General features: G+C 39.4%; 1 protein-coding gene across 4 annotated transcripts; it reads left to right on the forward strand.

Annotated features, from left to right (window-relative positions):
• Positions 2,116-20,629, forward strand: LOC109834486 (transcription factor BHLH148-like). 4 transcript variants are annotated; one of them, XM_020402516.1, is made up of 5 exons: positions 2,116-2,192; positions 2,295-2,523; positions 13,753-14,804; positions 14,971-15,252; positions 20,234-20,629. In XM_020402516.1, exons 3-5 carry the CDS (start codon positions 14,382-14,384, stop codon positions 20,279-20,281), a joined length of 753 nt encoding a protein of 250 aa, XP_020258105.1. In that variant the 5' UTR covers positions 2,116-2,192; positions 2,295-2,523; positions 13,753-14,381; the 3' UTR covers positions 20,282-20,629. The 4 variants fall into 4 exon arrangements, with proteins under 4 accessions (XP_020258105.1, XP_020258106.1, XP_020258108.1 ...); XM_020402517.1 differs by having other exon boundaries at positions 2,425-2,523; XM_020402519.1 differs by having other exon boundaries at positions 2,118-2,192; positions 2,428-2,523.

A 72,089-nucleotide genomic window follows, 5' to 3' on the forward strand; every position in this document is an offset into this window, starting at 1 on the left:
ATCATTTGTTGTGAGCTATAATTGTGAGGTTCACTTTGTAATATACTAGTACACCAAAAGGAGTGTGTGGTGAGAGACGGGGTCGTCCTAAGAGGAGTGAGGTAGGTGGTAGTGCCTAGAGAGAGGTTGTAATTCCTAACACTTGAGGGAGACACGGGCTAGAGACCAACACTTGATGTGGTAGTTAGTGTAGTTACATTGTGAGTGATTGTGAACGTTGATCGGTGAGCGTTGAAAACCAACATTGTGAGGTGTAAACGTTTTTCGGGTAAGCGTGGAAAACCCAGTGTGATAGTGGAGATCTCCTCGAGGTGAGGAGCGGAGACGTAGGTCGTGGGGACCGAACTCCGTGATCATATCGTTTGTTTGTGATTGTATTGGCGCACTTATTTTTGTGTTCATATCTTATATCGCCTTTGTCTATTGCTTATTATTTATATTCCCACTATCTTGTTTGTTTTCATATTGCCCTTAGTTTATTATCCTTGCATATATCTTGTCTATATCTCACTTGCTAGGATAATTTGTTAAGAAGTTTTAAATTGGCATAACTTGGATTAGATTAACATAAACCCTATTCAGCCCCCTCTATGGTTCCTTCCTAGTGGCTTTAGGGTGCGTTCAGACTCGAAAGACGGTACTTATCGGTTCTCTTGTCGAAGACGACCCACTACGAGCTCACTCGACCAGTTATTTGACGCCTCGTGAGGTTGACTTGAAAGGCATTACTTCTCGACCAAGCTAAAGGACGACTTCAACCTCGAGTCTCTCCCACTGACAATGCGTCAGCGTGACATTAAATGCTTGGCAGGCGCTATCATTCCTCTAGCCCCAATAGTCTTCATGACACATTGGACCACGACGGCACCACCATGCCCCTAATCACTTCGCATTAAATACCGAGGTGTCATCTCCTCCACTCGTTGACCGACACCTGTAAAGTAGGTGCTGGCGTAGCCGCCATGCCATACTGTATTCGGCCGAGATTATCGTTCTATCCTTTTTTTCGCCAATATAAATAGATGTACTATTCCAAATACCAAAGTAAGCAATATCTGAGAATTATACTGCACTACACATTTTTTTTTGTTGACAAGGGAACCTTGGTCAGTACCTCCACTTAAACTCCCTTTGGAGTCCGCCGCACCCCGGTTCAAATCCCCCCAGTCCCCAACAATCTGCAAGGAGCTACCCCTTAAAGTACCAGGGGGCTCATCCCTAGCAAACTTAAGAACTCACACAGTTCATCATTTTCCCATTCATGTCCATCAACTGACTTGATCGCCGGAGGAATAATGGGGGAACTAGTCCCCGTCCTCTCATGAATTTCTATTTGTGCAGGCTAAAGCTACTCAACTCAAGATCATATATTCGAAGAAGTTAACAGCACCCCAATCAACCTCACCCCCATTATAATATCTGTTTGATATTAACATCAACACAAACATTAGTTGAAAAGATTAAGTTAAGATTTTAGATTTCTAAAAGAGAATGACCATAAAATACATTTGATAAGTTTTATGTTTTATGATACATAATTCTCCTCACTATCACCTATAAATTAAAGTTTTATCTTTTTTTTATCCGAGGTAAGATACAGATTATTTTTTATTCACAAATAAAAACAAAATTGATAATTGCTAAAAGACACGTGCTATATACTAGTAGTAATTTATTAATGATGGTTAATATTAGTGATGATTAAAGTCTAATTTGTCATGTGATTCATGGTTTAAACCTTTCCTTCTCGACGTTCTCACGCTTTGACTTTACAAGGGGCGGCATTGCTAATCGATTTCCGCGCGTGTTAAACTTCTCGACGTTCTCACGCTTTGACTTTACAAGGGGCGGCATTGCTAATCGATTTCCGCGCGTGTTAAACACAAATTTCCACCCCAACTTTTAAAAACCAAAATTATCGAATTGACCACGTGGGCTTAATCAACGAGGGGCTTAGCTAAATGGGCGTTTTCCTGTCAAATTCATTAGAAATTCCCAATTCAACGCTCATAGAGAAAAGAGGAAGCGGGGGGGAAAAAGTCAAAATTTTTTCGTTTCTTCTCAAAAATTTTCGTCTTTTCTCTCAGGCCATGATCTTAGATGGTTTCTACTTGCTTTTTTCGTTTCTTCTCAAAAATTTTCGTCTTTTCTCTCAGGCCATGATCTTAGATGGTTTCTACTTGCAGAAAGAAGTAAGTGGTAGTAATAAGCGAATTATACCTTTTTCTTTCGTTTAAGAAACGGATTATTATGGTTTCTTTGGTAACTTGCTGTTCTTCGTTGTGTGAAATTAGGTTTTTGTGGTTGTTTGGATTGACTTCTTTCATCCAAAGGTGTTTGGTTTTCATTTATTATTATTATGGGGATGCTGAATAATTTGGTTAAAATTTGAAGAAATTCGCCAACTTATGATCTTTGATGCAGTAGGGGAAGTTTTAGATTGGCACTGAAAGATGCAGATAAGGTGTTCGATGATATATATGCTGGAGTAGTGGAAACAAAGCAGATGCGGGGTGGATATAGGTAAATTGCTATTTATCTTACGCTATTGCTTTTAGTGAACATCATGCTTGAATTTTAGCACTTAGCGGGGCATGTTAAATTGAGCAACTTGTTATATGCTTACTCTTAACTCTTGAGTATACATTATGTTGACGTTACACCGAATATAATCTGCAAGTATCTGTTGTTTTATGCAGAGTTTGTTTCTAGAAGTCATGAATGTGTCAAAAGATCTAAGAGTAGTCATGCTTTTTCCTAAACATGAGTTTCTTTAGGGAGACGACATGCGCAAAACCTTATTATGCTTTTGATTCTTACGTAAAGGTTGTACAGAGTTGTCCTGGGAGTTGAGATATAGAGTTATGTGGGAACTGCTTTTAATATATAGCATATAAATATGAACTTTTAGTCAGTTTTGTCTAAATTCAAGGATGATGTATGTGCTTCTCATTGTTTAAATAAACCCGTTATATAACCCGTTTTGTAACTTAACGGTTCCAAGAAAACACGTTATATTGCGTTAAATATGCGTTACGTTATATAACCAATTAACAATTAACATGAGGTTTTTAAGGTTAAATTGCATCTCTCATTAGGACGTGTTGATGCATCTCCCACCGTCCAAATCATTTAAACTCTACCATTGTAGTCCCGATCACCCCATTCTCTTTCTGCAAATATACGATCTCTTCGCCTCTTCCAACCCAAACTCTAGCTTTTTGCCTCCTCTAAAACTCATCCAGCTATCAGCGGCTTCTATGATTCTAATAAGGTAAATTTTTTATTTTTCAGTTATATATCAGGCATCTCAGTGTAAATCCTTTCAATAAATAGTGATTCTGAATTACCTTCCAAATTCCAATCTTTTTTATTACCAATTTACCATTAGTCATATCAAATCTGTTACTCCACTACTTTACCCTTCAAAATAATTTTTTAAAATCTGTCACAAAATTAGAATACTGAGATTAATTTGTGGGTTAATTGTGTTAGTTAGATAATTACTTTTAGTTATTACTTGATTTTGATTAGGTCTTAGTTTTCAGTTAATACTAGAGTTTGTGAAATTAAGTTTGCACGCAATCTCTGTGTATACAAAATTTCTTACTGTTGTTACATAACTATGTTTAGTTTGGTTGACATAGTGAACTTGATTAGGAATTATAATATTTTTGTGAAGTTAAGAACTTGAGAGTTGGAAGTGTTTAGACTTGTTTTTATTGCCTTAAACTTGACGATGTTAATGTATTTGATCATTTGATGACGCTTTTTGGAACGGTTGTTACTGTCATATATGACTAACTTTTGTTAAGAAATTGTGATGCTATAGGTTTATATTTGATAATTGTGATGATATGTTTGAAAAGTTTGGTTATTCTAAATATTAAAGTTATTATGTATTATTAGTATTTATAAAATATCTAAATAATTAATAAACAATATAACCTAATTTATGTGTTACGTTTTTTTCCTTAACCCTTAACACGAGGACAAGGGTTACATAACCCATTTTTTATTTTCAACATTGGTGTTCTTTCTTGATGCGTGTGAAGTTTTAAACTTCAGTCAGGGATATGGACAATCTATCAAAAAATATGGTTAGAACATTTCTACGGAATGTGTTTAACTAACTAACTACTTTTTAGTCTAGCTTCTTTTGACGTTGTTATGAATTAACTTTCATCACTTTATCACATCAATAATTACAGTACTCTAACTCCGTACAAACTATTACTTAAAACAAACATATTTGGTCTCCCATCTGTTTTTTGGTGCCATTCCCACACAAATATGGTTTTGCTATGTACATTATTTGGTTTAATCCCCCCCCCAAAAAAAAAAAATTAAAATAAAAAATAAAAAATAAAAATAAAAATAAAAAATTCTCTAAATAAAAAAGAAAAAAAAGCACTAGTCCAGGTTAAATTCTTTGCACGTGTTCGATTTATTTATTTTATTGGTATATGTAAAAATTTAATTCTTGCACTGTAGATTTGAAATGTGGAGTTGTTGACATAATTTTTTGTCAATTATCTGCTGGATGTTCATTTTCCATGTCCTTAAACTCAGAATAGGCATCTGTTCTCTTTTTCAACTCTGGTGATCTCTCCAAGATGTATCAGAGGTAAACTATCTTCCTTACTAAATTCAATCTCATACTAATATGTTAGTCAATGTACGGGTTGACATGCCATCAGTGCAATGTGCTAAAGAACCTAATTGCTAGTTTTTGGCTCCACATTTCATCTTTTTCATTCCTAAGGCAGTCTTGAGTTCAGATCACAAGTTTAGGACTATTAAGCTATAGGTATGAAGTGTCTAGTTCATTGACATAACTCGGTCTAAAATTAGATTCTCTAGATAACAGACTTACGACCCTGTCTGCAATCTGTTGTATATGAGTATTCTGCATACTCAAGATTCATTATGGACCTTTTTCTTTCGTGGGTTTGTTTTTTGGTGAGAAAAAAGGTGGGTGCGACCATGCACTCCCCCCCACCCCCACCCCCACTTCTCTCTGTTTCATTACTAAGAATTTGACAAAACATCAATGGAAAAAGAAAGCCGAAGTTAAGGAATAAAAAAGGAAAATATTACAAGGATATAAACTAACCAGGCAAGGGTGACCATTACAGAAGATAAAGATTAGGAGCCAAAGTACGCAATACTCCTGAGACCCAAAAGGAAACTTTTAAATGGATAATTATATTTAGTGTCTCTCCATGACATTGTCCTGCTACACCCCTTGCTCCAGAGAAAATTATTTTAGTCACTCCTAATAGATTAAAGTTGGAGGAACTAATCTGCACGCTCCTGTCCCCTCCTGGAAGAATAGACGACCAATGTATATTGTTATGATACTTTAATGATATGCGAGACAACAAAAGCATTGAATATTGCTTTATTAGTATACTTCCCAATTCCTCAAGGGACGTAACCTCACCCAAATCCCAGAACAATATTTTATTACTGTTAACATTTTGATTGTTCCCTCCCCAAGCATTTCCTGGATGGAAGCTTGTGGAAGCTTGTAGTGCATGTATCCTAAAATGGATCAACAACTTATCCCAAGTTTTTTACGGATAAGACCATTTCAGAAGGTGATGAATGAATTTATTGTTTCTCCTTCACTTCTATACAACACGCATATGTTTGGTCCTTGCCATTTATGTTTTAGATGGTTATCCTCAGGAAGAATGGCGTTTTTCATTGTCAGCAGATAAACGCTCTGAGTTTAAGAGGAACAGCAAGTCCATAGAAGTGGAAGTTCCTCTTACAGCAAAGAATCCTTTGTTACACTAAGTCCATGGAGGTGTTATCGTCTAAGGTAGATAGTTCTGGCCGAATCGAGTTTAATTTGTTTAGAAACTTATCTTTTTTATTCTCTACAACTATGTCAAAGTCAGTAGTGTCAACAATCCGTCTGCCTCTTTTTCGGAAAGATGCTATCTGTCCCTATTTGCTAAGTCCTTGGGAGCAAACAAAAAAGAATTTCTGTGAAAAATACGTTTAATCGCAACATTTATTCTGCAAGAAATTAATTGTATCCCCATACCCCACACAAAGGAAATCATTGACATAAATAATCATCGACTCTCGAAAATCATTTTCATAGTAAGGATGAATTACATTCATTATGATCCTGTTGTTGAAGGTTGAACACCTTGATTCCAGTCCATTCCAACAACAGATCTCCAAATCATACAATAAACCATACGTGGTGACCACTCTAATTTTGAGTCACGTATTGCATTGAACAAATTTGGGCAGGTTTGAGGTCAGTGGCGGAGACATTCATTGGCAAGAGGGGGCCATGGTCACCCCCAACCAATCTAATTTTTCAATAGGAAATTTATGTGGGCAGTTGGTTTTGTATAGGCTAATGTTTCATTGACTATTTCAATTTGGTCCCTCTATCAAACCAAGTCAATTTGGCCCCTCCACTCCACCATCAGGTTTGACAAAACCTTCACCCACCCAAGTCAAATTAGATTTAATTTAATAAACAAACAAAAATAAAAATTGAAGCTACCATGCACTAGAAAAAACAAAGAAAAAAAAGTCTTCTCAAATTTCCTTTCTGTACTTCTCTTTCACAAACTTTAATCAAAACTATTCATAAATCTCTCAATTCTTCTTTCCCCTTTCCAATTTTCATTTCTATTTAACAAATCTAACCTTAATTGTCACTTACCTCATTGACTTGGGCGTCTGAACGATTTTTTTGTCGAATCTTGAAAGCCTTTTTTGATTAAGGTGAAGAATCACTATATACCTTGTTTAATATACTTATTTGTTCTAATTTTTTATTTAGTGGTATTGTGTTAAAACAACTTTGCCATTAGTAGCAAATCGAGACAGTATTTGCTGTCTCGCTCAGCGAGACAGTATTTGCTGTCTCGTTGGGCGAGACAGTATTTACTGTCTCGCTCATCGAGACAGGGGGTATAAAACTGCGGACTTAGGGTTTTTAGGGCTTTTTCACGTTACTTTCTGGGCGATTTTCCGGCGATTTCTTGGGCAATTTTCGACCAATTTTTCTCTATTTCTTCTCCTCTTTGTGGCCGATTTGGATAGGGGCTTCGTTTGGAGAGATTCCACTTGGCTTTGATAGGTTTGATTTCCCTCTTCTCTTTCAAATCTTTGTTTGATGCATTACCAATTGATTTATTTAATATTTCTTTGATGCATTGCAAGTTTGCAACTATATATTCGTATTTTAACCAATAGATACTATTTAATATAATATTTTATTTCATTCTGATGTTTATATATATATTGGCCTCCCGAACTAGGAATCTTGGCTCCGCCACTGTTTGAGGTCCCTTATGGCCCTTGGCCAAATGATTGGTTTGACCTCCTTAAATTTTCACTCCAACTTAACCATTGTCTTTAATATAGGGTATCGGACATCTTTTTACAAATTCGCACTGCCAGTTGTTTTTTGAAAGCTTCAATTGTGTTAACTCCTGATTTCTGGGTATGTTCTCTAGAAACGCACAGCACTAGTCTATGAATAATGCTGGTTTTGGATCTCATTTAAACTGTTTCTTTGGATAATATTTACTTATGTCCCCTGTCTTAAGAGGATAGACCATACCCACAATTTACTTCAAAAAAAAAGTAACAGAAAAATAAATAGAACTTCTGATGCCTAGCTGTATATAAGGTGTTCTAAGCTTTGATTCAAATGTATATAGAGTTTGCCTTCTCATCAGAAGCTTGAATTTCTTTTGGAAACTTTTAAAACCCTTCAACCTCCCAAACATACTTGTGCAGATTCAGACTGCTTGTTCTAATGTTCCTGCTTCCAGAATAGAGATAACGCGGAATACTGGGAAGTGAGTTTAGTAGGTGAAGATGGAAATGCTGCAGGGCATTTGGCCTTGCAGGTAGCCAATATCAGATACGATAAAGCAATAAATGCTTGAATGTTTCTAAGTCACTTAATGGAAGGTATATACAAATACACCCTGTCATCGTAAATGATAATGTACCCTACTGGCACAATCTTTTTAACTTCTGGCCTTATAAACTATAATAATGCGAGAATGCAACATCTGATACATCTGTGATTGATAACCTAGTATTCACAATTTAGGATATGTAAACTGCTTGCATTTGATAGACGACAGCAGAAAAACCCAACCCCACATCATAAACCCTGAGTATCTTACTTCAACATATTTGTTACATATATGACATTGGTGTTTCATCTATTGTGAAAAGAATCCTATTTTTAATGACGCTATCATATCAAATTTCAAAATCCTCAGCTGAAATTCTGAAATAAATCTGAACAATTGTCTGCACGAATTAGCATGCACCTCCCTTGAATTATTATGTTTATATGCATCTAGTTAAGAGTGTTAATTGTTTTTCCTACATGTAATGTCTAGTTCGATATTTATTCGCTTAAGTATCCGGTCATATTTGATTTGATAGTTCATTAAACAATAAATGAATAGTTTTTGGTATTCGGTTCATAAACGAATAGAATTTAACCATAGGCATAGTAGCCGGTTCATTCTGATTCACGGGACAAGTATGGGAACATGGTACACCACTCATTAGGAATCGGGTATGAGGGTGTAGGTTTATATAGTACGCAAGGAAATGTGGTACGCCTAAGGTTCAGTTCTTAAATGCTACTTGATATTAGTAATAGTAAAAGAACCTAAAGAATCATGTCGCAATTAAGATACAAATACTTTATTTGCTTAATTTCTCATGTTTTTTAATTGTTTATTCTTTTAAAAAGAGTTATTTTTTTCAAAATTTTAACTAGTTTGAATTCCAAATCGGGTCAGTGGAGTTGGGTGAATCGGGTTGTGTTCCATGTGAATCTGGGACGATTGCACTGGGTCGTGGTTCGCTATAGCATACCACGTTCCCGACTTCTGTGACCGTAGATATATTCTATTCATTTGTTTAATAAACTATTCATTTATATATTATACTTTAGACCTATAATTTATAGTTATTATATTTCTATGCATCCCTACACATAGAGCCTTATATAAGTAGTTTTGATTTGTGAATATTACATTTATCTCTAGGTTGCATATTCATTTGTTGTATCATGTTTGGCTCATGCTTGATTGCATTATAAGACTAGGATATGATAATGAATATTTATCAAATACTTACCTAATATCTAACGAATATGAACCAAATAATTCACAAAAGACTACCTAAAAACCAAGAATTGGCAAATAGTTGTTGAATATTCGAATACTAATCGAATCGAATACGATCATACATTTCCTACTTCGTTTTGAATGCGAATAGTCGAACATGAGCTGGATATGGATACGAATATTGTGGTATTCGATCCAAATTCAGTTCATTTCCACCCCTAGACTCAAGACATGTAGTGTCTGTCATTTTATACTATTTAATATTGGTGTTTCAGTTTATCCTTGTTTTTTTTTTCTTTCTTTTGAGTGGGTTCTCAAGTATGTTTAATCCATTAGTAGAGGAATAGATGCAGGAATGGTTATGAAAGTTAACACACATCAACTCGCTAAAAATGTGAAAATTTCAGTCAACTGCATTATGACATTTCATATGACTTACAAATTCAAACTTATACAAAGCTCTCTTTCTTTAAATCGCCAGTAGATAAAAGTGCTAGAGCAAACGAGTAGGCAAGGCATAAGTAGAAAATTTTAAACTTGAATAAGATATAAATTTAATTGATGACTAGAAAATTCTAAACTTGAATAAGATATGAAATTTAATTGATGACTATATGTAAGGAAGGTACTTGATAAGCTGTTATAAACATGCCATACCATGAAGCGAAGTGATTTTGTGTTCTTAATTAAGCACCTAAAAATGGCGAAATTATACTTGTAATTGCCGAAATTCAACAAATCAAGCAAAAATCCGACGAAATCCCATAAGAAAGGCAGTGATTTCCCCAAAATTAGAAGCAATTAGCACAAATCAGACAGAAATCAAGAACATATACTAATAGAGAAAATATACTAATTCACTTTCAAATTTAAACAAAAATTAAGAACATATACTAATTCAAATTTGAGGATTTACCTTGTCCAGTAAAGATGTAGAATTTTCAACAAAGATCAACCGAGACAACAAAGCCCTAATTTGTAAAATCAAATAAAATTTTTATTAAATAGAGAAAAATGAAAATTTGAAACCCTAGGTTTGATGATTGAAAAGGAGAGAGATAAGTACCCCAAATCATAGGAAGCTAGAGAGGGGATGACCTTTAAATCGACGAACTTGTCGGACGAGAGGAAGTGAAGGAGAGGAGCGGCGTACGGGGGAGTCGACGAGAGGAGGAAACGAAGTCGAGGTGGCTCGCGGACGCGCGGGAGTGCAGGATGGCGAGGAAACCCTAGAACTCAGCGAGAAGTCTTCGGGGGGATTTGCTGCTAATCGATCGGGTGAAGAGCGACTGTATATACGAGAGAAACAAAATAAATGCTCTTTTGTTAAAGTTTGAGTGTGAACTTAAAAAGCCCATAATAAAACCGTCCCTTTACCCCATAATAAACCGTCCCCTTAGTCCATTGTAAAATTTTAGACTAAGCCTAATTCAAGCCCAACGCTTTAGTTTAAAGCGTTGTCTTAGATATATTCGTGACGGTTGGAACTGTCACAGAACCGTTCCCTTAGGTAGCAACGGGAACGGTTTTAAACCGCGCCCCACGAACCGTCCCCATAGACCCATTATGTGGTGATAGATTTGTTGAAATAATGTCAATGTTCTAAAATAATAAGTGCTGATTATTGTCTAGTATTTCTGGTGATTAACACATAGATCTATGGAGAAACAGGATCTCACCAAAGTGTAACTCCTCATTTGTGGATAACAGATGCCTAAGTAGTGAGAGATACAGAAGTCATAGCCAGTAGCTGGTCAGCTCTGTGCTACACTAGCACCCCCAAGACCGCAATATAGTTGATAACTTGCTAAGATGATAGTGTATTGAAATCTATACTCTCAAATCTATACTCTCATATACCGTCAGTTCTTCATATGGTGTTACATAATGCAACCGTCAGTTCTTCATATGGTGTTACATAATGGGACAAATTTTCAAAACCATCCATTTTTAAAATTTATTTATAAAAAACGACCCATTTCAACTTTAATTACAAAAACAGACCCAGTTAGATGAAACTAGGTCTGTTTTTGAAAAAAAAAATTTCAAACTTCATGGGAGTTGAACTCCCGTGAAGTTTTGTTATGAGAAAAAACTTCACGGGAGTTCAACCCCCGTGAAAGTTGTTGAATTTTTTTTCAAAAACGACCCAGTATTCATCCAACTGGGTTGTTTTTTGTAATTAAGTTTTGAAAAGGTTTTTTTTTGAGAATAAATTAAAACCAGCATGGTTTTTGAAAATTTGTCCTTTACATAATCATCGTAGTTCTTCATATAGTGTTTAATAATGCATGATGAAAATACTGCTGATTCTGCATGATATATATATATATATATATATATATTATATATAATATATTATATATATAATATATATTATATATTTAGAAATAAGGTATGTTTGGTACCAAGCACAAAAATTTTGCTTGCGTAGTGAGGTGCGCATAATCCCCTCCCACTCATTAAATTGTTGCATACCCATGCAACTCCTCAACTCATTGGTGAATGTGATCCCCTATTTGAATGAATGAGGCGATTGTGTCCCTCACTACCAAGCACAAAACACTCATTCAGATTGTTGCATTATCTCATGCACTGCTTCAACCTATGTGAATGTGGTCCCCTATTGATGAATGGGGGGATTGTGCCCACGCTACATTACCAAGCACAAAATTGTGCTTACCCATATTATTTCTCTCTCCTCTCTCTCTTTATAATATTAATATATATATATATATTAGTATATTAATATATATTATATATATAATATTATATTGTGGTGTCGTGTGTGGGGTGTGGGGGCGGCGGTGGGGGGGGATTGTTCCTAAGTGTCACGCTTAGATAATCATATAAGATATATATATATATAATATATATATTATTATATATATATATATTAATATATATATATACTAGTAGAGAGAGAGAGAGATGAGAGAGAGGAGATTATGAGTATCCTTGTCATAGGAGGGATTTCCTCCTATGTGCCTCTAAAATCACATGGAGTTGAGCGACATGTTGGGATGGTCCGCTCCGTTGACTTGATCTACATATTCTAAAACACCACACACCAAGTTTTGGGGTAAAACACGTCGTCGTTTGACCTCATCATTCGTATCAATTTATAAGGGTTTTTGAATAAGTAGAACTTTTCACATGGCTCGTGGGGAGTCAAACGACGACGGATTACCCAAACGTTGGGTGTGTTTGGCGGTTTTAGGATATTTTATTGGTAGACCAAGTTTAAACGGAGCGGATCATATATGTCGTCAATCATTGTGATTTTGAGAGTCAAGGAGGAAATCCCCGTCTATGACAAAGATACTCATTAACTTATATATATATATATATAATATATATATATATATATTATATAGAGAGAGAGAGAGAGAGGAGAGACGAGAGAGAGAGAGAAGAGAAAATGAGTATTCTTTGATACCAAGCAAAAAGTTTGCTTATAAGGTAGTGACGGTGGCATATCCATCATTATTCAAAATGGTTGCCTATCCGCATGCCATACCTCAACCCATTGTTGATGGTCGGTCCTCCATTGATATGATGAGGGGATTGTGTCATCCCTACCAAGCATACCAATATTATCTCATCATTATATATATATATATATATATAAATATATATAGATTTGAATTTATCAAAACAGTATCACTATAAGTTCATAGAAACAGAGGAGAAGATTTGAATCACGAAAAGTATTATCTCAAGAAGCTGTGCTGCTGATAGAAACATGGTTAACAGTAACAGCAGTACCACCCTAGCGAGAGCACTTGACTAAATTCATATTGCAACAAAGTCGCAATTAATTTTCATAGTCAATGACGACGAGTTGGTGGGAACTAAAGGGAACTATTCATTTTGCTATCACCTTCATCTATCACTCTCAGAAGAAGAATTGTATTATAATCCCCCCATTTGATATCCTAGAAATTGCGTGGAAGTTGTTAATCCCCACATGACATTATTCTAAGTCCTAACACCATCAGTATAATAGCCCTTGACCCATGACATTATCTTGAAACCAATTTTCTTAGGATTGGGACATGTGTAGACATTTGCCAATTGCCATGCGATGTGGTTTCCACAATTGTGACAAATAAAATGATCTGAATTTACCTGCTCAATAACTGATCTAAACTTGACCTGAATTCTGTTTCAAGCTTGGATACTTTGGTGGGATTGCAGTTGTTGATTGAATCTGAGTATCGTAGATTCTGCACTTGATCAAACTCATCATCCGATAAATTGGCTAGGGTTAAGTTTGATCTTTATTGAACCAGGGGCAGTTTAAATCCGAAAACAACAAGTCTTTATCCTTAACTTTTGGCATCAGCTATATGAATCTTATGTTAACAGCTGCCTTTAATCAAGTTCTTTCAGGCCTAACTCTATCATCGTACTATTTGGTAATTAGAATCTTATTATTTCTACTAACTAGTGCATTCAGTTGTCTCCATAACACATGCTCAAATCATCTCATTCGGTATTTCACTTTACTCTCAATGGGAGTTATATCTATCTTTCTACGAAAAATCTATCTTAAGTTTTGCATATTGAGTTCATATTTTTAAACTAATTTTTATCTTGTCTTCAGCGTTTGATCCAAAGTTTGAGATCCATGCATATTCATTAGAACATCAAGTTTAATAGACTAATTGACGAGGTGTGATCCTAAAATAAATTTGTTCTGTAAGGATTCACGTCTGTTAACCTGATACTAACAACTAGGGTAATCCCTTTCCCTCGTTGACTTGTTCATGATTATGTGGACATTTATTTGCTAAAGGAATGTTGATATCTTTAGCCAGATCCTTTTGGATTCCGTAAGCCAGCTCATTTATGGTTCAATTCCTGCGAACACGGATCAAAGCTTAACGGATAAAGCCCGACCCGACCCGTTATCAAACCCAAAACAACTACTTTTCTTTGACCATTCAAGCAATAGCGTTTCTAACTACTAAGACCGGGTGGACGCGGGTTGAAAAGAAGCAGACAGCGACCCCACGTGATGAAAGTTGGTGATCATTAAACTTAAAACGTGTTGTTTTGTGTTAACGCCACGCTTGACCAATTCCAAAATCTAACCCCCAATTCTCCACATTGACCACGTGCTTCAAAAACAAGCGGGCAGTCCCACTGTCCAAAATCTAGTCCTTTTGTCCTAAATTATATATTAGCAAAGGCATCAGAATCCTAATAATCATAAACCGATCGCTACCAAAAATGGACCTCTTCTCTCCTTCCTCCTCCCCTCCTCAACAAGAGCTGTGCCCGTGGGACTTCTCACCGGAGCTCTTGGATTTCATCGGTGCCAGCTCCGGCGTTCTTTCTCCTCTGTCAGGGTACTCCGGCATTCTTTCTCCTCTGTCAGAGCAACCGTCTGCTGTGCCTCGTAGCGCATTTGTGAGCTACACCAGACCGGAGTTTCATGATTCGTCAGACTTCTTGAGCTCACAGGCAAATAAGAAAAAGAACATTCATCTTAGAATGATTGATCTCTTACGAAGAATTCCAAGAGATCGACTGGAAGCTAGGACTGGTGAGTATAGCCCAGGGTTTCGACATATGATGAGAGAGAGGCAGAGGAGAGAGAGGTTGAGCCAGAGCTATGCTGATTTGCATTCCATGCTTCCCTATAGATCAAAGGTATTTCTTCGTACTGTGACTTCAAAGAAATCAACTGCACTTTTGAATTCTTTTTTTCCCCCTCTCCTTACTTGATTCTTTTTCTATTTATCAAAGAAATCAACTGCACTTTTGAATTCTTTTTTTCCCCCTCTCCTTACTTGATTCTTTTTCTATTTATTGACAGGGTGATAAGAACTCGATAGTACAGTCGGCAGCTCTTTATGTTAAAGAGCTCAAAGGAGTGAAGGAGGAGCTATTAAAGCGCAATGAGGAGCTCAGGATCAAAAGTGTGGAAAATTCAAGTTTAGGAGGGGAAAAGATCAAGATTAGACTGGATCCAGCGTCTACCCTTGATTCCATGATTGGTGCTCTTCAATGCTTGAAGTCCATGGATGCTAAGGCTAGAGCTATTCAAACCGAGTTTTCTGGCAATGAGTTGATGGCCATCATCAACATTGAGAGCAAGGTTAGCCATGAAAACTAAATTCTAAATATTTGATATGGATTCAAATGCATAAGATTTCAAACAGTTATATACATTGGATTCTAATTGAAGATTAAATATTTTTTTCAGAATTCAGTGATATATATTTGAATCCCTAATCATGTTCATAAATTTACAAATTCTAGGGCTACCCCCACCCCCAACCCACCCACGCACTTCCTGCTTTTTGTCTTTTAACATGTATTTACCTTTTTCACCTAATTGCAAAGATATGGGGGCAGATATGCAAATATAAAATGATGATAATAAAGGTGAATGGCCATTTAAGGGACTTGCTTTTTGTAACGTGATAGGTGTACTAGAGTTCCAATAACCACAAAATGATTGAATAAATTTTCAAATTAAACCCATTTAATGTTTTTATTAACAAATTCGACCCACTCTCATTTTATTTCTCAAAACCGACGCATTTCGTGGCCACATCAGCAGCGTGGCCACGAAATGAGTCGGTTTTTTTAATGACGTCTCTAAATAGTCGGGGTTGCCAACTCCGACTATTTAGTTATGTACAAGCTAAATCAGTCGGGGTGTCCAACCCCGACAGTTTTAGTGCCCTGTCTAATTGGTCGGGGTTGGTAACCCTGACTATTTCGAAAGCCCATTTCCCAAATTCGACCATATGACAGAGAGCTTTGGCTCAGTCGCTGAAGGAGCTGAAAACGGTCGGGGTTTGGAACCCCGACCATTTAGCATAAGGGAGTTATCCTACGCCAAAATGGTCGGGTTTGGAAACCCCGAGCGTTTCGTGTATGTGCACAAAATCGTCGAGGTTCCCAACCCCGACCATTTAGCAGACTCTACTACACACACTTTGAGCTAGAAATTCAAACTCCTGCTGTTACATATCAATCGACCATTTAGCAGACTCTACTACACACACTTTGAGCTAGAAATTCAAACTCCTGCTGTTACATATCAATCCACAATGCAATCACAATCACAATAACACACATATCAATCAGTAATCTCAAATAAAAATCCATAATCATTCGGATACATACCATGCAATTCACATACTAACAATCAATACTCAATCGAATACATAATATTTAGTTTCAAAAGCAAACATCCCTTCAATACTCAATCAGATACATAATATTCAGTTTCAATCGGATACAATTCCCTTTCCTCTCCCTCTCCCTCCCCCTCTCCCTCTCCCCCTGACACGTTCATCTTCAACGTGAGCTCAGATGAGTTCCTCGTCTGGTTGTGTGTGAAGTTGGGAGTGCATGACATCCTCATTGACTCGAACCGACTATGAACATCTGGCGTGGGTCTGCTGTGAGCCGCTAGCTTCATCATGTGCACCGCTTGAGCCTGCCCCCATGTGTCCTCGGAACCGTCGACGACCGTACTCAATTGGTCACTCCTCACGGTCATCACGTCTTACATTACGCGTCCTCTGAAGAGCGGACCAAATCTTTTTGATCATGCGAATGAACGTGTTCCTCGGCCCTGGCTCGGTAGTCGTTCGGATTGTATCATGTGCCATAGTAGAAAGTTCTTCGAGCTCTTGTACCTATAAGATAAAAACCCCAAGAAAAATATTATGATTTGGATGATAATAAAATAAAACTCACAAGATAACTTTATATTTTGTTTATACACTTACCAACTCTCTCTCAACTAGACCTCTTGGTATGTACTTCTTAGGAGCTTTGTTCTCCTGAAATATCCATCGGCGAGTAATCCCCCAATACCACCGCAAATACACACCTAGGTCAGGTGCGTCAGCCCTCTCCATCACCAACTATTCTTCCCTCCAATCACACCTCCCGATGTAAGCTTGGTGAATATGTTCCCAATCTTGACGATGTGCATCTTTTCTGGGATTTCTCTCTATTATCTCTACAGGGTCCGGGATATGTTGTCGTAGCTCAAATTGTCGGAGCACACGATCAGGTACGTGCATCTCGATAATCTCAAAACATATGATCGGAGCGCGAGCACGCCATTCATCCGGCTCTTCTCTGCATATATTTGGTAGTGACTCTAAAACTAGTTCATATGGCATCCACTTGACCTATAAAAAGATAAAGCAAAGCAGATTTTAGTAATAAATGATGTAATGATTAATTTTTTTTAGATATTATGATTTAATACATGTTCGTCCTCCATTTGATCGAGCTTGTTCCTATAGAAGTTTTCATGGCCCTTTGGTGAGGTATGCCAAGATCTGGATACATTCCATCTATTTTATATACAATGAGTTAGTATAAATTGAAATAAATGTATAAAATTACATGTAATGATATTTTTTTTAAATAACTTAGTAATACCTGTAGCCTAACGGAATATGGCCATCGAGAGCATGTGCCTCCCTCAAATCTGGGCAACCCAAATGCAATCTCTCCCAATATCATATCTGTAGCAGAGTAAGACAACCCTTAAATTCTTTGTTTTGAACGAGAGCCACTTTGGTCATCTCCCTATACAGATACGCTAACACGGCACTCCCCCATGACAATCCACCACAATCCACAAGATCCTCCAGGAGTGGCAACCACCTCATGTGCACCGAATCCTTCGTGGAATTTGAAAAGAATAATACCGATCATGTGAAGTATGTATGCACGGGCATACATCTTGACGATCTCCTCGGTCGCATCGATCGGAACATTCATGTAATTGTTTCTCAACCATTCAAGCTTGATCCTTCCACCCCTCATGTGAGGAACTTGACTCAGCAATGCTTCACACTTCCCTGACCAGTCGAAGTCGTCGCTACCTGTGACAACATCTCCATCCACTCTAAGTCCAAGCAAAACCTAACATCCTGCAATATAATCGTCGACTCTCCTTGGCGCAGGTGGAATGTATTTGTCTCGGGCCTCCATCGTTCAACCAGTGTTGTCAAGATAGCCCAATCAAGTCTCACCTATTTAATTTGTGAGCACTCAAAGAAGCATGCTTGACGGACATAATATTGGTGAGCACTCAAAGAAGCATGCTTGACGGACATAATATTGGACATGTGGATCGGTCAACTCCCAGCTCGAATGTGCACGAGTATGATCAACGATAGTATATTGGACATGTGGATCGGTCAACTCCCAGCTCGAATGTGCACGAGTATGATCAACGATAGTAATGCTCGGGGATTGCATATAATAAACAATACAAATGTTCAGTAACAATCAATAACTTAGAATAATTGATATGATCGAAAATGTAATTTATAACTATCAATCTAATTACATCTCCATTGTCAATCTTCGCGAATCGATGTCGAGGTTGGTCATAAAGGACCTCATACGTCAATGGTCCCGCCTCCATATCTACACATATAATGATATAAATGAAGTAGAATATAATGAAGTAAAATAAAAGTTCAAATTTTGAATACAAATTGCATGTTGTCAATTGGTGCACTATCTTCATCTTCACCATCAGATGTGTCACTTCTTTCATCCTCTTCATATGAAGGTGCACCACTGTGATATTGAAATTGAGTCCGCTGCATTTCACTCGAAGAAGAAAGGAAGCCTTCAGACTCAACTCCCAAATCTAACATGCGTGAGAATTCTCCTGGAGGGTTTGGCCCGTCCTATGTGGCACCGTTTTAATAAATAATTCTACCGTTGGTTGTGACTTGCTCAAATTAAACAAAATACTTATCGAATGATCGTTTGAGATCTCAACTGCGGACGTTCTAGCATAAGATATCGACCAATTACATATTATTTTTAGTCGATACTCTCGTGGGTTAATTGTCGTAACTCGATGCAATTCATTAACCAAGTCAAGGTAACTATATGATTCCGATATCATTAACGGGATTGTCACTCCGACGTACATTGGCATATTATTCATTCCATAATTAATCGTTCCACCATTAGAGCAAGCAATAAAAATCATATTGTTCAACCTATGCAAAACAAAATTATATCATTTAAATGCAAAAAATTTAAAAAAATATTATCAATTACAACCCTAAAACCCAATTATAACCGTAAACCCCCAAATCCCAAACCCTAAAATTGATCCCCAAATCCTAAACCCTAAAATTGAGTATTCTATGCCCCAAATGTTTAATTTCAACTATAACAAGAATAAATTTTCTAAATAAACCACTACAAATAGAGTTTAAACGCTATAAATTCGTTTTGGAGAGAAAACCCTAGCTTTCTACATGTTAAAAGAGGAGAGAAGGAGAGAAAGTACCTGTTAGATCTTTCACGATGAAATTCCGCACAAAAATGGCGTTGAAATGCGCAAGTTTTGGCTTGGGAGACGACAATGATGGAGAGAGGCGACTGGGAACTCGCTGAGAGGCGACTAAGATCGTGGAATAAGGGCTGAGAACGACCTGGGGGGTTTATATAGGCGACAGGACCCAGAATAAAATAGTCAGGTTTGGGAACCCCGACTATTTTCCTTAGCCAATTTCAACTCGTCGGTTGAGTTGGGTGGATAGTCTTTGCTAAATGGTCGTGGTTGGCAACCCCAACATATTAGACATGACCCTAAATTAGTCGGGTTTGGAAACCCCGACTATTTTAGCTTGTAGATAGCTAAATAATCGGGGTTGCCAAACCTGAAATAGCTAAATAGTCGGGGTTGACAACCCCGACTATTTAGAGACGTTATTAAAAAAACCGACCCATTTCGTGGCCACACTGCTGACGTGGCCACAAAATGAGTCGGTTTTGAGAAATAAAATGGGAGTAGGTCGAATTTGTTAATAAAAATATTAAATGGGTTTAATTTGAAATTTTGTTCCAAAATGATTCCTTAGTTTACCGTTTAGTTGGTTGTTAATTTTCTAATTGATCTAGAATCTCATATACAATTGCTTTAGAGGTCAAATTACCCCTAAATTGTAAACTAGAAAAAGAAGAAATATGTAATTTAAATAGTGAGTGGGTCTTTATGCAACATTGCCTTTTTTTAATGTTTTTGATTAATTTAATTAATCTCTTTTGTTATGTGAATGATGTAGGTTGGGGCAAATGAGCTGGAAAGAGCTTTGATGGAAACTTGCCGATAGAAAAAAAGTTAATTACATATTTCTGTTTCCCGGAAGCAGCTAATTTGGCACGTGGATAATGCTTAATTTTGGGTCCTAATCAAGTGATTAATTTTATTTTCCAACTAGCATGTTCTCAATTTTCCCTCTCTTTTTTCCCCTCTTCCTGACAAGGGTTGTTGAATGCTGACTTATCATGGGCCCCTCATCTTTTCTTTCTTATTTTTTAGCCAAGGGAAAAAATAAGGATAATCAAATGCTGACGTTATGATTTGGTGGCTCCTATTGTCATCTCAAATGTGTACTTGAAATTTACTTTTCCTTGTATCAATTCGAAGCTTATGAAAACTATGGCAGGTTGCAACTTCATAGAGGTTTTTTTTTCCGATCCTTTCCATTCCATTGATTCTAACATGAGTAATGTTATAAGGACCCAAACGCATGAGACAACGAAAGGGATAGGTAAGGTGTCCCCTCTTCATTGCTTCATGCACTGTTCATGAACAATACATGGAGGAATGAGGAGGATGAACAGTGCATGGAGGAATGGGGAGGGGACACCTCTCCTGTCCCCTCCCTTGTCCTATGGGTTTGGGTCCTTAGGGAATTTCCCTTCTAATATTATCCAAAATAAAAAAGTAGCGGAAATTTATTTTTAACAATAAATGAGTGTTAAATATTGAATGAATGTTTATTTTTTACTGGTCAAGTTAATAGATATGATTAAAAAAAAGGTAATATATCCACTATTGTTTGGTAGCGGGGTCTGTTCTCCATTATCAAAAAATAAGGGAGAGATCCTTACTTTTTAGGAAAAAATGCTTCTAGCCCTAAAACCAAAGAAAACGTGTCCCCCGCTCAAAGACTTTTTCAACGGGTGTTTTGCCCCTAAAATTCGCCACGATTTTCTTCCAGCTCTCAAAACGAATCCCTAGGCGAAACGTTGTTTAAACCCCTCACGAAATGTTCAAAATACCCCTAGATAGCCTGTAACCGTCGCCCTCTCACGTTGGGAATATGACGTTGATACTGTAACATTAATTGGTGATTAGAATGTTTTTTTTTTTGGGGGGGGGGGTCACATTTTCCTCCAAATTTTCATCATATCTATTCCCCTTCCCGCTGTAATAAAATTGATGAGTTCCTCCTTATTCTATTACCTCAACTACTATGTTCCTTCCACTTAATTCTCCGTAGTAAAATCCTCTTCAATTCTTCAATCCCTGTAATAAAATGACGGATGTATCTCTTCTTTGCGTGGTAACGAAGGCAAAAAGCAACAAAGATGGTGACGTTGAATTCGTTGTTATCAAAGAGAATACAAAAATAATCAGCTTAAAATATCAAGTGTCAGAAAGGCTTAAAATACCAATGTAATCTTTTTCACTGAAGTTCATGTGCGAAAGGGAAAAGAAATCAATATTTCAATTGACAACGACGATGACGTAAATTTGATGTTCGAGTATTGTCGTCGTAATCGTTTTATAGACGTGAATTTGTATGCTACCTCCGCTGAGGAATCCTCAACTTCGCAGAATACGCAGACTATGCCAGAAAATGCGTAGGCATTACACTTCAGATTTCCTTATGAGTTCATTGATAGGTTTTGCCAGTTGTTAACATTATGCATTGGTTGCTGAGGTTATGAGTTGGTTGTCAAGGTTAGGTTAAGGACTGGTTGTTAAGGTTTGAGTTGTTTAGCTTATTTCATGAAATAGGTTTAAGATTTTTTTTCTAAGGTTATGAGTTCGCTATTACATATACTAGTTGGTTGCTATGGTTAGGTGTTTGCTATTGGCTGTTAAGTTTATGAGTTGGCTGTTAAGGTTAGGAGTTTGTTGCTGAGGCTATGTAATTTTTTACTTCTTCATGACCATACCGATAGAAAATTCGCGATGAGCAGATACCATGTTCACCCATACCTGTAATGAAGAGCTATTCCTAATGACAACCTCACTGATGACTTGATCATGCTGTTGGAAGACATGATTAACCACCAAACAAAGATCCCAACTGAGTGGCTGACCGCCATACGTGAAGTTAGTCAGAAATTTGATAGTGATGCTGAAGTTAGATTAGCACTTTAATACTATTCAATTGCTAAACGGATCGAGTATGATTTTTACCACAATTAACAAAGGCGCATAAGAGTTTATTGCCGATTCAAGCACACACAAGGTTGTCCTTGGATGTTGTTTGCTTCCTCGCTTAGAAATTCGACGATCATTATGTATATAAAGAATTTCGAATCTACCCACACCTGCGGTTAACATGGAGCAAATACTGGCAACTTAAGGGCATCAAGGAAGTTTATTACTGGCCAAATACAAGCTATTTTGAACGTTAGGCCAGATCTTCGTACAATTGATATCTAGAACGACATGCTCTCCAATTTTGGCATCAAGATTAACTACAGTAAAACGTGGTGGTGCAAGGAGACAGCTCAACAGGACCTGTTCGGTGACGATGATGAGGCTTACGATTCACTGAGATAGTACATTCTTTTTTATTCTTTTGAAATCACTCTTACGTATTGGTTGCTAACTATATGTATTAGTTGTTAAAGTTATTGGTTCGTTGTTAAGTATACGTGTTGGTTGTTCAGGTTGAAGATCAATTGTTATGGTTATGAATCCGTTGCTAAGGTTACTGCTTTGTTGTTATATTCATGCAGATATCAATCCATGGTGGATGCAACTAATCCAGGGCATTGTGTTGTTATTGATGCTGATGACGGGAGGTTCATGCGATTGTTCATTAGTTATAATGCCTGTAATTGAAGGGTTCATTGCTGGGTGTAGGCCTCTATTATTTTTGGATGGAACATTTATTAAAGATCGTTACAAAGTGATGTAGAACACACAGCAGACATGTTTATGTCAAAGTGGGATAGTCGCAAATGCGGACCTGGTCGAAGAAAATAACGTGTTTCGAAGAAACGGTCGTAACTTTCAAACCGTACGTCGGAATTGGACGAATTATATATGAAAATCGACTATCTCGACGAGAAGGTAACTTTTAAACCGTACGTCGAGTTCGGTTTGCGTTCTCAGTTTTGCCAAATTCCTTACGGTTTGAGAGATAATTACAATTTTGTCCGTTTTTACTATTTTTAGTAATAATTTAGGAGTCTGTTTTGTTTAGGAAATAAATCCGATTTGATCTCAGATTTGACTGGTGGACTTTCCTATTCACAAGGATTCTTTTTAGGAGTTTTAATATTTTAGGAATTCTTTACTATTTTTGGTAAGTTCAGAGTCCTTGTAGGAATTAGAGTCCTTATAGGAGTCTTGTTTCTTTTTCTATTTAAGAAGAGTCTTGTAAGCCCTAGATGCATATCTTTTGATTAATAAAAAGTTTGTTTTTCTTCCTCAATATTTCTTCGTGGATTCAAAGATCGTTCTTTGTGGATTCAGAGAACACCCTTGGTGGATTCCGAGGTTACAACTTCCGCGCTGCGTCAATTGGTATCAGAGCCTTGTTCCTCCGATCCGATGGCAGGTGAAGAAGCCCATATCTCTCGAACTGAGTTCGACGTGCTAAAGGCCGATGTCAATCAGATGAAGACTGTCTTGGAGCGACTAGCTGCGACAGTAGAGCGTCTGGACACGACAGGAGATCGAAATCGCGTTGATGGTCGCCAACGACGTGAGACAACTCCATATGAAGATTCCGACAGCGAGGAAGATCATTATGCACCCCCACGCCGCGGTGGTTATCGCAGGGACCAACGACGAAGGGATAATTATGACGTTGGAGGTTTCAAGATGAAGATGGATCTGCCATCTTTCAACGGGCAACTGCATATTGAAGAGTTCCTCGACTAGATTGCAGAAGTAGAGAGGTTCTTTGAGTATATGGAGATCCCAGAAGAACACAAGGTAAAATTGGTGGCCTACCGACTCAAAGGTGGAGCTTCAGCTTGGTGGGAATCTGTTTGTCTGAATCGATCTCGTCAAGGGAAGCCGAAGGTCGAAAGGTGGGAGAAGATGAAGAAGCTGCTGAGAGCCCGTTTTCTGCCAAGTGATTATGAACAAGTTTTATTCGGGCAGTACCAAAATTGTAAGCAGGGTGGATGAACCGTGGATGAGTACACGCAAGAATTTTATCGGCTATCATCCCGCAACAACTTGAACGAAAGCGAGGCCCAACAGATGTCTCGATATACAGGGGGATTAAGGATGGCGATTCAGGATCGTGTATCTTTACAACAGACCTATTCCTTAGCAGATACGGTTAGCCTAGCCAAGAAGGTGGATCGACAACTCGGACGAAGTAGTAAAGGATCATGGGTAGCTTCCGACGGGTCGCACACGAGTTTCAAACGTGGTGGAAGTAAACAGTCTCAAACTGTTCCTGAGCAGGATGTAACAACGGATAAGGGCAAGGGTCCAGTGACAACAACAGCAAAGAAGCCTACCCCAGCGAACCCTTATGCCAAACCTGACCCGATCAAGTGTTACAGATGTGGACAGCCTGGTCATCGATCCAATCAGTGCCCTAAAAGAGGTACTGTGAACATGGTGGATCATGAAGATGAGGATACAGACCGAGACAATGATGAAGACTATGATGATGGGTTGGATGCTGATGATGATGGAGAACAACTCTCATGTGTTGTGCAGCGACTACTGTTGGCCCCAAAGGCAGAAGAACCACCGCAGAGGCATAACTTCTTTCGAACAAGATGCACGGTGCAACAGAAGATCTGTGATGTCATCATTGATAGTGGGAGCAGCGAGAATATTGTCTCTCGGCGCATGGTGGAGAAGTTAGGGCTGAAGACGGAAAAGCATCCCGCTCCTTACAAGATCGGCTGGATTCGCAAGGGTAATGACGTACAGGTTGATGAAGTGTGTCGGGTATCCTTTTCCATTGGCCGAACTTATGTGGATGAGGTATTGTACGATGTAGTAGAGATGGATGCATGTCATATGTTGTTAGGCAGACCTTGGCAGTTTGATGTTGATGCCACGCATAGGGGGAAAGATAACGTTTACATCTTCAAGAAGGATGGTTGCCAAATTGTGCTCAAGCCTCTAACCGAGAAGGGGCCTGTCAAAACCAATGTGGCTGAAAAGAAGAATTTCTTGGTCGTTGACAATGAAGACTTTATGAAAGATGTGAAGCAGTCTGATGAGATTTATGCCCTTGTAGTTTCGGGAAAAGATGAGTCTGCCACTGTCGAAATTTCACCTGAAGTACAGACCCTCTTACAGCAGTTTGATGCAGTTATGCCTGATGATCTTCCTTCTGAATTACCCATGCTTAGGGACGTTCAACATCAGATCGACTTTATCCCTGGGTCTCGACTACCAAATCTGCCACACTATAGGATGAATCCGAAGGAAGGAGAGATTTTGCAGAAGCAGGTGGATGATCTCATCCAGAAGGGCCTTATACGACCTAGCATGAGTCCGTGTGCAGTACCAGCACTACTAGTCCTAAAGAAGAACGGAGAGTGACGTATGTGTGTGGACAGTAGGGCTATCAACAAGATTACGGTGAAGTACAGATTTCCTATTCCACGCTTGGAAGACATGCTAGACATGTTATCTGGTTCAAAAGTGTTCTCCAAGATAGATCTCAAGAGCGGCTATCATCAGATTCGGATTAGGGAAGGTGATGAGTGGAAGACTGCTTTCAAGACAAAAGAAGGCCTGTACGAGTGGTTAGTCATGCCTTTTGGTCTTTCTAATGCCCCTAGCACTTTCATGCGATTGATGAATCAGGTATTAAAACCCTTTATCGGCAAGTTCGTCGTAGTTTACTTTGATGATATCCTGATTTATAGCCAGAGTGGGGCTGCACATCTGGACCACTTGAGGGAGGTACTAACAGTTTTGCAGGAGAATAAGTTGTACATTAATTTGAAGAAGTGCAACTTCATGACCAGTAGCCTCGTGTTTCTAGGCTTTGTTGTTAGTGCAGAGGGTATTCATGTTGATGAAGAGAAGGTTCGTGCTATTAGAGATTGGCCTACCCCGAAGACTGTCAGCGAAGTTCGTAGTTTTCATGGCCTAGCAACATTCTATAGGAGATTTGTAAGAAATTTCAGCAGCATTGTAGCACCTATAACTGAATTGAAGAAGAAAGGAAAGTTCAATTGGGGGAAAGATGCAGGTCATAGCTTTGCACTGATCAAGGAGAAGTTGTCCACCGCACCTGTGCTTGCACTTCCGGATTTTCAAAAAGTCTTTGAAGTTGATTGTGATGCGTCCATCATAGGAATTGGTGGTGTTTTATCTCAGGAAGGGCGTCCAGTTGCCTTTTACAGTGAGAAACTCAGCGAAGCTCGGCAGAAGTGGACCACATATGAGCTGGAGTTATATGCCATAGTTCAGTCTTTGAAGCATTGGGAGCACTATTTGATCTCGAGAGAGTTTATGCTTCACACTGATCATCAGGCTTTGAAGACCCTTAATAGTCATACTACCATCAACCGTATGCATGCTCGCTGGATTGCATATTTACAGCGTTTCACCTTTGTTTTGAAGCATAAATCTGGGCAACAGAATAAGGTTGCAGATGCACTCAGTAGGAGAGCTGGATTGTTGGTAACTTTGAAGGCTGAAGTGATTGCGTTTGAGTACCTTAAGGAGCTGTATGCAGATGATGACGATTTTAAGAAGATTTGGAATGACTGTCTTCAAAATAGATCAGTTAAAGGCTTTCATATTCAGGATGGTTATCTATTTCATGGCGATCAATTGTGCATACCCCAGAGTTCGCTAAGAGAGCAGATAATTCGAGACCTTCATGCTGGCGGACTAGGAGGACATTTGGGACGTGATAAAACAATTGCAGCCATTGAAGAACGATATTATTGGCCTCAGTTGAAGAAGGGAGCAGAAAGATATGTGCGGCGTTGTCCAATTTGTCAAGTTGCTAAGGAACAGTCTCAGAATACAGGATTGTATACACCCTTACCAGTTCCTGATGCGCAGTGGCATGATATTTCCATAGACTTTGTGTTGGGGCTGCCTAGAACCCAACGAGGTATGGATTCTATTTTTGTTGTGGTTGATAGGTTTTCGAAGATGGCGCACTTTATTCCATGCAAGAAGACTTTGTGTTGGGGCTGCCTAGAACCCAACGAGGTATGGATTCTATTTTTGTTGTGGTTGATAGGTTTTCAAAGATGGCGTACTTTATTCCATGCAAGAAGACTGCGGATGCGAGCAACATTGCCAATCTTTTCTTTCGGGAGATAGTTCGTCTTCATGGAGTGCCAAAATCCATCACATCCGATAGAGATTCTAAGTTCTTATCACACTTTTGGAAGACTTTGTGGTAGAGATTCAACACTTCTCTCAAGTTCAGTGCTGCCTATCACCCCCAAACGGATGGCCAAACTGAAGTGGTCAATCGCACCCTCGGCAATCTTCTTAGATCTATTTCTGGCGAACGACCAAAACAGTGGGATCTTGCTTTGGCACATGCTGAATTTGCCTACAACTGTATGGAGAGTCAGACTACAGGCAAGGCACCATTTGCAATTGTGTATGGAAGGCTTCCGAATCACTATCTTGATCTAGCCCCACTGCCTAAACTTCCTGGACAGAGTGTTCCTGCAGATCATATGGTTGATAAGATACGTGCTATTCCGCATAAATATAAGGATGATGCTGATCGACACAAGAGGAAGAAGGTGTTTGAAGAGGGAGACATGGTGATGGTGTTTTTGAGAAAAGAACGTTTTCCTGTGGGCACCTACAACAAACTGAAGAATAAGAAGTATGGTCCATGCAAGATACTGAAGAAGATTAGCGACAATGCTTATGTGGTTGACCTTCCTACAGATTTGGGTATTTCTCCTAGTTTTAATGTTGCAGATTTGTTTGAGTATTACCCACCAGAAATAGTTGTTCATGCAAGTGTAAGCTCGAGGTCGAGCTCTTTTCAAGCAGGGGGGACTGATGTAGAACACACAGCAGACATGTTTATGTCAAAGTGGGATAGTCGCAAATGCGGACCTGGTCGAAGAAAATAACGTGTTTCGAAGAAACGGCCGTAACTTTCAAACCGTACGTCGGAATTGGACGAATTATATATAAAAATCGACTATCTCGACGAGACGGAGCCATCCAAACCTACCCCTTTGGGTTCGGTTTGCGTTCTCAGTTTTGCCAAATTCCTTACGGTTTGAGAGATAATTACAATTTTGTCCGTTTTTACTATTTTTAGTAATAATTTAGGAGTCTGTTTTGTTTAGGAAATAAATCCGATTTGATCTCAGATTTGACCGGTGGACTTTCCTATTCATAAGGAGTCTTTTTAGGAGTTTTAATGTTTTAGGAATTCTTTACTATTTTTGGTAAGTTCAGAGTCCTTGTAGGAATTAGAGTCCTTGTAGGAGTCTTGTTTCTTTTTCTATTTAAGAAGAGTCTTGTAAGCCCTAGAGGCATATCTTTTGATTAATAAAAATTTTGTGTTTTTTTCCTCAATATTTCTTCGTGGATTCGAAGCTCTTCGTGGATTCGAAGATCGTTCTTTGTGGATTCAGAGAACACCCTTGGTGGATTCCGAGGTTACAACTTCCGCGCTGCGTCACAAAGGCATACTACTTAGTGCCACTGGGTATGACGGCAACCAGATAATATTTCCCCTTGCTTATTGCGTATGCGATCAGGAGAATGAGGCTAACTAGAAATGGTTCTTATAAGGATTGTGGACATTACTGTATGATAGGAAAAATCCTTACTAACCTCCACATCGGTTGGTGATGATTTTCGACGCCGACAAGGGTATTAGGGTAGCGGTCGAGGAATTCTTTCTAGATACTTTCCATTCAAGGTGTGTTCTGCATCTAGTTGAGAATTTCAGAAAGAAGATGAAGGATTTTGGGCACAAGGCAAATGTCGCCACTACGTTGGGTGGGCTGTTACAATCTACGGCTTATAGGTACATAATTTCTGAATGGGATGATGACATAAAAGAATTGGTAATGGTCGATCACAGGGCTTACATCACTGCAATGGAATACTCCCCAGAAAGATGGGAGAATGCACATTTTCCTGGTATAAGGTAAGATAGCTTGGTTTAAACGTTATTTTGTTACAACACCATTATAGTTGTTTAGGTTAGAGTTAGTCTACAGTTTTTCTGTTAAGGTTAGAGTTTTATTATTATTGTTAGAATTTTTCTGCTAGGGTTTTGTTGTTAAGTTTAGAATTTTGTTGTTAAGGTTAGGGATTTATTGTTTAGGTTATGGATTTATTGTTAATGTTAGGGTTTTGTTGTTAATGTATGACCATGTTACTTTAAACGTTGTTGAGTCTTTCATTAGCTGGATAAGAAAGGCATGGTTGTTGCGAATCTCACCTTTGGTTGAGACCATACAGAAGCAAATAATGGAACGCATGCATGAAAGGTTAGAATTTTGTTGTTAATGTTAGGGATTTATTGTTTAGCTTATGGATTTATTGTTAATGTTAGGGTTTTGTTGTTAATGTATGACCATGTTACTTCAAACGTTGCTGAGTCTTTCAATAGCTGAATAAGAAAGGCACGGTTGTTACGAATCTCACCTTTGGTTGAGACCATACGGAAGCAAATAATGGAACGCATGCATGAAAGGAGGCTAATGGGTCAGCAATGGTCTGGATACTTATGCTCGGAAGCAGAGATAGTGCTGTACGAAAATATTCAGCATGGTAGTTGCTTGGTCATTAAACATTCGACGGAAGATATTGTGAAGGTCGAGTCCAATAAAACTTTCCATGTAGATTTGAAGAATCGGGCATGTTCATGCATGTCCTAGGACATCACCTGCATTCCTTGCAAACACGCGTGCGCTGCAATTACATGGATGAGACAAGAAATTTATCAATATTATGATTGGTATATGACTGTTGACGACTTCAGAGCAAGTTATGCACCGATCATCTTTCCCATCCCAGATTATAAAAAAACACTTTGTACCGCCAAAAGATCGATTGTTAAAGCCTCCTCTCAACAAAAAAAAAGGCATGGAAGACCATGCACTAGACGAATAAACAACTGGACGCTGAATAGTTGTCCTGTTAAGTGCTCTCGATGCAATGTGGAGGGTCACAATCGTGCAACTTGTAACAAGTCTATATGGTTTAGCATTTTATTGTCATGTGTATGGATTTGTTATCATGTATATCGTTACAAGTGTTAAGGTCATGGCTTGGCTGTTAAGGTTAATATTTGGTTATTAAGTTTATCGCTTGAATGTTAAGTTTACTGTTATTTTCTTACACTTGGTTGTCAGGGTTAGCGAGAGATATATTTACTGCTATTGCATTCAATGTATTTTATAGTTCCTAAGGAGGAGAGTTAAGATAGCCTGGGTGTGACGCCCCTGAGTTCACACAAGGCTGCAGTCCAAGGTGAAACCAGAGATGTTAAACCTTCCATGTACCCACACTGTGCATAAACATGTTTCACCATTCACAGTAATATTCTCTGGTGGAACCAAATAGAAGTACATGTACAAAATATGCAAAATAAAGAGAATAAATATAATAGACATGATATAGAAGAGATATCTCATAAATAAAAAGAATCATGTCTCAACTATAATACATCTGATATCTGAATAGTGAAAATATCTCAACATGAATCAATTAAAAATCGTACTAAGGCATACTGTCTTTACAATATGAAAATAAAACTCTAATGTTTGGATAAAACTCAAAACTACAGTGGAGTCTCTACAAGTAAAAATATGCGACGGCGACTATGCCAGAACTCCGTCACCCTGCGGCTCTCCGAAACTCCAAACTACCTGAAAAGTAATTTAAAAGAAAAAGAACAACAATAAGAACGTCAGAGCGCTACAGTAAGATTACCTCCATCCGTCCCCAGGGAAAAGACTGCTAAATGCAGTGAATGCTCTATCTATTAAGCATAGTCTACCTAGATTCTTTTTTCCCATATCTAAGTGGGATTAACATTTAAAAACCTACAACACGAGACGTAGTACGTCGAGCGAAATAATCCAAACAAAGAAACCTTCATGTATATACCATAAGTCTCAAATTATAGATATCTAAACATTAATACCGAACTAAGAAAATACAATCTAATGAAACCAACAATTGGAAATCCACAACACGAGACTGGTACGTCGAACGAAATAATCCAAACAAGGAAACCCTCATATATATACCATATGTCTCAAGTTGTGAATCTCTAATCATTGATCCCAACAAAGAAGTAAAGAAAGCAGTAAAAGAATTAAGACATTAACACATCGTATTTATGATATCTTCCACTATCACTAGGGAGATATAATAAAATACCAACACATAAATTTATATACTTTCAAAAGAAATGTATCTCGATCATATAGTTCAGTGATAGGTCGTATTCATAACCGACATCTGTCACACTTAGGCTATTAGGTAATTGTCTCAATGCAATGGACTACCCTGTAGATATCCTGAACTGTGTATACGGCTCATTAGTCTCATCAAAATCTTACTGCGTAATATGAGTGTGGGACGGACTACCAATTAGGCATCCTAGAAATACGGCTCACGAGCCTTATCTCACCCTAGTGCGGGACGGACGGCTAGATCAAGCCTCCTAAAATCCAACTCAATAGCATGTACATGTAGAATATCAATGTACTACCTTATGTAGTACTAAACTAAGCTCATCAACAATATACATCTCATATATAAACTGTGTATATCTGGTATGTCGACGTACAATTCCATATAGTACTAAACTGTGCTCATCAACGACATCCAACATGTGTACGAACGATATCTAATTCAAATATGATTAAATCAAAACTCATCATAATCCCCTTGGGATTCTCAAATGCGTAACACAACATATATATGACTATACGTGTAACATCAAGCAGCTCAAAACTCCACGAACGTATCTCAAAACGGCGCAACACAGCTCCACAAAACGAGCAGGAAAACAGACGGGACTTCTGTTAGTAAAATAAGCATATCTTTCTCTAGAAAAAACTATTTTTACAAGTGGTTTTCAGTTTTAAAAACTAGATTCACACATCTTTCAAATAGAATAAGGTTGGTTCAGTTTGGAGTTTATTTGTTATCTCAAATCTCCAGTTAAACATTATACATGTACAGCGGTTTTTCTACAGAACATATTGTCAGTAAAAAGAATATATCTTTCTCTATACAAGCTCTTTTTAATAATGGTTTTCTGTTTTAGAAACTAGATTCATATAGCTTTCATTTGGAACTAGTTTGGTTAAATTTGGAGTTTATTTGCTATCTAAAAATCTCAATTGAAGATTATATAAGTGCTGTAATTTTTTGCAGAAAATATATATTTAGTACATCTCTTAAATTTCTCATATATAAACAAAGTTATGAATAGTCCTAATGATCATGATCATAAAACTATTATAAACAGTAAGGATTTAACATGAAACTAGCAAAAGATTAAGATGTAACATCAAAAATCATGTTTTTAAAAACTCATGTTAAGATCTAATGTATAATCAACAATTAAAACTTATTAAATTCATTGTTTAACTAAGTGGATGGGATTGGATGCATATAATATTGCCTTAATCTCATGTGCAAGTCTCTGAAACAAATAGCAAGTAATCCACAAGTGCAAACAACCTGTTCTCCCTTGCCACACGTCGATGATCTCACCCTCGTGTCGATGTTGTGCTTCACAAAGCTCTCAAAATTCATAAGAAAAAGATCTAGGGTTTTTGAGGAGAGAGAGTGACTGCTAGGGTTCATAGATATGATAAAAGAGAGAAATTTTTATGAAAAATACAGGTATATATAGAAGTAAACCCGAAACAAACCTATTTAACCCGAATCAGGAAACCTAGTCTGACTAGGAAAACAACCTTCGATATTTTGACCATAACTTTCACGTCCGATCGCAGAATGAGATGGTATAAGATTTGGTGGAAATATCATGAAGAGACTTATAATGTTTGTCTTATACGTTTTCTTAGATTCCATCTGTTTCTATATGTAAAATACATATATTTTTAACTGGTCGTTTTTCCCAGATTCAGGCCCGTGCACGTGTGCATGATATCACTTCTATATTCACTTATATATATTGAATTGATCTCAAATTAATTCCTAGCATACTCAAACATTAATAAATATCATTTTTTATAATGTAATACATTTATTATTATTTATTACAAAATATTTAAATTTTTGGGGTTTTACACTGGACTCCTACCTATCCCCACATCCCACGCGGCAACATCACCATCCCTTTGCCTATTCAACTATAGGATAGTAAAGATAACCTTTCGGTTCACTCTTTTCTTGATGACCTCGTCACCGACTCTCTGTTGACCCTCACTCCTTTATATGTAAATCCTAAGCTTACCCTCTCCAAAAAGCCTCCTACATCTTCAAGTCCCCTTGTCATCATAAACCAGAAGATCAATGCTAGCCCTTAAGCTGATGAAGATCATGGTGACAAGGATGCACGCTGATAAAGATCTTGGCTAGCCCTTAGGCTGAAGCTATTCCCCCCTTTTTTGAGATCGTGAAGATCAACCTTTTGAATGTTAATACTGTTATATTTATCCCCATTGTCTTTGCTTTAAGTTCCATCAGCTGTGGGTGAATGTAAATGGCTATCTCCAAAGAGCTTGTCCAATAACAGGATAGTTAAGATTCATAAGTACAGTGAATACAATCAATTCAGTTGGATCAACGCGTGAATCACATGGGAAGGCAGGCGTATGACGGTGGAGATAGTCATCTGGCTTATGCTTACAGTGTATATGCTTGCCTTCCTATGTGATTCACACGTTGATCCAACTGAATTGATTGTATTCACTGTACTTATGAATCTTAACCGTCCTGTTATTAGACAAGCTCTTTGGAGACAGCCATTTACATTCACCCACAACTGATAGAACTTAGAGCAAAGACAATGGTTGTATAGGTAGGTCTCATCGTGTTGTTGAGCTTAGAGATTTTTTGTTAAGTTTACGGGTTGTTGTTAAGGTTATTTGTTTGTTGTAAAGGTTGTGGATTGATAGTAAAGAAAACGATTGCCTGATACAAGGTTGTTAATGTCTACGTTTATTTTTGTTCAGAAAGATTATTGCTTGACTTTTGTGATCAAAGTTATGTACTGGTTGCCAAGTTTATTAATTTATTGTTAAGTTTAGCATTTTATTATTAAGCTTATTGACTGGTTGTTAAGCTTACGGACTGGTTGTTAAGCTTACGGGCTGGTTGTCCAGCTAACGGGGCTGGTTGTCAAACTATCGATTTATTATTAAGTTTAGCGTTTATTGTCAAGTTTGATAGTTGTATTGTTAAGTTTAAGGTTACGAGACTGTTGTTAAGGGATTGGTTGTAAAGGTCGTGGCTTGATAGTGAAGAAAATGATTACCTGATACAAGGTTGTTAATGCCTACATTTAGTTTTGTTCATAAAGATTATTGTAGTAATAAATGTTTAATAACATTTACAAATCACAATGTTCAATTACAACTTGAAGTTTCTTCAATTTATTTTCAATTTACAAATTACAATTTTTAATAAAATGAGAACCATACAAATACAACATAGAAGGAATGAACAAATTTTCCATTTTTCGACTTCACGGTTCGATTGCTTCAATGCTTTCTTCAACTGTTTTGTTTTGGCTGTTATCTCGTTTTCATTGGGCAATTCTTGGTAAACTGGAATGTTCTTCTTCATCGCATTAGCATCGTGAGCCCAAGCAAAAAACTTGCATTGCTTATTTGGGAACTTTGCACATCCGCAGAAGTATCTACTTTTATTCCTTTAATTTTTACACTGCTTGAGGGGTGTTGAAATTTTGTAGAAACAACATACCTCTTCTAGTACTTGAGACCGCTCCGATGTATTCATCTCACAATCTCAAAATGGGAATCAAGGGATGATAGAACTTATAATGAGGTTGTAGCATTGCTTTGGTCATACTATATATTGCATTTAGAACAACAAGCTAGCCGTTGTAATATGACTGTTGGAACAGTCAGGTAGCTAGCCGTTGCAATATGACTGTTGGAACAGTCACTAATTTAAACACAACATATTCGACTAAATGTTAACCTTTTTAGCAAAAAGTTATAATAGTTAAGGGATAATTAACATGTTAACATAAACAAGTACTCAACATATTCAGCAGATACAAGGTTGTAAAGGTTTTGGCTTGATAGTAAAGAACACGTTTGTTTAATATGCAGTAGTAAATGTTTACGTGTAATTTTGGTCTGAGAGACTATCGCTTGGCTATTATGATCAATGTTATGGACTGGTTGTCAAGCTTATCGATTTATTGTGAAGTTTGGTGTTGTATTGTTAAGCTTATGGATTGGTTGTCAAGTTTAGCGTTTTGTTGTTAAGTTTAGCCTTTTGGGTGTTTGTTCGCGTTTGGTTGTCAAAGTTTTGGCTTGATAGTAAAGAATACATTTGTTTGATATGTAGTAGTAAATATTTACGTGTAATTTTGGTCTGAGAGACTATCGCTTGGTTGTTACGATCAAGTTTATGGACTGGTTGTCAAGCTTATCGATTTATTGTGAAGTTTGGTATTGTATTATTAAGCTTATGGATTGGTTGTTAAGTTTAACGCTTTGTTGTTAAGCTTATGGATTTGTTGTTAAGTTTAGCATTTTGGTTGTCAAGGTAACCAAAAAAGAAATTTATCTTTTTTCTGCATTAAATGCATTCCATAGTAGCGTTTGTTTCTAAGACAGACAGTCATTATCACCTGGCTCCTCGCTATTCCTATCTACCACGCGGCAATTACCCTCGTCCCTTCCCCTGTTCAACGACATGACCATTCGACGTAGCTATCAATCTTCCCATCATCGCCATTCTCTTCGTCAAGCTTGCGAACAAGCTTACCCTTCTCCTCCAATCCTAGCCTCATATCAACTACACCCCCCTTAAACCAGAAGATCATGTCTCACGATGATAGTGTCTGTATCCATTGCCATGGCTCAGGGCATATCTCACAGGATTGCCCTCATGGTCTGAGAGCTTGAGCTACTCCACGATTGTGTTGGCCTTCTTATTTTGATGATGTTTAACAAACAATTTACCACTAATGTTGTTTGTCTAGTATTTGTGTTTTCTTATTTATTATAGACAAACAACGTAGTTGGAGGATGGATGGAATAGAGCTTCAACGATCATATCCAAAGGAGGTTGGCGGAATGTCGGTGAAGCTTATGCAATTCAAGTTCAAGATTCAAGTTTAGCTTCATCCGCAACGTGTACCAAGTTGAGCTCAATGAAGATCAAGATCAAGCTTGGGTAATTTAGTTTAGGATTTATATTATGTGTGTTAAGTACGTTAAGCTCAATTATCTATACACACAGATTTATTGGTTTCTTCGTGTATATATATATATGTTTTTGAAATCATTGCATAGAATATGCAATTTTGTGAAAATATTGTATTCTTAGTTTTTGGACTTAACAATAATCATATACATACTTTATTTAGTCTATATAATCATTGTGCAAAGTTTCAAAACATGGTTTAGCCAGAATGTCAAAATTCAATGTTTACATTTTTGTGTTTTGGACTATTTTGCAAAATGATGATTTTCACAAATGGGAAATGCAATTTGGAAAATTCTTTTTGTAACATGTTTTTTTTTCATGTTTATATACATTTCCTAAAGTTTCATTATTTTTGGACTTCATTTGTTATTTTCAACATATTTTCAAAAGTCTCAAAAATCTATTTTTATATCAGTTTTCTGCTGTGTCAGTCTTCGGTCGACCGCACCGGTCGACCGCTCATTTGTTCTTTCATCAGCATGCAGCAGATAGTTGGTCGGTCGACCGATGTGGTCGACCGAGAGCTCGATATTTTCCATCGGTCGACCGCACCGGTCGACCGATGATTGTCCAGAACAGTTCTTCGTGTTTTTGTTCTTCGCGGTCGACCGCGAATATTTTCGGTCGACCGCCAATAGATCCGTTGGTTTCCAACGGCTATTTTTCTGAGCTGTTTTCTGGGGGCTCTTTTTTCTTTTGCTTGGGGTTTTTGTTGAGATCTTGAGTGGGTATAAATACCCCATTACTGATCTCTTTTTACATAGCTAAGAAGTGTTTTTAAAACAAAGTTTTTAAACAAGGGTTTAGGGTTTTACTGTTTGTTTAAGATTGGATTTCTGTTTACAAAAGAGGAAGTTCTCACTGCAGATTGAGGGATTCATTCTCAATCCTCTTCATCCTCTTCTTTGTGTTTATAGAGAAGTTTTCTAACTCTTTTCTCTAGCAATTTCATTATTGATTTTTATATTCTTATTATTGCTAGTTTGCTATTTGAGTTAGATTTTATTATATCTCATTGTTACACTCACCCACATGAGCTTATTGTATTTTGCATTCATAATATAGTTGGGTTGGTGAGAGTTGTAACTTTGAGTGTGAGCTTTCATTGTGTTCTCAACCATAGTTGAGAATAATCAATTATTGTATTGAGCCTAATTGTGAGATACACTTTGTAATACACTTGTACACCAAGAGGAGTGTGTGGTGAGAGTTGGGGATCGTCCCAAGAGGAGTGTCGTCGGTTGACGAGCCTAGGGAGAGGTTGTAACCGAGCACTTGAGGGAGACACGGCTAGGTCCAACACTTGTGAGGGTGTAGAGTGTGATTGCAAGAGTGTCAATTGTAAAGTTTTCGGTTAGCTAGAAAACCGAGTGTGAGGTGTAAACGTTGTTCGGGTGAACGTAGAAACCCGGTTGTGATAGTGGATTTATCCCCGGGAGTGGGGAGCGGAGACGTAGGACGGAAGGTCCGAACTCCGTGATCATATAGTGTGTTTGAGTGTGCTTTGGCGTTCATTTATATTTATGTTCATATCTTATATCGCCATTGTCCATAGCTCATTATCTATATCATCCACTATCTTGTTTACATTGTTTACCCTTGTGTTTATATATCCTTGATCATATTGTATATCTCTTTGATAGGATATATCATCTTCTGTTAGTTTATATATCCTTGCATATATAATTCATCATATATGATATATCTCATTGTTTACATTGCTTATCCTAGCTCATATATCTTGTGGTATTTCATACTTGCTACGATAGCTTGTTAATTAATTTTAATTGATATTTAATCGGATTAGATTAGCATAAGACCCTAATCATCCCCTCTCTAGGGTCCAACAATTGGTATCAGAGCTTGGTGCTCTTTGATTTAAGGCCTAATCGCCTTGAGTTAAAGATCTTAGTTAGCTTATTGTGCTAATCTAATTTTGAGCTTTATTTGTATCTTGCTTGTCTTTTATATTATGGATATGCATGGTTTAGGTTATGCCATTAATATTGCTCCTAGATTAGATAATTTCTCCTATGCCCAATGGTGTGTTAGATTTAAACTTTTTGTTCAATCTAAACACTTTGATTTATGGGAAATTATAGATGATGCTTATATTGTGCCCACTTTGGAGAAATCTAAGTGGAATAAGAATGATCATCGTATGTTTACAATGAATAATATTTTGTTAGAATATTTGCTAAATGCTTTTAATTCATCTATGTCTAATAAGTTTGTTCATTTTGATAGTGCTTACAAACTTTGGAAATTTATAGAAGCACATCATGGGGACTTGGAGGCGATCCAACAAGCTTTGGAGGATCCGACTTCAAGTTCATACGGAGCTTCATGCACACGGCCACTAGGCGATAGCCCTAGTGAGGTTTGCGAGTTCGAACCCGATAATGATTTATCTAGTGATGAACTTGCTTGTGCTAGTGAAAAATTGTTGCATGCCTTTAACAAATTGCATAAAGATTTTGTTGATTTACAATGCAAGCATGATAATTTAAAATCCGATCATGAGAAGCTAGTGTCCAAATTTGATGTCATTGAAAATGAAAATACTATGCTTAAAGAAAGCAATGACTTATTAAATTTGGAAAATGAAAATTTGATCTCATCTATTGCTAGCCTATCTCATGCTAAGATTGATGCCATGTTAGAAGTAGAGAACATAAAGAATGATACAGCTTCTTTTATAAATAATTATTTATGTTCTATTTCTAAAAGTGCATATGTGCCTAAAAATGAAGATTTGAATCTTATGAATAAAAGCATTTCATCTTTAGATTCAACTCTAAAACATGCATTAATAATCATAAGAAGCTTATGGATATGTGTGCCAAGACTAAATCAAAATCATCCACTCATTATGCACACATGTATAGCAAAACTTATAAGTGTTCTATATACGGCCGTCAAGGTCATTTAGCTAAGTTTTGTTATGATGCACACAAACATAAAAATGTCAATGCTCCTTGTGCATCTCATGTAGCTTCTTCATCATATGTACACACACATGCACCCATTGTTCATCATAAGCATGCTCATGTGTATAGATGTGATCATTGTGGTCATTTTGGTCATTTGGCCGTATATTGTTTTGATTTGAAAAGAAAATCATGTTTGCCAAATGTATCTAGTAGACCATATGTTTTTAAATGTGATGTTTGTGGTAGGATTGGACATCTTGCTAAATTTTGTCTTGATTTACAAAATGCTTCAAATTTGCAATTTGCTCCAAAAAGACCACCTTTGTTTAATGATGTTTCTCATTTGCAAAATAATTTTAAAAGAAAATCCTTATTTGCAAATGATTCCCGTGCACGAGCTAATGGTCCACAAAAACAAATGGATCTCTTTCATTGCACATATTGCAATCGGAAGGGTTATTTGAGCGATTATTGCTTTGACCGTGTTAGTGCACAACATATGCCTAAGAGGGTTCATAACCCTAGGGCTTTGAGTTTAAATGATAGGGGTCATGTCCCTAAATATTTTGGTACCAAGAGTTCTTGGGTACCAAAACAAATTTTATTTTCAAACTAAGAATTTTAATGTTTTTATCCTTCTTTGTCTTGGTTTTGAAAATAATGCTTTAAAATCTTTTGGTTATGAAAACAATTTTTCTTATGTCAAATATTTTGTTTTCATGATTATTATTTTTGTTTTGATGAGAGGACTATGTTTATATAACCCTCCGGAGTTATTGGGCGTTTATTCCCAAACATTGTTTACCGGGTGCTAAAAATGTTTATATGGGTTATTATTAGCTCAAGAGCTAGATAGAGTTGCCTCTATTGATTTTTGAAAATCAATGATGATTTGGTTTTATGATTTAAACTTTGATTTATGATTTCAATTGGTTGATTTATTTTCATTTGAAAACTTTTTACATGATTCTCATGTTTCTCTTCTTTTGATTTCATAAATCTATTTTATACATTGGCTTTTATGATATGAGACAATATGTTCATCTTGATATATTTATATATGTTCTCATTATCTCTTGAATGTGAGTGATTTTTGGCATATTATTATGCTTGCTCACATGTTTGCCATGATATTTTATTGCTTATATTTCATATGGCTTTTTGATAGGGGGAGCTATTCCCTATATTTGCTTTGTACTCACACATGCTTATTGATAGGGGGAGCTTTCGCTCTCTTCATACCTTTGTCCCCTTTTTGATGTTGTCAAAGGAGGAGAAATATTGTGAGTATATTCTTTCTTGTTTATATGCATGTGAATTATAAATTATATATTCATTTACTTCATGCATATACTTCTTTTTGTAAATTGTTTGTCATCATCAAAAATGGGGAAATTGTTGGTCTTCTTGTTTTGATGATGTTTAACAAACAATTTACCACTAATGTTGTTTGTCTAGTATTTGTGTTTTCTTATTTATTATAGACAAACAACGTAGTTGGAGGATGGATGGAATAGAGCTTCAACGATCATACCAAAGGAGGTTGGCGGAATGTCAGTGAAGTTTATGCAATTCAAGTTCAAGATCCAAGTTTAGCTTCATCCGCAACGTGTACTAAGTTGAGCTCAATGAAGATCAAGATCAAGCTTGGGTAATTTAGTTTAGGATTTATATTATGTGTGTTAAGTACGTTAAGATATAGATATACATAAGTTTTGGTTTCTATGCATATATATAGTTATATATATACATACATAGTTTTTGAGTTTTCATGTTTATAAATATGAAACCATATATTTCATATTTACTATTGTGTTTTTGAAATCATTGCATAGAATATGCAATTTTGTGAAAATGTTGTATTCTTAGTTTTTGGACTTAATAATAATCATATACATACTTTATTTAGTCTATATAATCATTGTGCAAAGTTTCAAAACATGGTTTAGCCAGAATGTTAAAATTCAATGTTTACATTTTCGTGTTTTGGACTATTTTGCAAAATGATGATTTTTCACAAATGGGAAATGCAATTTGGAAAATTCTTTTTGTAACATGTTTGTATGTTTATATACATTTCCTAAAGTTTCATTATTTTTGGACTTCATTTGTTATTTTCAACATATTTTCAAAAGTATCAAAAATCTGTTTTTATATCAGTTTTTTGCTGTGTCAGTCTTCGGTCGACCGCACTGGTCGACTGCTCATTTGTTCTTTCGTCAGCATGCAGCAGATAGTTGGTCGGTCGACCGATGTGGTCGACCGAGAGCTCGATATTTTCCATCGGTCAACCGCACCGGTCGACCGACGATTGTCCAGAACAGTTCTTCGTGTTTTTCTTCTTCGCGGTCGACCGCGAATATTTTCGGTCGACCTCCAATAGATCCGTTGGTTTCCAACGGCTATTTTTCTGAGCTGTTTTCTGGGGGTTCTTTTGTTTTTTTCTTGGGGTTTTTGTTGAGATCTTGAGTGGGTATAAATACCCCATTGCTGATCTCTTTTTACATAGCTAAGAAGTGTTTTTAAAACAAAGTTTTTAAACAAGGGTTTAGGGTTTTAGCTGATCTCTTTTTACATAGCTAAGAAGTGTTTTTAAAACAAAGTTTTTAAACAAGGGTTTAGGGTTTTACTGTTTGTTTAAGATTGGGTTTCTGTTTACAAAAGAGGAAGTTCTCACTGCAGATTGAGGGATTCATTCTCAATCCTCTTCATCCTCTTCTTTGTGTTTATAGCTGCAGATTGAGGGATTCATTCTCAATCCTCTTCATCCTCTTCTTTGTGTTTATAGAGAAGTTTTCTAACCCTTTTCTCTAGCAATTTCATTATTGATTTTCATATTCTTATTATTGTTAGTTTGCTATTTGAGTTAGATTTTATTATATCTCATTGTTACACTCACCCACATGAGCTTATTGTATTTTGCATTCATAATATAGTTGGGTTGGTGAGAGTTGTAACTTTGAGTGTGAGCTTTCATATTGTGCTTATTGTGAGATTCACTTTGTAATATACATGTACACCGAGAGGAGTGTGTGGTGAGAGTCGGGGATCGTTCCAAGAGGAGTGGCGTCGGTTGACGAGCCTAGGGAGAGGTTGTAACCGAGCACTTGAGGGAGACACGGCTAGGTCCAACACTTGTGAGGGTGTAGAGTGTGATTGCAAGAGTATCGATTGTAAAGTTTTTGATTAGCTAGAAAACCGAGTGTGAGGTGTAAACGTTGTTTGGGTGAATGTAGAAAACCTGGTTGTGATAGTGGATTTCTCCCCGGGAGTGGGAGCGGAGACGTAGGACGGAAGGTCCGAACTCCGTGATCATATAGTGTGTTTGAGTGTGCTTTGGCGTTCATTTATATTTATGTTCATATCTTATATCGCCATTGTCCATAGCTCATTATTTACATGATCCACTATTTAGTTCATATTGTTTACCCCTTGTGTTAGTTTTATATCCTTGCATATACATATATCATATTGTATATCTCTTTGATAGGATATATCATCTTCTGTTAGTTTATATATCCTTGCATATATAATTCATCATATAGGATATATCTCATTGTTTACATTGCTTATCCTAGCTCATATATCTTGTGGTATTTCATACTTGCTAGGATAGCTTGTTAATTAATTTTAATTGGCATTTAATCAGATTAGATTAGCATAAAACCCTAATCACCCCCCTCTAGGGTCCAACAAATTGCTCCCCGTGCTAGATAACGTCACCAACAACACTCAAGAGCTTAGTACCTTCACCATCTTCACTCCTGAGCTAGGCCAGCCATCTTTGGAGGAGCTTAGAGAAATGCTAGGGTACCGCTTCAATGTATGGGATTGGACCTATGAGATCAAGCGGGTATCTGCAAATAGCTTCATGGTTAAATTTTCTTCTGATGAACTACTAGATCAAGCCATCGAGCTCAACCCGATAAATTTTGGGTCCTTCGTGGGCCGATTCAGGCTTTAGAGGGAGGACCTCAGGCTAAGAACATTGCCCAAACCCTTTTTTACATGGGTCCGCCTCTTCAATCTCCCCTACCACCTCTGGGAGTGGGAGTACAGACAATCACTGTTCAAGCACATTGGTCAATGCGTGTACTGCTCCGCTGACATCACCATGAAAAATAACTTCAAAGACTGCAGGGTGCTGCTCGAGATCAGGGAGTATTCGGATGTCCCTAAGAGGATTAGGTTTCGTTACACCTCTCCTATGAACTTAAGCCTAATGGGAGGGTTCGTTATCATTCAGGTTGTAGGTCAGGACTGGGAGCACCAGGTGTAAGGACCATGAATTTTTCAATACGTAATTAAATAAAATTTTGTAGTATTTAAATATTAAATTGTTATTTTTTTCTTTTTTCAAAGAGTATTAATATTTACCCAAACTCTATAATTTTTTAATAATAGTGGTTATTAATTTTTGGGTAATTATAATTATATTGTCATGATTATGTACATAGCATTTGGTCGATATTACCAATAATTAGGTAATATTATTATTTTCACGTGCATTCTTTCTCTCTCCTTCCCATTACACGTACTAATATCCTCATAATCACTGTCATTTATTTCATCCCATAATTCTCTCCCAATCACGTGCATCTCTCTCTTCCTCTAAATAGCCAGCCAAAACCCTAACCTTGGTCATTCCAAGCTCTCTCTCTCTCTCTCTCTCTCTTCAACTCTTCTCTCTATCCTCAAGCATTTCTCTTTCCCCGTGCTCCATCGACCGAGCCTCTCACCACTGCGGGCGCGCCCAGCCCCAAACCATCACCCCACCACATCAATGCCCAAAACCGGCCACCACTTGCTTCTCTCCCCGAACTCTGACCACACGTGCCTCCGACACCCGCGCCTCTCCCCTCTTTCCCCCGCGATGCCGCACCTCTTCAAACAGCCCCGCGTCCGCCCAGCCGAGCTCACCATCGCTGCCCTCATCCCTTCGTCGTTGCATCATCACTGACGTCGACAACGACCCCTACCACAGCCACCATCTCTATCCTCTCCTCTCCAAGCCGCTCTCGACTTCACCGTCGAGCTGCTCGCCTCTAGCCACCTCATTCCGCCGGCCTCCTCCTTCACCGTTCATCTCCGACCTTTGTTTGCGTCAAAAATTGATGTATTCATTGCGGTATTCATTACAACTTCGGTCGTTACAATGAAAACAAAAAGATAATCTTTTTATAAGATCTTTACACAATGAAAACAAAAGTTACAATTCTTGTCAAAACAAACGCAGAGATCGTTTATCGGTCTTCTGCTTGCGTGGGATCTTTGCCTGTGCCGGGGTTTATCCGTGGACCACCTTAGATCTGGATCCGATTGATGAAAAATTCGGCAGAGCTTCGCCTTCGCCGAGGAAGTATTTGATTTGAAGCGCTGAAATCGACCAAGCGAAATCAGGGCTCTTCTCGAGATTAAGACCAAGCCTAATCTCAAGGGACGGACGAGAACGGGCGTCGGATCTCTCGAACTCTTATTCTTTATGCCGAAGAACTCGCTAAGATCTGTCAACCCTCGCTGAAATTCGTGCTCCTTTGACTCCACAATCCGGCAGCACCTCCTCGTCTTGATAATCAATCGCCCTCCGAAAATGGAGGCCTTTGGCTCATATTTATAGGCCTCGAATGCGGTTATTTGGATGAGAACAAGTGATTTGGCTCTATCTTCAGTTGACAACAGCCTAACCATGTTTGGTGATGATATCTAGGTAGTTGGGAACCTCTGGAACTGAAAAGATCTCGAGAGAACCGTTAAAACCGTCGAAATACACATCAGGAGGTCAAAACAGCGCGGCAGACTGGTCTGACCCGCGCGGGCGCGGGTCGGCCATGACCGACCCGCACTTGCGCGGGTCGGATCAGTCCGACCCGCACTTGCGCGGGTCGGACAACTCCGACCCGCGCTTGCGCGGGTCGGACCAATCCGACCGCGCGGTACAGCGGTGTTTGCAATCTTTTGCTGAGCTCGGTGTTTTCTGGTCTTTCCGGACTTGTAATTTCTACCGTTTTGGCGTATGATCGTCTTTTTGACTTGTACGGTTCGTTGGCGGAATCTGACGCGTCGAACGCGTGTGATTGACTACACACCGTGTTGATGACGGGGCACGCATGTTTGATTGACGCGTGCGTCCCACTTGGCGTTTTCGCATTATGTGGTCGTTGTCCGTGTCATCAACAGTTTGCCGTATTCGCTTATGCCGCTTGTCCGGCGTTGGATAACCCTTGATTCGGAAACGACGTCACACTCTTTTGTCTTGAGCTGTGTGCGGGCACCCAAGGCATTTTTAGACCGCCTAACAACCTTCACCGTCGTCCAGCAACAACCCACAGCCCCTGTCCGCCACTCAGCCAACTCCAGCGGGCCGGCGGGGCCCACAAACACCCCTCTGCCTCCGCCGATGAGACCGCCATTCGCCCCTTCAGCGCCACCAAGACACCCCATGAACCCGCAGCAGCCCTCCGCGCAACCTTGAGCTTCTGCCGACGACCTACAGCTAACCCTGCCGGCACGGCCCCAAGCTCCGAACCCCAGCTCCGCACCCGCTCGTCCGCAGCCACCCAGACACGAGCCGGCCAGCTTGAACCCCGCCCCTGCTCAAACCCGACGCCATCGACAACAGCCCTCACCTGGACGAGTCAGATCCACGTTGTCCCTTGTTCAGATCCGTCGTAGTCTCATCGATTCGTTCGACAATACCCCGAGGCAAGATCCCTCTTGCTCATTGTCTCGTTAACTTAATTTTTTTATCTCTTATGAATTTATTACGTATATGCGTAGATTAGTTTGTGCTGATATAATATTAATTGTGTGGTTGTTGATAATATTATGGTGAATATATTCTGTGGAACGATGTTATAAATGATGAATAAGTATATAAAAAAATAGTTTATGGTTAATTTCGTGTTATTTAAAAGAAAGAATATATTTATAGAGTATTTTTAGAATTATTTATAATGAGGAAAATATTTTAAAAGGAATTATTTCGAGAAAATAATTTATTTTGGATAAGGAGTATTTTTGAATAATTGTTATGATTAAAAGAATTTTATTTTGAGAAAAAGAGTATTTTAGATTATTTTATAAAATATCATAGAAATTATTTATAAAATTAAAAAGTATTACTGTTTATAAATAATAATAAAATATATTTTAAGAAGATTATTTTAGAATTTTTATAATGAGAGATAATTTTAAAGGAAATTATTCTTGAAATTAATAACTGAGATTTTAATTTTCGTGTGCAAAACATCTGTTAGTGGTAGTTTAGTCTTGTATTGTTAATAGTAGCTTTACTCTCTTATGTTTCTTTCATGTGATCATGACCCCTGTTCACACTTCATAACATTGACACTTAGCGTAATTGTATTTATTATTCCATGTTGAGAATCATGAGAAATACATGACTATAGTGACATGTATGACACAGTTAGGATCGAGAACCTCGTGTGTAGTTAACCCGGAATTATGAGAATTAGGGTGAGAAGTCTTGGTCCATCTGAAGAGTTGGGATTGTTGATGTATTTTCCAGGCTCGCGCCAGTGAAGTTTGTGTAGTCAACATGGTGGGTCTGAGGAGTTGAGATATTTGTGATTGTGGTTGTATTCCGGGCTCGCGCCGGTGAAGTTTGTGTAGTCACCGGGGTGGGTCTGAGGAGTTAGGATATTTATGATTTGTAATTAGTCAGATATCCGATGATATGAGCGTTGACTCTGTGTGAGTTGTGAACCAGTGACCTGTTGTAGGATGACTAGTTACATGACTTCGATTTTTAGCTAAGTATGATTCTTGTGAGATGTAGGACAGTTGTATTTTTTTCATACATAGATCATGATTAATATTTAATTATTTATAATTTAAGACATATGGTATATACATGAGGGTTTCCTTGTTTGGATTATTTCGCTCAACGTACTACGTCTCTTGTTGTAGATTTTTAAGTATTAATCACATCTAGTTGTATGACATTATTACTTGGATGATTATTCTGAAGACTAGCTGCATGATCTTGATACTTGATTAATTTTCTTGGATTCTTTGACTATTATATATCATTGGTGGATTTCATCTAGTTTTTAAAATCTAGCTGCATACTTCTATTTATTATTACTGTTTTTGCCTTGGTCATTCGACCGTTCCTATTTCTCCCTTGTGGGATCTTGTTGTGTACCATGCACACTGACGTACACCTATTTTCTCTGGTGTACGTCAGATTTAGGAGACAGACAGCCTTAATTCGGAATCATACAGGAGCCAGTGGATTCTTAGTAGGAGTGTCTTACAGATGGAGTAGAAGAACAAGCAGCGTAGTAGTTTTCTTCTGTAGTATTTGTGGAACATTAGAACTCTTTATCATATTTTTCTTTAGTTTGATAATGGATTTTCACATTATTTAGTAGTACTTCTTTTTATTATGGACTATGTATTTTATTCCTAGTTGGGCCGTTTTTGTAATAAGGGTATGTTTGACCCATATTTTTATGCGTGGGATGATTTACCAATAATGATATGTTTATTTCTTATTCTGTGTTGTTCATTATATTCTTGCTAATTGTGATCGGGGACCTATGACTTCGCATTGTATTTATTTCTAGACGCTTAGCGTATTAGGTTGAAGAGAAAAGAAATATTTTTATTTATTCTCTTTAATCTAATACGTCACAGGCTTGTTCACGTTCCGATTCTCAGGTATTTTAGGAAGCGGGGTGTGACACTAGGCGAACATTAAGGTTGATCCTATCGACATGACTGTTGACCAACCTTAATGCTAGCGTATGCAACCTCCTGGCACCAACCCGGAGTTGATTGAGGTGACTTGGGACGGTAGGAAAATGATGGTGGAGAGAGATCTCTGGCAGCGATTTTTCCAGGTCCAAGGTGTTGGGGTTCACCTTTCCTCGTGACAGAGGTTTCTCATACGACTTCGCTTTGAACAAGGGCAACGGGGGAGGAGCAGCTGGCCCCTAGGTTATCATTTATGTAAATTCCCTTATGTTTTGTTTAACTTGATCATGATATGTGTTGTTAACAACATATTAATTTATGATACACTTTTTGGAATGATTATACCTTTGTTAGCTTTAAATAGCCATGAGTTTATTGTTAAGCTTAGGGATTGCATGTTAAGGCTACGCATTGTTGTTAAACTCGTGGGTTTGCTGTTAAGGTTATATGATTGGGGGTATGATGTTAAGCTTTGGGCTTGTTTTGGATTTGTTGTTGAGCTTAGGGCTTTGGTTGTTAAGGTTACAGGTTAGCTGTTGTCGTGATTTACCTTTGGCTTCAAGTTTGTGGCTTGCAAATGAGTTTGTTGTTAAACTCATGGGTTTGCTATTAAGGTTACAGATTTGTTGTTAAACTCATGGGTTTGCTATTAAGGTTACGGGTTTGCTGTCAATGTTATGGGATTGTTGTTTCGGTTATGAATTATAATATATAATTTACAAAAAGTCTATATCTCAACGTCATCATCGTCAAGTTTTCCCGCATCTTTTTTCCTATTCCTGCTTTTAATCAGTAAATAAGCTGCTAGCTTCGCACGTACCACCCATGTGCTATACTCTACGGGCGTGACGTGCATGACATCTCTATCTTCGATAATAGCTTTTACATACTAGTAGACGTAGATCCCGTAGTCATACCTACACAAAAAAAATTCCACCATTAAGACCACTGTTATTTACAACCAAAGCATAACAACAAATCCATAACTTTAACAACTAGTTTCCAACATTGAATTCTAATAAGGGTTCCAGAAAACATACGACCCCTTTTGCTCCTCGCATGGAACTTTGATTGGGTCGAATACGCTACGCAATTGATTCTCACCGAAGCCAGCTTTAATGTAGTTGAAGACTTTAAAAATATTGAGCACATGTTCCTAATGTCCAGATCTCTCCTTCATGGAGTTGTAATGTCTGGTAATATCATTTTCGACATCAAACTCCAATAGATGCCAATGATCCCCCTGGACAATGAGAACTAAGAGGTTAGTACACCCTGCATCGACCAAGTGTTTGATATAGATCATATACAGTTCTTGGTAATCAGGTCTCGCCACATGTATCTGGTGCTGCAATAAAGAATTAGACCGATCAGGTTCCTTTTAACATAGATTGCAACAGATAGATAGATATACGTCTGACATAAACTTATACAAAACCAAACAGAGACCACCTTAATTTTTTTACTGGTCGCCTCTATCTGACTTTCACGTACTTATTCCAGTAGCGTTTCAACAAGCTATAAGTTGACAACAAGTAATAAATAATAGTATTATAAAATATGCTAAATAATAATTTCAACTCGTAGATCTTACTGCATCATCCAGTCGACCATCGCGTAAAATATTGAGAATCTCAAACCGATCTATAGCCCCCTAGACCTATGTACGCTTTAATAGCACTGCAAACAAGAATAAAACAAAAAATATAGTTAGCAACAAACAATTAACTGCAATAACAAACCAGCCAACTTAACCACAGACCTGTAACCTTAACAACAAATTAATAACCATAACAACAAACCTGTAACCTTAACAACAAACTCGTAACCTTAGCAACATAGGAGGAACCCTAAAAACTAATTGATAACCTTAAAAGCGAAGGTGTAAAAATTATGATATGAGGTAAATACTTACTTGATACACCTACAAATGTAAAAATGGTTGAGAACTTTTTTCTCCTCCTCCGTCAGCAGCACAGCAACATCTGCTGACACCTTATAATTATGTACAAATATTTCATTACCACCCAAAAACTTGATGATGAAGCCTTCTGCAAAGGGAATCCCCTCGTTCAATTCATTCTTGTACATTTCTTCTTCTGAACTCATAGGGGAACTCATGTGTTTTTTCTAGATGGAGTGCGGGTTACTTTGTAGCCCAGTAGGCGCTAACTCTACTACCTTTTTCTGCACCTGCTCTTCCTCCTCCCCAGCCACTTCTACTATAGACTTGTCCCCTATATTGTCCTTTTCTTTCTTCTTCTTACCTTCAGTGTAAGGGGTGACTACCCACTTGGAAGGCTTCACCACTCTTCTACATGTCGTCTTTTTAAGGGGTACAGCAGCGGACACCTTCGCGCATGCCCCCATTGCACCCCTCTTTCTCTTATTCAAAGCCCTTGAAAACGTAAGAGGAGCATCTTCGTCATCAGTTGTATTGTCAAGTGCTGGTGGAGGGACACTCTCTGATGGCTTTATTTCCCTCCAAATGTCCTTTCTTATAGTGGTTGTTTCTAAACAAACCATTTTAAGTATAAATATTGAGAAAACCTAACGACCGTTATCAAAACTTAACAACCAATTCGTAACCTTAACAACTGATGCCTAAACATACGGTGAAAAAGGAGCTAACCTATACAAGTTTGCATCTTCGTATCATGTCCTAGTGAAGGGACATCATCCACCAGCATTATTTCCCTCTCAGTGTGTAGGCTATCTAAAAATTATTACAGGTAGATTATCCCCATCAAACACTAATGATGGAAGTTACAATTTGGCGGTATTCAGAAGGTTACAATTTAAAAACTTTCACGTAGATTGATAAATGTTACAATCTTATAACCTTCACAACAACCGATGAAAACTCTAATTCAACAACCTTAAAAATCATCAACAAGGGTTACAATTTGACGACTCTCATATTTCAAAGAGCCAAATGTAAAGATTAAAAACTGACGATCTTTGCAACGATCTCTTTAAATCAAACACAGGGTTCACCCCCAATATTCCAGCTCAAAACGCAGGGTTCACCCCCAACGTTCCAGTTCAAAACATAGGGTTCATCCCCAGTATTCCAGTTGGAAATGTAGGGTTCAACCCCATCGTTCAAGTCCATACGCAGAGATCGTGGCCGCGTTCCAGACTCAAAATGCCAAGTTCATGGCCACGTTCCAGACTCAAAACATCGAGCTCGTGGCCACGTTCTAGACTCAAAATGCAGAGCTCACCTCTGCGTTCCCAGAAAGACATGCAAATCTCAAAAGCTGCGTTGCAACATCAAAACGCAGAGGTCCTCCATGCATTGCAACATTAGAACACAAGGGTTTGACCCGCGTTTTCTGCGTTTGACTGGTTCAAACAGAATCTGAACAATTTCATAACTGTATCTCCACTTAATGGGGTCAGTTACACCCTATTAAGGAGTGATTTTGGGGGACGGTTACACCCCTTAAACCCCCAAACAGTTTCATAATCGTTTTTCACAAAATGGGGTCGGTTACACCCTATTAAGGAGAGATTTTAGGGGGCAGTTACACCCCTAAATCCCCTATAAATAGCTAAAAATCAGCTTAAAATAAAAAAAAATTAGAGATCGAAAAATCTAAAAGGAGATCGACATTCATCCTTAGAGAGTTTTCATCATCAGCAATAGAGATCTTGGAGCTTAGATCTTGGCTTACTAACTGAATTTTAGGTTTCAAATAAACTCTTCACAGATTTTAAAAAAGCTCACACTGGGTTATAAAACTTGTGAAGAGTTCTTTTCATACTTGTCACGCAAGTTACATCAACCGTTCCAGTGAAGTGAGACGTTCAGATCGTTAATGAGAAGCAAACTCGATTTGAATATCGAGGGAGGCATCTCATCGCTACCGTGAAGAATTCAGTTTTAAACAAAGGGGAGGATCTCCGTCGATCCTCTTCTCTTTTGTAAATCAAGATTCCGATTGAGAATATTTATAATTTCTTTTTCTAAGTCTGTTAGAGAGACATTACTTTGAGAGAATTGTAAACCATTCTTTATCTAAATTAGTTAGAGAGAATAAAATCAAATAAATTTCTCATAATTATTCTTCTAATTTTCCCACCAAATATAGTGTCCTCGCGTTGAGTGCTTGTTTCTAAAAATATTCAAAGTATAAATAATCAAAAACTTAACAACCAATACGTAGACATAATTGTAGGCTGTCTAAAAATCACAATGGATAGCTGATCCCCATCAAGCCCCGACAATGAAAGTTACAATCAGACGACTTTCTAATCACTAAATCCGCAACTCTACAGTCGCTACAAATACGGCCTCATATTTGAGATGATTGATCTTGATGGCTACGATAACAACATGACTAATATTATATTAGCAACTATTAGAGATGCTGATGAGTAGTATGATGATTTCAGAAATAAAAGGTTGGACTTTGTTGGTGAGTTGCTTGGTAGAGAGCTATGGGCAAATATTCGTCTAAATATCACAATGGATAATTGATCCCCATCAAGTTCCAACAATGCAAGCTACAATCAGATAGCTTTCATGCCAACAAATGAAAGCTGCAAACGGAGAACTTTTCACATAGATCGAGAAGAGTTACAATTCAACGATACTTCCGACAACTGATGAAAACTCTATTCAACAGTCTTCACAATCTATAGTGAAAGTTACAATCTGACGACTTTCACACTCCACAACAGCTAAAGCTAGGATTACTGAACAACGGTCCATGCAATGCTCTGTATAAGAGGTTACAGATCAATTAACCCCTTTTAAAACACGGAAGTCATCCCCGCGTTACAATTCTGGAAGTGCAGGTGACCCTCACGTTTCCAAGCTATAACAAGTCAAACGCGAACGACCCTCGCGTTCTTAAGGTTCAACCAACACCCGACCCTAGCGTTTCCAAGCTGCAACAAGCAAAACACGAGCGACCCTCGCGTTCATTGATGTTCAGTCAACACCCAACCTCGCGTCTCAATTCTAAGACGCGAAGTTGGGGTTCTGAACGCCAGATTAGGTGTTTGACTCGTTCAAACATGAGTCGAACGGTTTCAGAACTATTTTCCCCACGATCTGAGGAAATCACGCCCACTTAGGAGTGGATTTAGAGGGCAGTTACAACCTCTTATCCCCCTATAAAAACTCAACAAACCCAACAGAGTAAAGGGTTGGATTTTCAGCATCTAAACCTTACGGGTTTGGAGGTTCTTCAGGATCTCAACCGTACAGAGAGGCAGGAGAGACGAAATCCTTGGAGAGAGGATTTTTGAATCGAGTTCAGAAGATCAAATCTGAAAGGATTCTTCAACAATAGAATATATGCTTGGTCATTAACCGAATCTTCGGTTCTAACAACTCTATTCACAGAGTTCTAACTCGTTCAGAGTTCTTAAACTCGTTAAAGAGTTACCCATCAAACTTTCCACATAAGTTCATCGTTCCCACGAGATAAAAGACGGTCGGATTGTCAACAGAGAGCAAATTCGACGCGAACAATTGAAGGAGGCACTCCATCGCTACCTTGAAGAACCCAGTTTTAAACAAAGGGGAGAATCAAATTCATTCTCCTCTCTTTTGTAATCAAAATCCAATTGTAATTAATTTTGAGAGAATACAGATCAATTTTTCTTTCATTTCCTTTACATCGAATTTTTCCACAAACAAAAGATGGCGACTCCGCTGGGGACTAGCTTTTCTGATGAAGAAGTGGTGGCGCAGTCCGACGTCCACCTCATGGGAACAACTGTTGAAACTCTCATCGTAGAGTTTGACCAAGCAAAATACGAGGAAGCCCTCTCCTCTGGATCGCTTAGCCCCAAGGCCAAGCGTGATGTCCGCAGGATCTCCAAGGAGGTCAAATCTGTTGCTGAAATGCCAAAGAAAGTCCTCTCATTTGGCCAAAATTCGTCGAATAGCCCCTCTTCTTTAGGAGCAGGCTCGGCCTCTGCTGAACTCGCACAGCGAGTTGAATATCCCACATCCACGTCAGCACGACGTGCTTCAGGCCATAAACGGCCTATAGAGGAGACGAGCTCCATAAACGTCAACGACGCTGCTGCTAAGGCTTTGAAGCAAGCCAAGAAGAACGCCGCTTGCAGACGGAGAAGATCCATACGATGAGCACACCTGCGTGAAAGCCGAATGTTGGCCCAACATGAGGATCGCATTCTTGAAACTTTACCCGAGCATAGCGTTTCCAAAACAGAATGCTCGCTTCGTGGCAATGAGCCCGACTTCGAGCCTCGGCTGATACAGCTGAAACGTGACCCTGAATGGCTCGTTGTTCCTTCAAAACACAGCCCTCAGAAGGAAGCTGCCAAAGATAAACGCGGCCTTCACGTGCGCGTTCAAACAGAACATGACTCTCAAAAGTCTGTTTCACCAACCAAACGCGACCCTCAGGGGCACGTTAAACTAAAACATGACCCTCAGAGGTCTGTTTCACCATTTAAACATAGGTCTCGGCCTAATGTTTACAAATCCCAACGCGACCCTCGCGTTATTCTTCAAGAACGCGACCCTAGCGTTGTTCTTCAAGAACGCGATCTTCAAGAGGTCCGCTAGGTTCAGAAGAGTCAACATGGGTTCAAAATCCATGTTCGACAAGAACCAATCTCACCCACCCAAGGGCAGGGGGTTCCATCTCCGCCTCCACACCCAGGAAAAGTTTCCTCCCAAGTTCCTAATTTGCGGGAATTATTGTCAAGAGGAAAACCAATAGTACAAGTAGCTCACTCATACCAATATGAGAGGCTTATCTCGACAGTCCTTTCAGAATGCTATTGTTGCGCATCCATACCTCGGCAGTCCGTATTCAACAGGTTGACGAACATTGTTAGACCTGCCAAGCGACAACGCCGATACATAAAGAAGACACCTGAAATGGAGTACCCTCAGGTCACTATCAATATGATTGGCCGAGGGAAAACCTCCCGTCCTGATTCAGATGAGTCACAGAAAAGTCATTCCCCGACTGTTCAGGAAATTTGTGACGAATTTGAAGGAGTGTACCGGCATACTCGGACTCGAACAGGAGCTATTCGCTCGGTTAATTATCAAAGATTGGCCAAGGGGATCGTTTCTGACGATGAACATTCGGCAATTGCCGAATCTTAATCTTCAAGTTCTGTTGTCGCACATGAGGTCTCTTACACAACAGGGAACCATGAAGACTTAGCTAAGAGAGTTGACGAATATCATGTCATGCTCCAAGCGCAACAGGAGACACTTCTCCAAGTAAAGGATATGTTGGCCCAGCTCCTTGCTGAAAAGGCCAAAGACCCGAGTCTTCCCGGAGGACTATGTCAAAGGGAAAGCAGAAGGCGCACGAACATTCAAATCGTGAGACTCACAACCTGGAATCTTCTTCTGAAAATGAGAAGGAGATGGAGAAAGAGCTGCATCCTCAGCCCGCTAAAGTGGATGAACTGGAGGCTTGCCTCAACGCAATCGCTAACAGAAGCGAGCTCCGCGAAGAAGGAGTAGTGCGGCCTTACCCTGCTGAGTGGGATACAGCTCCCTACCCACCGAAGTTTAAGGCCTCTACCTTGCAACCGTTCGATGGCACAGGATCACTGAATCAGCACATTTACTACTTCAAATCCCAAACTAGAGATGTGGTAGCGAACGACGCCATTTTGACCCAGCTATTCATCGGTACCCTCAAGGATGTCGCCTTTGAGTGGTTTATGAAACTGCCTGCCGGATCTATCCAGAAATGGGTAGACCTGGAAAGGCTATTCTTGGCCAGGTTCTTTGAGGACGACACAGAGGTCTCAGTCCCGACTCTTCTCGCCACTAAGCAAAGGAAGGGAGAGTCCATCAAGACCTATGTTGAGAGATTCCACAGCATGGCACTACGATGCCCGTCAGGTATGACCCAATCAACCTTGGTTGAAACTTGCAGGCACAACTTGCAGACCCAGCTCCTTGCTCAGATAGGAGTAGCGGAGTGTCGCTCCTGGAGACAACTAGTTTCACAAGGAGAACAAGCTGAAGAGATAGTGGCGCGAGTTAAAGCTGAAGAAGTGTCACAACCCAAGCCGCAGCAGCAACGCAATCAGCACAATGCCCAAAACTTTAGCAGCTGATTACACGCGAGTACCACCGCCTACTAAGCAAGGCAAGGCGCCAAATCAACAAAGAGCGCCCAAGCAGTATTCGTTTAAAGAGGAGCATGTAGATACCTTATTCCAATTGCTTCGAAAGAATAACAAGCTGCAGTTGCCTGAAGTCAGGAAGCCGGATGAAGCAGGGAAGGTGGATGACCCTAACTATTGTCGTTATCACAGATTCCTTGGACATCCTAGTAGAAAATGCTATGTCTTCAAAGACATCTTGTAGAATTTAGTAAATGCTAATGTGCTCACTTTAAAACCCAAGCAGAAGACTGTATCCACTAATATGGTAGCGGTTCAATTCGGTGACTTCCCTCCAGTAGTAACTGCGAATGGCGTTATTCCCATTCGTAAGAGAGAAATGCACCTGAAGAATGCTGACTTGCATAGTCAGAAAGACAGGGGGTTGGTACCCCTCACTACCCCAAAAGGGGAAATCATGTGGGTCCACCCTGATCTGCTAGGAGATCAACAGTGGATGAACACCTCGTCCAAAAAGAAGGGAGGCAAGGCTAAGTCTTCCAATATGATTAGCCCCTCCGGATCACCTCAAACCTCTTACTGATTCAGAAGAAGAGAGGATTGCCCTAGCAGCATACCCAGGAGACAACCCTAGCACTCGGTCAGGAAAAGCTTACTTGAGGGATTACAGCCAGAACGCTCAAGAGGTTGAAGAACAGCCCCAAGACGCTGGGGGTTCTGTCCCGAAAAAGCCAGTTGATAAGGGAAAACAAAAGGAGCTCCGGTTCAACAAAAATCTCCACCAGGAATCTGGAGAATCAAGTGTTCCCTTCCAGTTCAATGTTATGGCACAGTTGGCCAACATACCGGCCAGAATCACCCTATATGAACTTTTGAGGCTGTCCAAAACTACCAAGGAAGCTCTGATCGAAGCCTTAAAGAATACGGAGAGCTTTATTACACAAGTCGCTCCGATCCCTGAAGCCTTTGAAGATCAACATTGTCTGCAATGCCTACATGCAGCAAGAAGTCTACCATGCATATCATTCACTCAGGAAGACATGCAAGTCAAACACAAGCATGATAGACCGCTGTACTACACGGGGTATATTGGATCCTCCGAAATCAGTCGTGTTCAAGTTGACCCAGGCTCAACGCTTAGCATCATGCCTTACAGGGTCAATCAGTCGTGTTCAAGTTGACCCAGGCTCAACGCTTAGCATCATGCCTTACAGGGTCATGCAGGTCTTAGGGATTCCTATGCACTGACTGAACACCACCTAGACTACCATCTTCGGCTTCAACGCTAATAGCACTCGGCCCCTGGGAAAGATCAAGCTCAGATGCCAGATCAGAGATCTTAAGTCCGAAGTGACTTGTTACATCATAGATACGGACACATCCTACAATCTTTTGCTAGGACGACCATGGATACATGCAAACCGTATTGTCCCATCTACTCTGCATCAGGTCATGAAGTATGCCAATGATGAGGGGGAAGTCCGAACCTTAATTGCGGAAAAATACCCCTTCCGAGGAGTGGAAAATTTCCACACCGACTCCGTCTTCTATCTGGAGTCCCAGGAGAAAGAAGATGTGGACAGCGGTAACGAAGCTGATATTGAACCAGATCCTGATGAAGATTGTCCATGGGAGTTAAACTTCGATGTAATGGGTCAGGATGAGAGTAATAATAATGTACCGAGCGAGGGCGAGTGGCGCATTAATGAAGATTTTATTTTGGCGTACTTGTCTGATGTGTCCTCTAAAAATAAACAAATAGAGAATGATCCTAATGCATGTACCAACCCATGGCACGTACTGTGCACAGAGGCATCCCTCACATTGCCAATCGAGTCATCCTTCACTTCAGATGAAGAGGTAGAAGACGCACATAAGGCTTTCTTCAAAGTCCTATCCAAAAGGAAAGGGCAGAAGCCGATCTGTTTTGGTAAGGTCAAACCCCGACGACAGCTCACATTCAAGAAATAGGAGAGTTGGTACATCATCTTCATGTTTGGGAGGAATAAGAAGCGATTATCAACTCTCCGCAGCAACTTTGAATCTTCCACATATGTGAGGTGATCATCGACTGGTATACGATCTCCAAATATGAACGCTGGTTTGGGAAATTGGGCATGACCGGTAGGGGTCTCCATGTCTAAGTCAGTAATCAGAATCCTGAGAGTGGAGCATCGATGGAATTTAATCATATCCGCTCTCTCCGAGTCAGGGAAGGTACACAGTGGAATTCTGCTCTGAAGGCTGAATATTTAATTCGCGTCAGGTCCACCGATATATCCAAAATGATGCTCTTGTGAAAACGGCACGTTTCGGAGAAGCACTACACAATCAAAAGCAGAGGTTAGCAGCTAGAAGCGAGCTATTGACATAAAGACAGAGTCTGAAACACAAGAGGTTTAGCCTCGTGTCAAAAAGAATCTCTCACGCGAGGGTTAAAGTCTCGTGTCAAAATCTCAAACGCGATGGTCGAGCCTCGCGTCAGAAATCTCGAACGCGAGAGTCGAACCTCGTGTTGAAAAACTTGAACTTGAGAGTCGAGACCCACATGGAATCCTAATTCCGCATTCTCATTGAACAGAAACGAGTCATCTTCCTCGTTATCAAGAATCCATCTAGGGTTTTCAGAGAACTTGCTAAGGCAAGTTAGTTCGGTCAACACTCACCACGACAGGGAGGCCCCTGTGATGGCGATGACGACGACGATGTTCCCGCATGAACAAGAACACCGTCGGCATCCTCAGCCGACGGTGTTTTGGAAGTCGCTCCCATTCTCCGAGGCGCCATCGATACAGTCAATCGGAAGAAACGCTTTTGAACGAGGAAGACGGAGTTCGTCGGAGATCTCGCCGAAATCAAATGAGAGTTCTCGTTCTTGGAAATAGCCGAAAATTTAGAGAGTCAAGTGACTCTTGACGTGACCACTCAGGTCTATTTATAATAGCCGTCAAGCTGTTAAGATGGCATGAGATTCTAGGAGTGAATCCCAACCATCTTTGAAACACGAAGTTCACAACCGCGTTCAAATTCCTAAGTGCAAGGCTCAAGCCAGCGTCACGAATGCCTGAACCTCGCATTTTGAACCTTAAACGCGAAGGTCACCTTAGCGTTGCAATTCTTCTAAATGAAGAACCTACACTTGTGTCTTCAAACACGGCACTTATTCCTCAAAGTCATGAGCCCTCTTAACAGAGTGTTAATCAAAACCTCTGTATCTCTTTAGTAGAATCTAAATTCTCATTGGGTTAATATTACGCCCAGACGGTCATCATCCCTATAGAGTCTAAGTTTAGCTGGCATTAATACCAATGCGGCTATACCTCCTCTGTCAGAATCCACTTATCGATTCTCATTAATAGAACGATAAGTCTCTAAAATCATTCAGATCATTGTCAATTTATTAGCTCTCCTCAGCAGAATAATAAATAACCAGTTTTCAGTGGGATAATAAAATACCCCAACTTCTTGTTCAAATCACAAGTATCACAATTCATTGCTCCGATGATAAAACACTTAGCAGTTCTCCCCAGTGAGATACTACAATATTCTTTCCCCACAGATGTCATGTTAAAATCACACCTCTGACAAAATCAACTTATCAATTCTCGTCAATAGAGCGATAAGTCCTCAAAATTACCATGATCGTAATATTTCTCCTGTCACGTTAAAATCACACCTCTGACAAAATCAACTTATCGATTCTCGTCAATAGAGTGATAAGTCCTCAAAATTGCCCTGATCGCAATATTTCTCCTGTCACGTTAAAATCACACCTCTGACAAAATCAACTTATTGATTCTCGTCAATAGAGCGATAAGTCCTTAAAATTGCCCTGATTGCAATATTTCTCCTGTCACGTTAAAATCACACATCTGACAAAATCAACTTATCGATTCTCATCAATAGAGCGATAAGTCCTCAAAATTGCCCTGATCGCAATATTCCCCCTGCCAAGTTAAAAAGCTATACCTCTGGCACTTATAGACTTCTTTCAGTGTTCCAAGCAAAAATAACACAGGAAGAATTTTACTAGTTAGCCCCATTACGGGAAAATAATAAAATATTAATCCTCAGTAGTTTGAAACTTTCTGGAGTTATCTTAAATGATAATAAAGAGAGTTTTCTGCATCAGAATCATTGTTCTTATCAAAAGAACATTACAAGTGCAAAATTCACTCATGCATCAAATCAAAAGAAATAAGTTGGGTCCTAACTTCAGTTAGCTCCTCCTCATGAGTGGTTCGCACCATGCCTTCAGCCTTTGCCCGAAGTTCTTCCTCACTGGGTATGATGATAGCTGCCGCTTCATTCCTGACTTGTTCCAAAGCTCGAGCCTGCGTGTGATATTTCAAAGCGCCAGTAGCATTTTGGGTGCTAAGGATATTGACAATATTTTCTTCACGGGAGAGTTCAGCCTTTAATCGCAGGACTTCAGCCTCAGCTTCAACAAGTCTATCACGAAGAGAATTCATAGAAGTAGTCGAGCGTTCTAACTCTTCTCGCTTCCGAATATTACGCTCGCGAAGCTCCGTGATTTAACGTTCTCTTTCAGCTAAGTCCCGTTCTATCGCCTCCCGGCGAGCCACTTCTGCAACCTGAAGACTGGCCAAAGTAGACACAATTTGTGGCTGAAGCTCTCTGCGACCCAAGGCCTCAAAATGCTATAATTGTTCTTCCAAACGAAGGATAATCTCAGAACAGCGCTCGAACCACGGAGTGTTTCCCACACTTCTGACTCCGTTTAAGCCTGCCTCCAGAAGAGGTCGGAAGGAATTAAAAGTTCCCTGACCACTCACCACATATTCAATCACCTTCTTCGCGAGGCTATTCAAATACACCAAGGAAATTTGAAGGAACTCAGGTGCACCCGCAAGACTTGAAGTGACACTCGGGGATGCTCCCATAGCCATTGAAATTGGTGCAGGGGATCCGAGCGCCGAAGCTGCAGAAGCGGTAGAAACATTCAATTGTGATGGGCTTGAGGTCAAAGCCATTATCGCCCTTGCCTGGGATGTGCTTGGTCGTGCCTCTGTTGGAGTAAGCGAGATCTTTAGCAATGCGGTAGGCGAAGCAACTACAGTAGATGAGGCAGGTAGAGGCTACTCTTGCGTAGGAACTAACACCTGCACGACCTGCTGTTCCAGAGGAGAAGTCACGATATTAGCCCAGGTAATGCTGTAGTTGAAGCAGTCGCCACAGGTGAGCCTGGTAAGTGTTGCTCTTGTAAAGGAGCTGGCACCTACGCGACCTGTTGTTCTGAAGAAGGAGGAGCAGTAGTAGTCCCTAGAGGAGGTGAACCTGCACAAAAAAAAATGGTCGGAACACGAAAAAAGCATGTGGAAGAATTTGAAACAAACCTGGCTTACCGGTGAGATAAAAAGGAGTATAACTAGATGCTTTATCGGATAGAGCCTTGGGAGCATCGTCAAAAGTGGTGATGTCATCCATGGAATCATGTCCATAGTCTCCTTCACCGTCACCTGCCGCATTGCCAATTTTAGCATCCTCATCACCTCTATCTTCGTCAGCTGCATCATAACTCGAGGATCCTTCATAATCAACTTGCTCCTCATCATCCCGAGTAGCCGAGGGTTCAGGAAGATTTGTGCCAGTAGCTGGTTTATTCATAAGTCCCATTGTAGGACTAGGAATTAAATCACCAGCTTGTGACATTAATGCTGAAGGAGGAGGGGATGGATTCTCTTCGAGACCCCCTGGTTTTAATGCAGGAGACTTAGGAAGGTCCATCACCGGAGCAGATTCTGCATCTACAGCCATTAATTCACCCTCTTCGTCCTCGAGGGGATGGTAAGAAGAAGCTTCGCTTGATAGGGCTGGGCCATAAGAACGGAGCTCAGTTCTATGTAGCAGGCCTGCAACTGAAGATTCATGTTGTTCTTCATCTTCAGCAGCTCTGATAGCGTCAGCCATCAACTTGGGTTTTTGCTGACCTTTAGGGGGAGGAGACCCAACAATCAACTTCCGACGAGTCTGCTTATCATATTGGCTAGCTTCATCCGCTGAGAGTTTTCTCTTCCCAGTTGCTCCTATCATGGGGGGATCAACCACTCGTTGTTCTTCCACCGGAACAGGCTCAGCTCTTTGTTCCTCTTCCTGCCCAGCAGACTGGTCTTCAATAGATAGAAACTCGTCGATCCCTCTCAGACGAGACGTTTTAGACCCTCTCCTTAAAGCATACATATGCCTGATGTCCTTCAGGCAAGATGTGTTCAAGTTGTAATTAGGAATCTGGGAAGCGACAAAATACCAATTGCAGAAGCTCATGGAAGTGTAGGAGTTGGGTGTTTTGTGGGGAAGCCTGAAGGTTGCTCTGGTACAACCTGCCACGGAATAGTACCAGGCCCTAGCCCATTCATATAAATTGCTCACTACTGAGAGCTGAGGACGAGGGTTCCCAACATACAACTGATCATACCCAAATTGGCGAGCGAACCTATAGGGTTGGTAGGGTTCGAGGAAACATCTGTCACCCTGCCTGAAGATCAGGTATCCTGGCCTGATAGAGAGAAGTCAATGGAAAACACCCCCGCTAAACTGGGTGAACCCATTAGGACCCGCTACGTCCTGATACTCTGCTCCATAGACGCCGCCTTCAAAATCAGGGAAACAGCGCCTTATGTGGTAGTGGGTATCTCGCGACAAAACTTGGCGAATTCTAACCATATACCCCCCTTCCCATTTCACGGATTCTAGTCGTTGCACGAACGGGATGAATGAATCTTCCGGGGGAGAGGCTGCACTCATTAAGAGAGGACAGTGGAGCACGTACCAAGCCATCAGATAGGTATATGGCAATGGCACTCTGGGATTAGGAGTTTTGAAAACCTTGTGGCCCCCAGACTCCACCTCAGTGACATCAGTAAAATCCAAGGCCAATTCATGCAGCCCATTCTGCAAACAACTCACCATGGCAGTGAGGAGGCTCACAGGTCTCCCATGTGCCAAAAGAACAGCCGGGTAGACCGCCTCAACAGCGAGGGCATCAATAGGCCTAGTAGGAACGATGCAACGCTTGAGCCACAGCATCCTGAAATTAGAATCAGAGCTTGATAATGGAAGCTTTCAAACTCTGTATAAGCCGAAAAACATCTTCCTTGGCCTCATTTGTATATTGGGAGGTAGTAGCATCAATTCGGGCTTGAACCTCCTCTAAAGTACTTGCAGATAATCTGGTCACTGAAGCCCCCTTGTTGGTCAAGTTCTGGAATAAGTACTCCGCCCAAGACACTTGTTTGATGCCGCCTCCTCGAGCCCATGTCTGCTGCATGCAAATGTGGAAGTGACACATGACTTCCCAAAGAGTAGCATAAACTTCAAGGCTGGTCTTCTTTAAGATTTTTAGTTCCGCTGATCCCAGAACGAATTCTTCATACGGTAAATCCCCAAGAAGAAGACCTGAGACTTCATGCATCTCGTGGAGAGCGAAGCCTAACTCTCCTACCGGGGTGAAGAAAGTACAAGTCTTGGGGTTATACTTCTCTAATATGGAGAAGAAATGAAAATGGCTCTGGATGATCCCGAACTTAGTAGCCCGTACCGGAATCTTCAAGCCAGCCTGGGTAAGAGGCGTTTCCAATTCTTTCAAAACAAACTTGGTCATTCGAGTCCACCACCCTGTCACTGGAGAATGAACCCAGCCAGGAGTTCTAAATCCTTGCGTGGGAAATTCTCCTTTCTTTGCCAGAAATTTCTTGACAAAGGTGTTCGCCGGACTAGCCACTTCACCGACAGGATACTCCTTAGCAAACAGTCCTAGCCGTAGAGCTGTCACCTGCCTGTTGTAACCAAGTGTGTGGACCCTTTGAAAAGTTAGGGTCTCGAGAACAACTCCGTCCTGATCCTTGATGAGGTTCCAATCCATGCATCTGGGGATGGAAGCGCACTGGAAGTATGACATGGGGAACATCCTCTCCATATTGGGCAAGAAGAGGTTGCGTTCTCCAACTTTCCGCAGCCACTTGTAGTCCCCATCATAAGCAGCGCCTGCCTCGAAGTCAACATAATCCCCGAAGAGGAATCCAGGTTTGACTATTGGCTTACGGCTTAGGTTTTCAAGTCGAGCGTCCGTAACCAAGGTCATAAGGGTTTCAGGAGAAGCTTGGGTGATTAGTTCTACACGACTCTTCTCCTTAATTCGGAAAATTAGGAGTTCTGGGCGCAGGTTGAAGGTCATATTCGGATCCACACCACCTTCGTGCTGAAAATGGTAGCGAAAAGGGAGAGGCACGCTGGTATGACGCACTGCAAAATAAAGAAAAAGTTAGGCAACGCAAAGGCAAATTTTAGACGCGGAGGTCGAACCTCGCGTTGAAAATTTTAGATGCGGAGGTCGAACCTCGCGTTGAAAATCTCAGACGCGTAGGTTGAACCTCACGTTGAAAATCTCAGACGCGTAGGTCGAACCTCGCATCAAGAATCTAAGACGCGGAGATCGAACCCCTCGTCAAAATACTAAATGACGGAGTCCAGCCCCGCGTTATTGAAACGAGTTTCCTCGTTGATCCAAAGATCAGAACTTGCCGAAGCAAGTTTAATGACCACGGAGGTCGTACTCACCGCCGATCAAAGGAAGTTGGCCGGCCGGCGCAGACGGCACCGACCCCTGAGCCGCGGCGACGTCGGACTTGGAGAGACGAGAGACAGACTTCTTGGGTGCCATGGAGATCAGTCTGAGGAGAAGAGGATCAGTGCTCGTCGGAGATGAGAACGAAAATTTTTGTTAAAGTTTCAAGAAAAGTCGAATGATTCTTGATTTGACCTCCAGCGGTCTAGTTATAGACAACTATGAGCTATCAAATCGAAACAGACGAGATTCTAGGCCAGAATCCCGCCCAAACTCGATCCTAGCGTTCGAGTTGGTTGAAATTCCAAACCCGAGGCTCACCTACGCGTTCAAACTCTCAAGCGCAGAGTTCACCCACGCGTTTTGATCAACAGGAGATACGCCGAGGCCTCAAATAGAAAGGAAACAAATGATTCCGCTGGGGAGTCTATTGGAGGAGTACAGATAGATTACAATCAACAACATTGAAATCATCTGGCTCGATCAGACGGAGTGAACAACCAGTCCACTAAATTTTGGGATCCAAAGTATTCCGAAAATTCGTCCCAGTCAACCGTGAACTTTTGAAAACTTTAGAGGGGGTTCTGTAGGCTGTCTAAAAATCATAATGGATAGCTGATCCCCATCAAGCCCCGATAATGAAAGTTACAATCAGACGACTTTCTAATCACTGCATTCGCAACTCTACAGTCGCTACAAATACGGCCTCATATTTTAGATGATTGATCTTGATGGCTGCGACAACAACATGACTAATATTATATTAGCAACTATTAGAGATGCTGATGAGCAGTATGATGATTTCAGAAATAAAAGGTTGGACTTAGTTGGTGAGTTGCTTGGTAGAGAGTTGTGGACAAATATTCGTCTAAATATCACAATGGATAATTGATCCCCATCAAGTTCCAACAATGCAAGCTACAATCAGATAGCTTTCATGCTAACAAATGAAAGGTGCAAACGGAGGACTTTTCACATAGATCGAGAAGAGTTACAATTCAACGACACTTCCGACAACTGATGAAAACTCTATTCAGCAGTCTTCATAATCTACAGTGAAAGTTACAATCTGACGACTTTCACACTCCACAATAGCTAAAGCTAGGATTACTGAACAATGGTCCTTGCAACGCTCTGTAGAAGAGGTTACAGATCAACTAACCCCTTTTAAATCGCGAAAGTCATCCCCGCGTTACAATTCTGGAAGTGCAGGCGACCCCCATGTTTCCAAGCTACAACAAGTCAAACGCGAACGACCCTCGCATTCTTGAGGTTCAACCAACACCCGACCCCAGCGTTTCCAAGCTGCAACAAGCAAAACACGAGCGACCCTCGCATTCATTGATGTTCAGTCAACACCCAACCTCGCGTCTCAATTCTAAGACGCGAAGTTGGGGTTCTGAACGCCAGATTGGGTATTTGACTCGTTCAAATATGAGTTGAATGGTTTCAGAACTATTTTCCCCACGATCTGAGGAAATCACGCCCACTTAGGAGCGGATTTAGAGGGCAGTTATAACCTCTTATCCCCCTATAAAAACTCAACAAACCCAACGTAGTAAAGGGTTAGATTTTCAGCATCTAAACCGCACGGGTTTGGAGGTTCTTCAGGATCTCAACCGCACAGAGAGGCAAGAGAGACGAAATCCTTAGAGAGAGGATTTTTGAATCGAGTTCAGAAGATCAAATCTGAAAGGATTCTTCAACAACAGAATATCTGCTTGGTCATTAACCGAATCTTCGGTTCTAACAACTCTATTCACAGAGTTCTAACTCGTTCAGAGTTCTTAAACTCGTTAAAGAGTTACCCATCAAACTTTCCACAGAAGTTCATCGTTCCCATGAGATAAAAGATGGTCGGATCATTAACGGAGAGCAAATTCGACTCGAACAATCGAAGGAGGCACTCCATCGCTACATTGAAGAACCCAGTTTTAAACAAAGAGGAGAATCAAATTCATTCTCCTCTCTTTTGTAATCGGAATCCATTGAAGAACCCAGTTTTAAACAAAGAGGAGAATCAAATTCATTCTCCTCTCTTTTGTAATCGGAATCCAATTGTAATCGATTTTGAGAGAATACAATCGGAATCCAATTGTAATCGATTTTGAGAGAATACAGATCAATTTTTCTTTCATTTCTTTTACATCGAACTTTTCCACAAACAATAATAACTAATCTCTAACATATAATGAAAAAGCGAGCTAACTTGTACAAGTTAGCAATTCCTTTGCTGGATTGGACACCTTCTCTCCCTTGTTTATTTCTTCTTCAAAAGCCGTATCAATGCAGGTGTTATCTGGTGGGGGTACTTTCCCTGGCGGAGCATCTTCACTCTCCTTATTGATATCATAAAAAATGGTGGTAGAGGGGCTCTCCCTATTGGAGGGCCCTTGCTCTCCTTATTAGCTTCAGCAAAGAATGATTGATTAACTCCCCCATGTACTGTATATCAATGCCACCCACAATGCGTGGAGTGACTGATTCAAAAAATAAACAAATGAGCTTAGGTACTTTATTTTCAAATAAACTTAGCATCAGTTATATAACCTTAACAACTAACTCAGATACTTAACAATCAATCTCTAACCTTGGTAATCATCCGTAACCTTAACATTAAATCCATAAACTTAAATAATAAATTCGTAACCTTAACAAACAATCCATATACTTAACAATCAATCTTTAACCATAACACTCAAACGTAATTGCTTCGCTGGATCGTGCTTCGCTGACTCCCTCTCTCAACCTCCTATTTTGGGCAGATAGCTTAGCCACTTTTATAGAAAGATCACTTATCTTTACACGATCGGCAGCAATCAGATCCTTGAATTTATTCTCGTTATCACGTCATAATGCTTAGTTCATTAACGCGATGCTCTTATAGAAGATCACTTACTGAGGCCATTTCATTTTCTTAACTGCCTCATTTGGTTGCTCGACGTCTTCATCAGCATCTTATGACATCACCTATGCAATGAACAGATAGAGTATTATTAAAAAAATAATTAATTAAAAAACAAATAAAATTTACAAATGGTAAATTCTTACAACTGCATCAATTAGGAGGTCGTCTTCTTCTCCCATCTTCTTCTTGTGGGGAGGGTGTCTTGGACCATGCGCCCTGCCGACGTTTACTGCAGCTGGTTCCTTAATCCTCTCTCTCTCTCTCTCTCTCTCTCTCTCTCTCTCTCTCATCTTCTCTTTCTCCTTCCCCTACTCCTTCACCAACAAACCTCCCTCGATTATTTGAGATTGGCCATGTTGCTGTGGAAGCTTTATTGTAGCTTTGCTTGCTTTAGCTATAACAGTGGCCAATCTTAAAGAACCAGCAACTTCTCCTAGTCTCACCTAATTTGTGAGGGGAGGCCTCAAAGTACATCCAACTGCTGGCTTCTTAATGCCAGTAAGTTCATAGTACCGTAGCTGTACATTAGAGATAAAAACTTAACAAACACATTTATCCTTAACAATTAATAAGTATCCCTAATAATAAAAACATAATCTTAACAACCAAACTGCAACCTTAACAACCAAACACGTAACCTTGACAACCAAACTGTAACATTAACAACTAAAACCTAACCTTCACAATCAGTAATAAAAGACATGATTACTTACACAAACTAGCGGGGTACACCCTTGCAGATATAAAGTCGTCTTTCCTGGCTCAGGACCCTTCAGTTCCCTCTCTATCACGTCATATGCCTCACTGAATATGTAGGTCCCTAAGCAGTGTTATTGACCTATTAGATGCTATCGACGTACTTGAATAAATGCCTAGAAACACCAGGAACACTGCTTGGACACCAAATCATGCTCAACTGATAGAGGATCTGTAGCAAGACAAAGTTCTTCACATCTCGACGATCAGTTGATAGTACCAGTTTCAGGAGCAGTTGCTCCACATTGCGTCTGGTAAGGCCTCCTTTGGGGGGATCTATACTACTGTCACCCTTGGCCTCGGGTTTGTTAAAAAACATGGACCAAGTCCTATTTTTCCTATCTTGGTTATGGTCAACAAGATTCTGCTCATTAGATAACTATGTATGTTCCATTACCCACTAAAGGTTGAATGAGCATGCGATCTCTTCTCTAGCATTCCTATAGGTGAAGACGAATTTCTTCCTTTTCTCGTCCCACTGACTCAGAATGTGCTCAAAGATGGGAAGATCGACACCAGGTGGGCCAAAATGGACGTAGTGTCTGAATACATTATCTTCATAGGCCGCAAAGTGCCTTTGCTCTATATGGTGTACCAAATTCCACATGAACTCATGATAGGCATTAAAGTTGGCGGTGGACCATAACGTAATAGTTGGCTTTACCCTTTTACTACATAACAAAAACACAAGACATGAACAACAACCCCGTAACCTTGACAACCAAAGCCTAAACTCAACAACCAAACAACAACCTCAACAATAAAAGCATGAACCTTGTAGGTTAATAGTAACCTCAATAACTAACAAACACCCGTAATTTTGGACCTTCACAACAGACTAGGAACATTATCAATTAAATCATAACCTTAACAACATAAAATTTGTGGTAAAAATTACTTTTTTTGCTACTACGAGCTTCTCTTTTTCTCCTCTCTGTAGATCAAGGAGCGCTCTAGTGACATCGTTGGACACAGCGGTAGTGCCGGTGCTGCCCTCTAGATCTGGGCGGGGGTCTAGACTTAAATTTTAAGGTGGACTTTTGGGTTGAGAATGGCTGGTTGTGATGTCCTCTAGAACATTAGCAATCACAACTTCAACATCAGATTCAGTACACACTGCTGTTGTCTGGGCTCTTTTTTAGATTTCAAAACACTGGAAGTCATCGCCTTCGCAGTGGTCGGCATGGAGGCTTGCTTTGGGGGTTGAATCACTGGCCATTTTTAATCCCTTTGCTTTGATTCGGTATGCGTTTTGGAGTCAGTTGATTTAGGACTAGGGTTTTGAAATGGGTTTCTATAGTCGGTTCGCTTGGACAAAAGAGAGATGACAAGGTACAAACAATGAGGTAACTCATAACGGGGCAATTTAAATCAAAGGTTATTTTGGGTATTTCGTGAGGGGTTTAAATGTTCTTTTGCCTGAGGATTCGTTTTGGGGGCTGGAAGAAAATCACGACACATTTTGGGGGCAAACCACTGGTTGAAAAAGTATGGAGGAGCATGTTTTCTTTTATTTTGGGGGCTGGAAGAATTTTTCCTACTTTTTATCATAGCCATTGATATATATATATAGTGAGTATTTACGATTTATTTTAATTCTAGTACTTAGTATACCTCAATGAATTGCACTCGTTTCTAATTTTCATGTAAGACAAATCATAATCAGCCGATAAAGAAATTGGCATTTGTGTTGCTTTTTGGTAATGAAGAGAATCTAATCCTTTTCTTTAACAGTATTCTAGAGAAAAGAAAACATGATTGTATCTTCATTAGCGTTGTATCTAAACTCATATATTAATACATGTTACCATTGGCGTAGACATCCAGTCAATAAACTAGACTTAAATATCGATCCTCATAATAACTGATTGTAAATAAGTACAATAACAAAGATTACCTAGTACTCCCAATTCAAATGGTAAATATGGTCATTAAAATAAAGAGTGTAGTACCATTAAAACTCTCTAATTGTTCAATTCAGCCAATGGATCGTCGATGGTCAAGAGTACACCGTCGATGGTTTGCAGTGAACAATCAGAGAGAAACAAAAATAGGACTTTGAATCATCGATAGACTACAGAGAACCATCGATGGACTGTAGGAGATCATTGATGGTAATGTTTGACCATCGATGGTTACAATGGTGATTGCAGTTTTGATGATTTATCTTAGCCGTTCTTTTTTCTTTTGATCTCTAACTTCTACTAAGTTTTGGATATCTTTTCACAAGCAAAAGCGTATTTGTTTCAGTACAGCTATGCATAAAACTAAAGGCACTTTAGATTATATTAATTCTGATTTGTAAGGTCCCTTATATTAGCCTTCTTGTTTTGATGATGTTTAACAAACAATTTACTTCTAATGTTGTTTGTCTAGTGTTTTTGTTTTCGTATTTATTCTAGGCAAACAACGAGTTGGTGGATGGATGGAATTGAGCATTCACGATCATATCAAATGGATGTTGGCGGAATTGTGGAGTGAAGCCTATGCAATTCAAATTGAAGATCAAAGTTCAATCTTCATCCGTAAGATTACCAAGTTGAGCTACAATGAAGATCAAGATCAAGCTTCGGTAATTTAGTTTAGGTGTTATATTATGTGTGTTAAGTACGTTAAGCTTAATATCATATACACACATATTTTATTGGTTTCTTTGTATATATATGTAGTCATATATATACAACACAAGTTTTGGCTTTCATGTTTATAAATATGAAATTATATATTTCATATTCATTTTTGTGATTTGGTTTAACTACTTAGATATAAAACAAATATATTTTCATATACATACTCATATGTTTATTGTATTTGTGAAAATATTGTTTTCTTAGTTTATAGACTTAACAATAATTATATACATCTTTTATTAAGTCTTTAAAATCATTTTGTAATGTTTCAAAACATGGTTAAGCTAAAATATCAAAACTCATGTGTTCACATTTTCATGTTTTGGACTAGTTTGCAAAATAATGATATTTTTTATTTTGGAAGTCCTTTTTGAAAACCAGTTTTTGTAACATGTTTATTATCATGCCTACAATCATTTTCCAAAGTTTTATAATTTTTAGAATTTATTTGATATTTTTAAACAGGATTTTAAAATCAGTATTTTACTTTCAAACTTGAAATATTTTGTATCAGTTTGCGGTCGACCGCCACGGTCGACCCAGATCCGGATTCCTCTTCCGCCGAGGAGATGACTTCTGAAGACGCTCCGGCATTATCAAAGAGAGCACGGCAAAGACAGCGTCAACGCCTTGCTCGTCAGCTGGCCGAGGCTTTGGAGCCAATGGATGGGATCCGCTATAATGTAGATCTAAAATCCAGGCAACGCCAGGAGCAACCACGGCAAACAACCAGCCCCTCCTCCGAAGCAGAAACGAACAAATGGGTTCAAGTCAAAAGAACCCGTTCTACTCTCGAGGAGCGAATCCAGAAGCGCCGCGCCTTGCGTGCGCATGCCCGAGCCCTGGTCCAAAAAGCACGAGAAATGCTAAAGGGAGAGGCAGTTAAGAGATCGCCGAAATCCGAAAGTTTAAAGAGTTTTAAA

The sequence above is a fragment of the Asparagus officinalis genome, chromosome 3, assembly GCF_001876935.1.
Source record: "Asparagus officinalis chromosome 3, Aspof.V1, whole genome shotgun sequence".
Lineage (NCBI taxonomy): Eukaryota > Viridiplantae > Streptophyta > Magnoliopsida > Asparagales > Asparagaceae > Asparagus > Asparagus officinalis.

Excerpts from the sequence above, each read along its gene's own strand:
- LOC109834486 (XM_020402516.1), top strand. The coding sequence starts at position 14,382 with ATGGACCTCTTCTCTCCTTCCTCCTCCCCTCCTCAACAAGAGCTGTGC. Across the intron at positions 14,805-14,970 it reads TGCTTCCCTATAGATCAAAG|GGTGATAAGAACTCGATAGT; the intron begins GTATTTCTTCGT and ends ATTTATTGACAG. Across the intron at positions 15,253-20,233 it reads TCATCAACATTGAGAGCAAG|GTTGGGGCAAATGAGCTGGA; the intron begins GTTAGCCATGAA and ends TGAATGATGTAG.